General features: G+C 43.5%; 2 protein-coding genes across 8 annotated transcripts; one reads left to right on the forward strand and one right to left on the reverse strand.

Moving 5' to 3' along the window:
• The first annotated feature begins 2,850 nt into the window (after nucleotides 1-2,850).
• Nucleotides 2,851-41,944, forward strand: TMC5 (transmembrane channel like 5). Of its 4 annotated transcripts, XM_029221478.1 has the most exons (20): nucleotides 2,851-3,635; nucleotides 5,610-5,782; nucleotides 8,877-8,966; nucleotides 13,312-13,411; nucleotides 15,552-15,639; nucleotides 16,086-16,334; nucleotides 18,505-18,656; nucleotides 20,338-20,482; nucleotides 21,371-21,526; nucleotides 24,040-24,191; nucleotides 28,354-28,432; nucleotides 29,205-29,302; nucleotides 30,938-31,033; nucleotides 34,765-34,840; nucleotides 35,018-35,151; nucleotides 37,683-37,856; nucleotides 38,263-38,341; nucleotides 39,622-39,726; nucleotides 41,127-41,169; nucleotides 41,898-41,944. In XM_029221478.1, the coding sequence occupies exons 1-20, from the start codon at nucleotides 2,851-2,853 to the stop codon at nucleotides 41,942-41,944; spliced, it is 3,021 nt and encodes a 1,006-aa protein (XP_029077311.1). The 4 variants fall into 4 exon arrangements, with proteins under 4 accessions (XP_029077311.1, XP_029077313.1, XP_029077312.1 ...); XM_029221480.1 differs by lacking the exon at nucleotides 37,683-37,856; XM_029221479.1 differs by lacking the exon at nucleotides 21,371-21,526.
• Nucleotides 41,945-48,037: 6,093 nt separating this feature from the next.
• GDE1 (glycerophosphodiester phosphodiesterase 1) lies at nucleotides 48,038-70,128 on the reverse strand. 4 transcript variants are annotated; one of them, XM_029219287.1, is made up of 7 exons: nucleotides 69,724-70,103; nucleotides 67,051-67,159; nucleotides 62,830-63,001; nucleotides 60,904-61,009; nucleotides 58,540-58,632; nucleotides 49,925-50,136; nucleotides 48,045-48,657 (listed from the first exon to the last, which is right to left on the reverse strand). In XM_029219287.1, exons 1-7 carry the CDS (start codon nucleotides 69,982-69,984, stop codon nucleotides 48,510-48,512), a joined length of 1,101 nt encoding a protein of 366 aa, XP_029075120.1. In that variant the 5' UTR covers nucleotides 69,985-70,103; the 3' UTR covers nucleotides 48,045-48,509. The 4 variants fall into 4 exon arrangements, with proteins under 4 accessions (XP_029075116.1, XP_029075120.1, XP_029075118.1 ...); XM_029219283.1 differs by lacking the exon at nucleotides 67,051-67,159 and having other exon boundaries at nucleotides 48,038-48,657; nucleotides 62,830-63,005; nucleotides 69,724-70,128; XM_029219285.1 differs by lacking the exon at nucleotides 67,051-67,159 and having other exon boundaries at nucleotides 69,724-69,930.
• Nucleotides 70,129-71,221: the final 1,093 nt, after the last annotated feature.

Here is a 71,221-nt window from a genome sequence, read left to right on the forward strand (position 1 = left end):
TCCGATTCTCCTTTGATGCACAGAAGTTTTAAATTTTGATGTAGTCAAAAAAAATTTTTTTTTTGGATATAGTCCAATTTGTCTGTTTTTACTTTGGTTGCCTGTGCTTTTGGTGTCGAATCAAGAAATCATTGCCAATCCAAGGTCATGAATCTTTCCCCCTGTTTTCTTCTAAAAGTTTTATAGTTTTAGGTCTTAGCTTTGGGTCTTTTTGATCCATTTTGAGTTACTTTTTGTATATGGTATAAGGTAGGAGTCCAACTTCATTCTCTGGCATGTAGATACCCAGTTTTCCCAACACCATTTGTTGAAAAGGCTGTCCTTTCCTTGTAGAATGGTTTTGGCTTCCTTGTTGAAAATCATTTGACCCTATATGCAAGGGTTAATTTCTGGACTCTCTACTCTGTTCCGTTGGCCTGTTTGTCTGTCTTTATACCAAGTCTTGCCTCCTTTTATTCATCTTGTTTATTGTTTTTCTTTCTGCAAAGAAGGCTTCTTTTTACATGAATCAGAATTGTGTTGTTTTTATTTTCTATCTTAAGTAGGGGAAAAACCTCTGCCCCTATTTCCCTTTCTGCTTGAGCAACCTTCATTGATTGTTCAAGATATGTCAGTAGTTAAATAAGTAAATTAAAAAGTGAAGGAGGGCTTCCCTGGTGGAGCAGTGGTTGAGAGTACGCCTGCCGATGCAGGGGACACGGGTTAGTGCCCCAGTCCGGGAAGATCCCCCATGCCGCGGAGCGGCTGGGCCCGTGAGCCGTGGCCGCTGAGCCTGCACCTCCGGAGCCTGTGCTCTGTAACGGGAGAGGCCACGACAGTGAGAGGCCCACGTACCGCAAAAAAAAAAAAAAAAACCCCTCAGCATATTAGTTGAAATTCTCTTTCATTTGTGTATGACAGAAAACCAACTCAAACCAACTTAAGTCAAAAAGGGAATGTAATGACTCAAGTATCCAGTGGCTGGCTGCCTTCAGGCATGGCTGGATTCAGGTGCTTAAACAGTGTCATAACATTTGATCCTTCTTTCTGTTTATCTCTTGGTTCTGTTCTGTTCCCTGTTGGTACCACTCTCAGGCAGGCCTTCTCCCCTGGTGACCTCTGGCTGCTTCAGGCTTATAACTTCCTAACTCCAAGTCCAGCCAAAAGAGAACTTCTCTCTTTCAACATTTCTGACAAAACTCCCAGAATTGAGTCTCACTGGCTCCGACCCAATCACTGTGGCCAAGAAGCAAATAATTCTGATTGGGTCACACGTCTACACCTGGCTGACATGGATTTAGAGGAAAATGTTGCCACAAAAGAGAGAAGTGGATGTTGGGTAGGGACAAAATAATGAAAAACTGACTTCAGCTATACTGAGAAGTATGGAAATGAGTTGGCAAATAAACATTCTAAGGCTATAAGGCACGGCAGAAGGTTAATTCTTTAGCTCCGATTACTCAACAGAAAGTCTAACCCTTTTTGTTCACATAGAGATAAACCTGTAAACATTGGCTGAACTTTAAAAATGGTCTACTTCCTTCTTTCAAAAGCATCGCCATTTGTCTAATCATGCTGGCTGAAACTGTGGAGCTATTTTTTATCTTTTCTTTTCCTTAGCTCTCACCCTTCCCATATCAGGTCAGTCCACTAATCCTATTAATTCTTTCTTTAAATTTTCTCCCCTACTTATTTTCTTTGCTGTTCTGACTGACACTACACCGGAAGTTCCAGGCTTATATTCTATCTATCTCCAAAGCAACTTAGTGAAATAAGAGCACGTCTTTCCCAGTTAGTCCGTCAAGGTCCTGGAAGACTGACTTGGGTTATGTGCCCATTCCTGAACCAAACCCTGTGGCCAGGGGTATGGTGGACACTGATTGGCCAGACCTGGTCATGTGACCATCCTTGGAGTCAGGAATGCAATCAGCCTTTCCTGAATCTCCCGGACCCGTGAGCAGATGCCCAGAGGAAAATCAGGGCAGTGATGCCAAAAGAAGGCGAAATGGGTAAAAGGCAAGTAAAAACAACAGATAGTCAGTTCACTTAGAAATTAAAACCCCATCACTTCTGATTTGAAAGTATGCTGTGTCTATAGATTACAGTTCATAGAACTCATAAAACCATATTTTCAAACTGGAGGGGATGGTAGTGCTTGTCTCCTTACCCAAGCCCTCTAGTTACCATTAACCATTCTTCCTTTGTGCGCTCATAGTAATTTATGCTTTGAACCCAAGAACAAGGGCAATCAAAGTGCTCAATAAGTCCTTGTTTCTTCCAATCTTTTGGTTCATTGCTCCCCTCCCCAGCAGAAGGTATTGGTCAGGATATAACTTTGGCCAAAAGTATCAGATCCAAAAAACTGTGGTTTACACAAGATAATGGTTTATTTCTTTCTTTACATAAAAGCCCAAGCTGATATTGGGCACTGATCTGTGAAATCATCAACAGCCCAGGCTGTTCTGCTGCTCTCCCTAGGGTGGGTGCTGCCTGTGTGCATGGCCAAGAAGCGCCCCATCATTTCCACAGTCCAGTTCACGGGAAGTGAGAAGATTGAGAAAGGGAGGAATACCCCTTCCCTTTAACAGCACAACCTGGAAGTTGTGTATATCACTTCTGCTCACATCTCGTTGACCACTCTCATGGCTGTATCTAGATGCACAGGAGGCTGGGAAACATAGTCTTTATTTTGGGCAGCTGTGTACCCAGCTATGAGAGAAAAAAGAACAGGTACTGGAAAATAACCATCAATCTTTGCAGGGAAGAAAGGGAAAAAAATTCTGACCTTTCCTTCCTTTTTGTTTTTCAGATAAAGAAAGAGATCCCTGAATAACTGCAGAGGCAGGAACCTTTTAATACTCCAGGGTAAACATGTCTCCCTACAGGAATAATGCTTATGAGGAGGATCCAGATTACCCTGACTATTATGGGTCTCGGAACCATACTCGGGGGTATTTGAAAACTCAGGATTATCAAGATTCGCCAGGTCCTCCAAACAACTCAGATGACCCCAGCACCAGGAGCAACCCATACTCTGCAGACTCCAGAACAAGTCCAGACTATCCTGGGTCTCTGGCAAAACCAGATTATCCTGGATCTCGGAGGAATCCGTACTACCCTGGCACCAGGAGCAACCCATACTCCGCAGGTTCCGGAAGTCCAGACAATCCCAAATCTTTGGCAGAGCCAGATTATCCTGGATCTTGGAGCAATCCATATCGCCCAGGCTCATCCAGGGAGCCAGACTCCTCTGAATCTCAACGGAATCCTGATCTGGCAGGTTCCAGAGGCAGTGGAAACTACGCAGGCTCCAGAGCAAATCCAGATTATCTTGACTCCTTGGGAGAGCCAGACTACGCTGGAGCTCAGGGCAACTCTAACTATGCTGGCCCCAGAGCCAATTCCAACCATCCAGACTCCAGAAGGAATCCAGAACGTGCTGGTTCCAGAATCAGTCCATACATAGACACTCTGGGAGTGCCTGATTATCCAGATGCTGAGAATCAATCTAGCTCTCCAAACTTCTTTGGGGAACCAGACTATCCTGGCGCTCAGGACTATCGGAGCTCTACAAAGTTCTGGGGGCAGCCCGATTACCCAGGTGCTGAGAATCCTCATGATTATGGCTCTTCAGAGAACCCGGAAATGACCAGGGAGTAAGTGCCGGAATCTCCCTCCCCTGGGGATGGAGGATGAAGGCTAGATCATTCAGTCAGTTGAACTTGGTTGGCAATGTTTGGGATAAGGACACGTATGATTATTTCCATGACATGAATTTATGGTGAAACTTTCATGCCTACCTGTATACCGTACCCGGTCCTTGGACTCTCAGCCTGAGGCTTCAAGCCCTTACCTGAACATAATCTTTCATCACTTTTTGCTCAAATAACATCCTTCCCAGTCTCCTATTTCTTCCTGTCTAATCCCTGTAAGACATTTAGATCCCCACTGTTTTGACACTGCTACTTCGCCAATGAGGTTAGGATTAAGATAATGTTTATGAATCCAAACATTTTAACTAGAATTATATCAACAGGAAGGCATTTTAATCAAGAAAGTCTTTTGAAGGTCTAACTCCATGAAATCCATTCAACTCCTCAGTTTTTTTACACAAGATGATTGAGCCACTCCTGATTTTTTTCCACTTTCATCTTTATTTTACTGAAATTATTGTCAGAATTGATCACTTTTCATGTTTAGAGTAGATCTGGCTCATTGATCTTTTGCATTGTTGTTTTCATCAAGTTTTATTAATTCGTTTTCACCTCTAAGGAGGTTTTTTTTTTTTTATTTTAAGTCCAGTTTTTCCTGGTTCAGATTTGATAGATCTAAATTTTGTCAAAAAGATTTTAATCTTCCATCAATTTTGGTCATTGACAAATTTTACCAGGTACGGTTTGGGTCGTCGAGTGTTAGTCTTGGGTGACAGTTTTGCCAAACTACGTTTTTCCTGGGTTAAATTTCTTAATGTTCACGTTGCCAACAAGATGTGATTATTTATTTTTCAGGTTATTCTTAACCTATAACAAATTTACCGTGTGAAATTTCAACCAATACAAGTTTTAGTTTGTATGTACTATTTCTACTAGTAATATTTATGAATTCAACAAAGACGAATGGCTTTTATTTACCTCTAGGAACAAGGATATGGGATTTGGGTGCACAGTGAGGTCAAATGCCTACAGGAATAATGCTAAATACAACCTAAACAGGCGGATTAATAGGACCATGTCAAAGCGTCCTCCTTGGTCTTCTCCCCCGCTGCCTGGCTCATCATTAAAAATATACCTTTGACCTTGTCACTCCCTTGTTTCTCATCTTCCATTGTTCTTCATAACCTTTGGGAGAAAGACTACACCACTTCACTTGTGAGAACACTGAAGAATGAGGATGTGCTGAGCTAACGTAAGACGCCAGCCAAAGCCCAGCCTGACTGACCCCCTCCCACCTCTGCTATCCTCTCCCTACCTGAACCCTGTACTCTAGGTCAGTGGTTCTGGACCTTGGCTGATGACTAGAATTATCTGATTACCTGGGGGGACTTAAAAATCATACAAACACCTGGGTCCAACCTTCAGAGATTCTATTTAGTTGTCTGGGGTGAGGCCTGGGAATAGGTATATACATAAAATTGAGAATCATTGCTCCAGGTTAATTGATTTTCATAGCATTCCTTTTATATATTCAACCCTTTCTGGTCTCACATGTTTATTTGTGCTGTTCTTCATCCTTGGAATGCCCTCCTCCTAACTATGTATTAATTTATCCTTCCAATCCCAGCTCAGATGTCTCTTTTCCATGTAGATTTCCCTTCAGACTCCCAGCCCAAATTCTCTTCTCTTTCCTCTGAACCCCTTGGGCCTGTCTTCTTATATTCATCAGTTACTACTTGTATTATAATTGCTTATGGCTGTGGTTAATAAGCTGGGCCAGAATGTATTGAGAGTTCCTTGAGGGTAGACGACCCATGTCTTTAACTTTGTATTCTCACCCCGTTGCCCATGCCTAATACACGGTTGGCATTCAGTCAGCGTTTGTGGGATGAATGAATTGATGGATGGATGGATGGATGGATGACTATCCTTACTATGCTATTGGATGACTATTAATCCATCATTTTGGGATTTCAGAATGCTCAGCAGAGCATCTTCAGTCCAGCCCTCATTTCACCGTGAGGGTGTCAGCCCCTTGGGCATCCTTGGGAGAAAGGATGGAGATTATCCTGAAAGCATTGAAATGAAATCCAGGGAGATGGCAAATCCGTACAGCCCCTCTGTGCCAGGTGCTCCTGGCAATGGCTATGGTAAGCATTTGTTAAGAAGAGAATCATATCCTGGGAAGAAAGTAAAATTCAGTGGGCTTGGGACCAATCATTAAAGATCAGCAGGAGAAGAACTGGTTTATTCCTCCTCCTTCAAACACCCACCTTACAAGGGTTGAGCATTCAGGGTCTAGAGAAGACAAGCAGTGTCATCAATTATCAAAGCAGGTTGGGCAGGGGTTGTGCCTGTGTGAGGCGACTGACGGTCAGGTTCAGTCCATCACCGTGATGTGGGAAGATGGACTTAGTGTGGCCAGATCCTCAGATTTTTCTAAAGAAGCCAGAAATCTGGGTTTTTACATGCTCCAAAATAATTTTTTGAATAAATAAATAAAATCCCTGAGCTGGACAAATCCACTGGTGGACTAGATTCAGTATGTGTGGCTGCCAGTGTCCAGCTTTAGTTCAGCACATCCTGCAGGTGTTCAGATGGTCAGCACTTGTACCTTTGGAACCTACTGGGGGCACAGGGAGTTAGAAGTAGCTCTGTTCTCACGGTTCGTAAAGGCTAAGTGAGTAGGTGACACCAGCACATCAAGACTAAAGAAAATTAGCAAACAGGCTGACAATACGTGAAAAATCACGTCGTTCTCAGAATCTGCTGTGTGTGAAGGTTTAGCTCTAGGAGGTAAAGGAGATTCTACCAGTTCTCATCTTCCGGAAGGAAAAAGGGACTTGTTGTCTGATAGAAGAAGCCAGCTCATGGCACAAGTCCATGTTATAGGAATTCAGAGCCCGTGAGAGCTGGAAAAAGGAGTGTTCAGTCATGAACAGAGTGAGGGACCCAAGTGTTGGTTGGTGCAGATGGAAGACTGCTCAGCCCTGAGAGGGTGGGTGGGGAAGAGATTGAAGAAGGCAGGGAGGAGGGGGTGGGATGCATCGCCACGCACTAAGGAAAAACGCGGACTCTTACACATTTGCATAGACAGCATTAACTTGGGCTATTCTGAACCTTTATGCCAGGCATTCTCAGTGGGGCATATCAATCCCAAGGGGTGAAAATTTATTGAAAGGCCACAAAAAAACCTTCCTTTTTTTATGTATAAAGCAGATATGCATAGAGTATATGTATATAGTTATACGTATATCTGTGGTATGAAAATATCATGGGGGAGGGCAATAAGGAAGAAATGTCTAAAAAGGTTACTTAGGTGGCCAGTATTGAAAAAAAAAAGATTGAGAAATACTGCTCCACCCCAATGCAAGCAGAGCTAATAATGCCCAGCAGGTTTTGAGTGCTTCCCATGTCCTGGAAACCCTGCCAAGCACTTTACTTTTACAGTCTTCTTTCATCTGCGGCTACCTTTCAGACAGACACTACAGCTCTCCATGTTACAGATGGGAAAACTGAGGCTCAGAGAGGAACGTGTCCAAGGTCACCCAGCTACTAAATCAAAAGAGCCAGTATCAGAATCTAGTCTCTCTGACCCTGCATTACTTCTGGGTAGGATCAGGGCAAATGAGGATTCCTGACCACCAAGCTCCATAGAACGCTGGAATTAGAAAGCTGTTTTAAAAAGTGGTCACGTAAAGTGTGGCTTCCTTCTCTGGGCTCCTTGTAGGACCAAGGTCGTTGTGCCGGCATTCACTTGTCCAGTGCTGTGCCATCCTGTTAGACTATGCACTCCTTAAGGAGAACCCATTTCATCCATGTATCCTCCAAGGCTCTATGTGATTTTCCTAGTGCCTAGCATACAGCTGGTGCTTGAGCGATGCTAACTGAATTAATAGCAACAACTGTAAGGGATGTATCAGTTGGCTATTGCCACAGGAATGCTTCATAACAAACAACTCCAAAACCCAATGTTGTATGATAAGCATCATTTATTTCTCACCCACACATCTGTGGGTTTGCTTGGAGTTTGACTGAACCAGGCTGGGTTTGGCTGTGCCTGATTTGAGGTCACAGATTCTATTTAGATCTAGGGTCCTTCTTGACCCAGTGAGCTAACCTGGGCCATTTTCTTCCCATGGCATAAGCTGGAAGCAGAAACAAACGATGTCTCTGAGTCCTTGACTTGGAACTAGCAAACTGTCACTTCTACCATGTTCCACTGGTTAAAGCAAGTCACATGAGCAAGCCCAACTTCAATGGAGGTTTCCAAGGTGGAGGAAGTGTAATATTTGCTGAAAAACAATTAATTTACCACAATAGTTAATATATATTAAGAATTTGCTATGTTCCAGGATTATTTTAAGCACTTTACATGTATTAACTGATTCAATTTCCCCAACAATCCTATGCAAAGGTCTTATTATTATCCCTGATTTACAGACTCTGAAGCTCAGAGACGTTAAGTAACATGCCAGAGAGCACACAGCTAGTAAGCAGCAAAGCCAGGAACTGATCCTTGGCAAGAAGTTCCAGAACCTCCTGCAGTATAATTTTGTACATCTCCATCAAAATGTGATCCATTTTCTCTGTTGAGGAGTTTAGCCTTCATTGTTTACCATGAGTTGAATAAAAATATACTGAAATGTGACACTGTCATGTAGATGCTGAAAGTGGACTCTGTCTCCAAGAAAATCATGCCGAATTTCAAATTTATTCATGTGTCATCATAAAATGCTAGAACTAGAAGGAAGCTTTGTAATCACCTAGAAAAGCTTTTTTTTTTAACTCAATTTTTAGAAGACTTAGTTTTTTACAGAAGTTTTAGGTTCACTGTAAAATTGAGGGAAAGGTAACAGAGATTTCCCACATATCCCTTGCCCCACATGTGCATAGCCTCCCCCGTTATCAGAGTCCCCCACCAGAGTGGGACATTTGTTACAATTGAACCTACCTTATTACATCATTATCACCCAAAATCCATAGTTTACAATGGGTTCACCTTGGGTTGTGCATTCTATGGGTTTGGACCAATATATAATGACACGTAGCTATCATTGTGGTATCACACAGAGTATTTTCACTGTCCGAAAACCCTCTGAGCTCCATCTATTCATCCCTCCCCCTCCAGACAAGTATTTTTCGAACTCTGATTTGTGACCCATTAACAAGTCTTACTGACCACTGTGTGCTCAGTAACATCTAGTGTGGTAGGATTAATTGTCTCTTGTCTCTTCATTCCAGTGAACCCTGCTTATGTGGGTGACAATGGCCTCAGCCAAGCTTATGGAGACCCACCCTTGTCTGGACATGATTGGCACAAGTCACCCCAAGGTAAGGCTTAAATGGACAGTGACCAAAAATATCAACCCTAAAGAAGGAATGTGTTCAAGGCAATGCGGACATTGCCATTTCCTCTTGGCTTCTGGTGTGGTAACTGATGCAGTACTTCCTTAATTTATCATAACGGGGTTTTATTTTATTTATTTATTTATTTATTTTTGGCTGCGTTGTGTCTTCGCTGCTGCACGCAGGCTTTCTCTAGTTGCGGAGAGCGGGGGCTGCTCCTCGTTGCAGTGTGCGGGCTTCTCATTGCGGTGGCCTCACTTGCTGCGGAGCACGGGCTCTAGTAACGCAGGCTTCAGTAGCTGTGGCACGTGGGCTTCAGAGTTGTGGCACGTGGGCTTCAGAGTTGTGGCTCGCAGGCTCTAGAGCGCAGGTTCAGTAGTTGTGGCGCACGGGCTTAGTTGCTCCGCGACACGTGGGATCTTCCCGGACCAGGGCTCGAACCTATGTCCCCTGCATTGGCAGGCAGCTTCTTAACCACTGCGCCACCAGGGAAGCCCGGGTTTTCTTTTAAACATGCAGTTTTTTCTCTTTTGGATATCAGAGTGTCTTCACTAGGACTCTTCCGGTTGCAAGTGACAGAAACCCAACCCACCCAGGCCCAAGGCTTGTGTGGTGGGAAGGATATGGGGAAACAAAGAATTGAAGGTAGAATTACCTTCCAGCACCTAGGACAGTGCCTGGCACATAGTAGGTGCTCAGAGATATTTGTTGTATGAGTCACAGGAACCAGGGCCTCTGAGTCTGAAGCCAGGGGCTCAGGGCCGCCTGGATTCTTTTTCTCCATCTATTTCGCATCTTTGCTTGATGCAGCTTCTCTTTAAGCTTCACCTCATTCATCTCAACCAGTCAGGCTTTCCCTGCAGGCCAGGGAGCATGACAGCAGCAGGCCTAGATACACACACAGCTCAGCAATGTCATGGAAAGTCTTCCTTTCTTTCTAGGCCTGTGAGTCAGTGCTGAGGAGACTCTCTCCAGCCCCATTTGAGACACATACCTACACATGAACCAATCATTTTTACATAGGAAAGAAGGCTGGGTCACATGTCCATCCCGTGCCTAATACATGTGCTGGTGAGGTGGCAGTGCCTTGAGCCAAATTTTTCTGAATAATCATAGAATTATTATGACAGTGGAGGGTAGGAGTAATCAGATTGGAGAAGGCTTTTTTTTTTTTTTTTTTTGGAGAAGGCTTTGAGATCAGTTAGGAAGTGCTATAAGGATCACTGTGTGCTGTGGTGAAGGTCTGAGCAGAGGCAGAGACTGAGAAATAAAAAAGCATTAGAGGAGAAGGCCAGGGAATACTGGAAGTTAAAGGCAAACCTGTGAAAAATGAGGAATAAACCGAAGACGTCCTCTAAGTAGCAACGCAAGTTGCGGGGCCCCATGACTTAAAACCATCCCTCACCTTCTGACCCCCTAGGGTGGATGATATCCTGTAGCCTCATCCTCTAAGAGCCTTCTCAAGGAGGCCTGTATCTTTCAAGGGGTAGGTGTTGGTACTTGGGAGAGAAAACCATGGGGATATAAACAGTCATGCTCTCCATTTGGTTCCCACGAGAGCAGGGAATGGCTTTAACTACTGGGGAAAAAGAAATACCTTTAAACCTCCTAAGATGCTCTCTCTGGCCAGCATGAAGTTTAGGGCCTCTGGGTGGAGTCCCCAGGAGGCAGAGAGAAGTAAAGAAATAGAGGACCCAGAGATGAACCTGGCTTTCTGCACCATTTTGCTTTGCACCAGTTCTGATTCTCAAATCATTTATAATTAATTGGTGGACAGTCTCCTGATAGAGTGTCACTTTGATGTATCATGCCCACATCTAGGAAGTGCCTGGCACCTAGTAGGTACTCATAAACATTCATTCATTTATGAATGAATGAATGAATGAGTGATACCTCAGCATCTTGTTACAGGAGAGGACCAGGGTGAAGTGATTAAAAGGCCCTGCTTTGGGACCACACAGACCTGGGTTTGATCCCTAGCTCTGCTACTTGCTGGTTTTGTGACCTTAGGCAAATTACCTTTTGGGGCCTCAGTTTTCTTATAAAATGGGGTTTATTATAGTACTTATTTTGTAGGGTGATTGCGGAAATTAAATAACATACTCTAGGGCTTCCCTGGTGGTGCGGTGGTTGAGAGTCCGCCTGCCAATGCAGGGGACACAGGTTCGTGCCCCGGTGCGGGAAGATCCCACCTGCCGCGGAGCGGCTGGGCCCGTGAGCCATGGCCGCTGAGCCTGCGCATCCGGAGCCTGTGCTCCGCAACGGGAGAGGCCACAGCAGTGAGAGGCCCGCGTACCGCAAAACAAAACAATACAAAACAAAACAAAACAAAATTGTGAATGGAGGGGGAGGCTCTCTGTGGTTGTCATCACTTTTCCTGGAGGTTCCCCACAATGCCAGTGTGACTGCTGTATGAGGTCTTGGGAAGCCCACCCTGGTGGAGAGTAAGGCTTGGAGGAAGCCAGAGATGCTGTCCGGTGACCAAGTGAATGAAATCATCGTTGAGGTTGAGAATGTCCCATCTGGGGTCCAAAGCCATCCATCTTCAAGTCAGATTGTTCCAGAAAAGACACTGGTGAACTCAAGCTTTAGTTTGGTCTCCTCCATTTCTGACATTGATGTGACAGACTCTCAGATTTTCAGCAATTGGAATGACAAAAAGGGCAAGCAGTTCTTATGGTTTTCAACACCTGTGAATGAATTGTTTCCCCAGACCCTTCATAGCTCAGAAAGCATGGGCTTAGACGCCCCTTGTACTTCACATGAGAGCATCCAAGGTAGTGAGACCCTGGGGCAGAGGAGTTAGAACGGGAACAGCACCTTCCAAGTTGCCCACAGGGTTTTGGTTTTAAGACTTCGAGGAGGGTGAAGGTTTGGTAGATGACCTGAGGATGCTCGGGACTGCGGAAGGGGTCACTTTGAGAATGTCTCATACCAAAGAAGGAGTTTACCTTGATCAAGCTCGTTTCATGTGCCCAGTGTTCTGCCTTTTTGCTATCCATCGAGTTTAGTTTTATTTACTTGCCACGCTCCACACCCGTGAGACAGGCATGCCTGTCATTTCCATTTGCTTGATGAGGACCCTGAGGCTCAGGGAAGTTAAATGATGTGGCAGATCTGGGGTCAAATGCAGGTCTGCCTGATTCCCAAGCCTGACACCTTAACCACCATCCTGTCCTGCTTTGGTGGTATCGCTCTCCACTCTGGATTTGGCAACAAGGGATGCCTCTTTTGTCAAGTCCGCCGTGAAACCAGGTTTCTTCCTCTTCCCTCCTTCGCCTTTCTTCCTTTCTGTCTACTCCCACTTCCCTCTCAGGAGACACTCAAATTCCTCGTCTTCAGCCGAGTGATTTGGTGGCCCTCTTCTGGGCACTCTCCCTCCACCTCAGCTATGTCACTGAAACGAGGAGTTCCGAGCAGCTCCCTAACAGGGCCAGGAGCCAGCCCGCTCCCGGCCACCGCCCCAGCGGGCCCCCCAGCTGCCCCTCCACTGCTACTGGAGGCGGGGCAGCAGTGCCAGGTGTCACACGCAGACACAACACCACCCAGAGCGAGAAGGGTCTTCCGTGTTTTTTGAGTCTTGTTTTTTGAGAGGGAAGAAACCTTTTCCAAGAAACTCCTCAGCAGACCACCCCTCACAGAACATTGGCCAACGTGTCACATGCCTGGGCCTGAACAGGTCACCTGCAAGGGGGCTGGGACCATCAAGATAGGCTTGGATTCACTGGGATCTGTCCCCTGTGCCTGGAGATGGGTCCCACCCTGCAGAAGCCCAGGGCCATGGGAGACAGGGCCGTAGATTTCTGAACCAGACTGGGATTCCGTCAAAAAGGAGAGCTGACTGCGGGATAGATGACCAACAGTATCTGCCACGCTGACGCAAAGTGGGAATTTGAGTTCTTGAGAGAGGAGAGGGGAGTCCTTATCTTCCAGCGGATGGAGGAACACAAGACAATAGTCCAGAAGAGTCAAGAAGATGCTTGGGCCTGGAGTGCAGGGAGCAAGAGAAAGCCATGCGGGAAATTACAGAGGGAGGAGAGCCAGGCCGACCGAACATCCTGGGTCTCATCAGCTTTGCTGACTGTTCCTTGTCATGGGAAAAAGGAAAGCACTGAATTAGAATTGCGTGCAAATTTGCTTTGGCTTTGAGATTTCACACGCGTACGTGCCGTCTTCTTGTTTTTATTTGTGGCTTTGGGGATCACTGAGTACATACATTCTTCTTTCTTTGTGCTCTTATAAAAACATGCTCTATCTTCAGCACCATATTTTCAAATGCTATTATTCTGTTAAAGGAGAAAAAAATTAAACTCCATTTTTTTTCCTGCAGGACAAAAGTTAATCGCATCTCTGATACCCATGACATCTAGAGACAGAATTAAAGCCATCAGGAATCAACCAAGGACCATGGAAGAGAAAAGGAACCTTAGGTATGGACCAAAAGCTGTTCTTCTTGCCCAGATTTCATGGAAACCTCAATCTTCTACTTTTGTCCCATGTTGGAAAGATAAGAAATAAATAAATGCAAGAAAAGAGATAATCTCCCTACCGAAGAATTCCACACAGTCTGTGTTGGTTGCCTGGAGTGTGGGCTGTGCTTAGTGACCTTCTTCCTGAGCGCAGAGCATGCAAAGGGGGAAGTAGCTTCCCAGGGGTGAAGTCAGGCTAATACTACCAGGTGGTCAAGGTTAACATTCCCAGGGAAAGTCATGTGACCAGAAGGAGTTCCCCTCTGTGGTACTCTCTCCTAAAACCAGCAACCCTAGTCTAACCAGACAAAATAATCAGGCAAACCCCAATCGAGGGACATTCTTCAAAGTACCTGAGGAGTATTCCTCAAAACTGTCAAGGTCATCAAAAAGGAGGGAAGTCTGAGAAACGGTTGCAGGCTGAAGTGTTCTAAAGAGACATGACAATTAATGCAATGTGGTTTCCTGCATGGGTCCTGGAATAGACAATGGACACCTGTGAAAAAACTAGTAAAATCGGAGTAGTCTGGAGTTTAGGTAAAAGTTAGACACCAGTGTTGGTTTCTTAGTTGTGACAGACCTACCATGGAAATGTAAGATATTAAAGGGGGGAAATGGTGAGTAGTAGATGGGAATTTTCTGTTCTCTTTTTGTAACTTCTCTGTAAATCTCAAACTACTGTTTAAAAAAAAAAAAAGGTGGGGGGGTGGTGAGGGGAGGGAGTTCCCTGGTGGTCCAGTGGTTAGGAGTCGGGTGGTTTCACTGCTTCGACCCAGGTTCAGTCCCTTGTCAGGGAGCTAAGATCCTGCAAGCCACAAGGTGCCGGGGTCGGGGAGCACAAAACCCAAACAAACAAAACCTCAGAAACTTTCCAAGACCAGGAATTCAAAAACAAGAGCGAGGGCTCTTTAAGCCTTCAGCCCTTCTTACATTTACCATTCCTCAGCCTCTTTCTTTTTGCCATTTGTAGCAGTTGGCAGAAACTAGTAGAGTGGATGCAATTGCTAATAAATAATTCAATGACGCAATTGTTCTGAGGTTCCGAGTCTGGCAGGTGAGATAGATTGGTCAACAAGTAACTTATAAATGACAGAAAGAAAATCAGGCCAAATCAAGGTGGAAGGAGTTTGCAGGGGAAGGGTTAGAAGGAGAGAGATAGTTCCCTTGGGCAAAGCAGGGTGCATCTGTGAGCTGAGCCTTGGAAGATGGTGATGTGGTGATGGACCTCTGGGGTGGACAAAAGAGAGCCAGGAAGGGGGCAGAGCAAAGGAGATGCCATGAGTTCATGGAGAATTAAAGAGAAAACTGAGGCTGGATCTTTTTGAAAACACTCTTCCGTTTCAAACTCTGCATGGCCTCCTCCGTCACAGAGCGCGGGCCTTGTATGGCCCGAAAGACTTTACAGCAGGATTTTCAACCTGACATTTGGGTCTGGATCATTCTCTGCTGTGGGAGGCTGTCCTGTTCACTGTAGGGTGTATAGCAGCATCCCTGGTCTCTACCCACTAGATGTCAGTGCCCCCTCCCTACCCCCAATTTGACAACCCCAAAAGTCTCCAGACTTACCCAAATGTCCCTTGGGGGCAAAATCTCCTAGGTTGAGAACCACTGACTTATAGAACCTCACCCACCTACCTACGGTTATCACTCACACCCTTCCCCCTTCCCCCACTCATTCCATTCCAGCTGTCCTGGACTCCTTGGGGCTTTGCACTGGCTGTTCCCTATATTCAGACACTCCCTTATCCATAGACTAACCTCTCTTCTCCTTCAAGACTTGGCGCAAACACTTTGTACTATTCAAATTGTACCACGGTCTTCACCCCAGCATTTCCCACCTCCTTACTCTGTTTTTCGATTTTCTTTCCCATAGTACAACTCACCTTCTATTATCCTATATCATTTACCCACTCTATTTTTGTATTTATTGTTTATTTTCTTTCTCTTCCAACTAGGATGTCTGCTCCATGAGCCAGGGAAATCCGTCTCTACCTCACCCCCTGGGACCATGCCTGGCACATCTCAGGCACTCAGGAAATATTTGGGGAATGAATGCAAAACAACGTTGGTGTCTCTCACTTTCTTCTGCTCTTTCCCACAGGAAAATGGTTGACAAAGAGAAAAGTAAGCAGCCCCGTCGTATCCTGGAGTTCAACGGCTGTGCTCAGTGTCTGAATTCCATTTCATTGGTAAATCGGTCTTTACCGCGGTCAGTAAATGGGCACAGAGTAGGGTGAAACCAGGGAGGTGGGAGAGTAAGGATGAGAAGGGACCCACAGGGAGGAGGAGCCAAAGTTCACGGTTGTTTCCTTGAAAGACGTAGAAACTGGGTCAGCCTAGGTGTGGGGAAAACAGGCAGGCATAGGAAGGCCTAAGAGGTTGCTGAGTTATCTGGGCAACTTAGCCACTGTGAGTGTCACCTTCAGTAGCAAACCTGGGAAGGTAATAAATAATAGCACTCACCTTAGGGGGTGGTCCTGCGGATTAAATGAGATACCGTTTGCAAATGCGTTGAGCGTGGCGCCTGGCACATCATACTGCTCTAGAAACAGTGGCCATTGTCGCTATTATGGAGCCTGCTCAGCAGATATTTGTTGAGGGACGGTCCAGCCGCGCACGTTGTGTCTACCCGCAGGCATACCGGAGATCCAAGAACAGTCTGTCGGAACTGTTCAATTCCATCAGCCTGTGGCAGAAGACGCTCAAGGTCATCGGAGGCAAGTTCGGCACCAGCGTCCTCTCCTATTTCAACTTTCTGAGGTGGCTTTTGAAATTCAACATTTTCTTGTTCATTGTGACCTTCAGCTTCATCATAATCCCTCAGTTAACCATGGCCGAGAAGAACCACCTCCAATTCACTGGACTGGAATTTTTAACCGGGGCTGTAAGTGCACCATCCCCTGCCCAGAGTTCACACCTTGGAGACGCAGGGACAGGTCTGCCCGTCACCCTTCCAGGCCTCTCATTTTGCCTGGGAGTCAACTGATGGGGAAAGAGGGTGTTTAAAGTGATTTCTTTTTTTCCCCCAAAGTAACATATACACAGCCTAGTAGAATTTCTGTCTCCTGAGGTGAACATGTTAACAGTTTTTGTTGTCCAGAATCCTCTTCTCTGCACACAAATGGACACATTGTGCATGGACATATGCATCTTTTTTTTTAACAAAAGGTGAATTATTCCTATAGACTGCCTACGACTTGCTTTCTTCCACCTAATATGTGGTGGACATCTCATATTGATGTTCACAGATCTACCTTTTCTTTCTTTTTTTCTTTCTACAAAATACAGTCCTCCTTAAAAAAAAATTCCTAGTATAGAAGAGAGCAAACTAAGAGAAAGTCTATTTTATCCTCCTTCTTTTGTCTAACTCTCCAGTTTGGAGTGTACCTCTGTCCACCATTTTTCTTTCTATACAGTCATAGATACATAGATACATAGGTAGATAGACAGTTAAACTTTTTTTTTAAATAAAAGAAGATGAGATACTACAAATCTTGCTTTGCAACTTTTTTTTTTTTTGCGTTGCTATGAATCTTGAGCATGGATATACATCCGTATTATTCTTTTTATTAACAACCACGGTATATCTACCCAGCTGCCTACTGAAGCACATAGCCCCTGCCTTGTGAGTTTACCTTCTAGAAGCGATTTCTGCCACTGAGATTCTGTGGCTAGACAAACTACAGCCCAAGAACCAAATCTGTATAGCCTGCAAAATAAGATTGGTTTCCATGTTTTTAAATGGTTGGAAAAAAATGAAAAGAAAGATAACATTTTGTGAAACATAAAATTTATATGAAATTCAAATTTCGGTGTCTTTTCGGTTAAGTTCTTTTGGAACACAGCCACAACCATTTGTTTCCGTGTCTGTGCTGCTTTCCTGCTACAATAGCAGAGGTGAGCAGTTATGGGCTGGCCAAGCCCAAGATATTTACTATCTAGCTCTTTACAGAAAGAGTTTGCCTACTCTTGTAGTAGAGCATTCACAGTAAGGTTCCTCCATTCGTCTTTCTTTTTTCTTTTTCTGTTAAACTTTTTTTTTCCTTGGGATAGACACATTCAAATGGAATTATTGTGTCAATTTATCCTTCACTTTTTTCTCATTATTGTGTATATTTGTATATATGAAATATTTTATTATGAAAAATTTCAAACATACAGGAAAATAAAGAGTAGTAAAATAAACACCCAAAGACCCACTACGTAGATTTTAAATTGCTACCATTTTCCCAAATTTGTTTTTTGAAGTATTTTACAGTAAATCACAGACATCAGCTGAATCTCTTCAACATGCATCTCTGGACAATAAGGACATTTTCCTGCAGGCATATACATTATCACACCTAGCAATATTAAAAGTTAATATCATCTAAAATCCAGACCATATTCATATTTTCCCAGTTGTCCCCCAAATGTCTTTCATAGCTTTTTGTTCAGGCCAGGATCCAAGCAAAGACCACACTCTCTTTGCGTTCAGTTGTTTTTCTCTGAAGTCTTTATTAATCTAGAATGATATCTTCAGTCCTTTCCTTTTTTCTTGACATGGGCTTATTGCAGAAACCAGGCCAGTTGTCATGCAGATTCCAACGTTCTACCTTCTGCAATTGTCAAATTGTTTCCTCCGGGTCTCTCTAATTTGTTCCTCTAATTTATACAGACCCCTTATTTCGTGTAAATTGAAATTTAGACCTAAAGGCTTGATTTGTTTCGTTTTAAACCTGTTTGACCATAATACTTGTTAGAGGACAGAGGCACATAATGGCTGGCTGGCCTGCTTTTCATCATGCTTGGCTTGGTCACTGGGTCTGGGTGGTGATCGCTGGGTCCCTCCATTGTAAAGTTATGTTGGTTTGAGATTCCTTTCCACCTCTGAGAGCCTAGTGATAAGACGTCTAGGTTCTCAGTGGCCTTGGGTGCCTCTTTCCTGGCAAACAAAATGTCTACACTGACCAGTGCAGGCTTCTTGCATATGGAAGAGGTCAACTGTGCAGACCATAGTCATTCATTGTTTTCTCAAGAGATCCACCTGACCTGTGGTTTATTGTCCCTTTCAGGGTTATTTTAGGGACACAGTGATGTACTACGGCTTTTACACCAATACTGAAATCCAGAATGGGAGTAGTGGGACCTCCTACAACATGCAGTTGGCCTACATCTTCACAGTCGGAGCATGCTTGGTTGTCTGCTTTTTCAGTTTGCTCTTCAGGTATAGAATGTCTGCATTTTCTGATTCTAAGCTGTTTTTAGATTTAGGCAAAATTCAAGAGACTCAAAAGTTACTGGAGAAACAGTTTCTCTGAAATTCCAACTTTCTATTGCTGTCTTATCATTCCTTGTCCTAGAACATAAAGTACAAGTTTGGATAGAGGAAGAGAAGTTTTCATGTGCTTTTAAAGAAATTGGTCAGTCTGAAAATAAGGATGCAATGACTCAAGTAGTTTTGACTGACCGTTGTCAATTGACAATTGTCAAAGAGGAGGTACAGATGTTCAATCTGTTAAACCTATTGTTTACTAGGTCTTTGAAACAAAGTACCACAGACCGGGGGGCTTAAACAACAAAAATTTTTCTTCTCAAATTCTGGAGGCTAGAAGTCCAAGTTCAAGGTGTCAGCAGGGTTGGTTTCTCCTGGGCCTCTCTCCTTGGCTTGCAGACAGCCGCCTTCTCACTGTGTCCTCATGTGATCCGCCCTTGGTGCATATCTGAGTCCTAATATGCCCTTCTTATAAGGGCGCTAGCCATACTGGATTAGGGCTCACCTGAATGATCTCACTTTAACCTAATTACCTCTGTAAAGACCCTATCTCCAAATACAGTCAATTTCTCAGGTACTAGGGGTTAGTACGTCAACATATTAATCTTTAGAGGATACAATTCATCCCATAACAACCTCACTGCCAGCACGATAATCCAAAATAAAACAAGATTGTTTTTGTCCTATCAAACTAGGAAATGTTTCTGTTTCTTAAGCTGTTAGTACTCAGTGGTGGCAAATTTTGGAAAGGTAGTGTCCATTTTACTCAGCATTTTTTACATGCCAGGCTTAGTGCTAAGTGCTTCCTGGGCCGGATTTCACTGAATCCTACTGACATCTCCATGATAATAACAGCTGCCTTTATCGTGTGCGTACTGCCCTAAGGGCTACATTGACTTGTGGTGGGCTGAGTAATGCTCCCCCTTTCAAAGATGCCCATGTCCTAATCCCCAGAACCTGTGAATATGTTACCTTACCTGGCAAAAGGGATTTTGATTGATGAAATTAAGGATCTTAAAATGGGCTAATGTAACCCCAAAGTCCTTGAAAGTGGGAGGAAGGAGGGTCAAAGTCAGAGAGAAAGTGGAATATGCTACTCTTCTGGCTTTGAAGATGAAGGCGCCACAAGCCAGGGAATGTAGGCAGCCTCTAGATGCTGGAAAAAGGCAGGGAATCATATTCTCCCTTAAAGTCTCCAGAAGGAATACAACTCTGCCAATACCTTGATTTTAGACCCATTTTCTGATTTCTGACCTCCAGTAAGAATAAATAAGTGCTGTTTTAAGCCAGTAAGTTTGGGGCAATTTGTTATAGCAGAAGCTAATACAACCCCCATAATAACTCTGTGAGGTGTGAACTATTATTCTCCCCATTATATGGAGGTGGAAGCTGAGGGTCAGAACAGTTAAAATGACAAAATCCCCCAGTTGGCAATCTAGGATTACAAAGTCAGATCCCAAAGCCAGCACTCCTGACTACTCTGTTTGCTGTTGCCCTGTTCCAGAAGAACTTGGGGCTAACTCTTCCATGTTGCCTTTCACCATTAATGATGGGACTCTTCTTTGCTATACTCCCTGCACGCCCAATGCCTATCCTAATAACCTCTGGGTATTTTGGTTCCTGCCTTCCCTAGCATGGCCAGGTATTTCCGGAACAACTTCATTAACCCACACATTTACTCCAGAGGGATTGCTAAACTCATCTTTTGCTGGGATTTCACTGTCACTCATAAAAGCGCTGTGAAGCTGAAACAGAAGAATCTAAGCACTGAGATAAGGGTAAGGCAAGCTAGCTTTACACCCCTTCCCATGGCCAGTCATCTTTCCTCCTTCAATATGTCTGTAACTTTTCTTAAAGTACTAATGAATTATTTTTTATTCTCCATGATATTGGCAAAAAACCCCTAAAACTATTTTAAATGCCCAGGGCTGGTGACGGTGTAGGGAAATGGACATTTTCACACAACGTGGTGTCTTTGTTACTGATATAAGCTTGCGGGAGGGCAGTTTAACAATTTATAACAAAGGTCTAAATGTAAATACTTCTCGACCTCACAGTTCCGGGTTTAAAGTTTTATCCAGTGGTTTTCAACTCGGGGTGGTTTTGCCCTGGGGACACATGGCAATGTCTGGAGGCTTTTTTGGTTGTTGCAGCCAGGGAGTGTGTACTCCTGGCACCTCGTGAGTAGAGGCCAGGGATGTTGCTCAACATTCAGCTGTGCACAGGACAGGCTCCCTGTCACAGAATTATCAAACTCTGAATGGCAATAGCGCTAAGGTTGACAAACCCCGGTCCATAGAAAAAAATATTAAAAAAAAAGAGCAAGCAGAATTTATAAACGAAGGGGCTTTGACAAGAGGGTTCCTTGGTGTAGACACACAGCCTTATTCTTCAAGGAGGTTCTGTGGCCTCAGTGTATTTTCCCAAGATCATGGTCCCAATCTCTGTTTCTCTGAGATGGAAAATGTATTTAATGAAGTGATGGGGGTCTTGCCCATTAGAGATGTTCCCACAGGTCTCCTAATCCAAGTTCATTGTGCACTTTCCCCCTCTTTCCTGTGGATCTGGGGTGGGTTTGTGTCACTAGGGGCAGCAAGACCTGGGGGGGAATCTTTGCTGACAGTGGAGGGGGTCTGCGGGTGAACTTGACTTCCTTGTGTTTACAGGAGAACCTGTCAGAAATCCGTCAGGAGAATGTCAAGTTAACACTCAATCAGCAGTTGATTCGCTTCTCTGCCCACCTGGCAGCCTGGGTTGTCTCTACTGGAGTGACCATTGCCTGCTGTGTAGCCGTTTATTACCTGGCTGAGAACAACTCAGAGGTAACCAGAGAGGCAGGAACTCCAGGGTCCAGAGCACAGAGAAGCAGGTGAAGGGACGGGATGCAGGAGAGGGAGGGAGGGGAGGGGAGAGCCCCCCACTCAAACTGGGGTCGTGGCCAGCAGCGTCGGCACCAGCGGGAAGTTTGCTAAAAAATGCAGAAATCCTGGGTCCCTCCCTTGACCCATGATATACATCATAAGAACATCCCCAGGTGACGTGTGTGCACACCTCAGAGTGGGAAGCTGGGCTAGTGGAGAGATGGGAACTTTGGCCGCAGGCCTGGGATCAGGTTCTGGTTTCCTCCTTTATTATTATATCCCTAATGTCTCTCATAGCCCCTGGCACCGAGTAGACACTCAATAAGTATTGTGAACCGATGGAATCTGGCAAGTGATTTACTCTTTCTAAGCCCCGGATTCCTTACCTGTAAACTGGGAATACCTACTTTGTAGGTGTGTGGTCAGAACTAGAGAAAAGTTACGTGGAGAGTCTACTTAGTGCCTGGTACCGTGGGTGATTGAAGGAATGTTAGCTTTTTCTTTTTTTTTTTTTTTTAATGTTATGAACTCTGAGACTAATTGGCTGGGTGGACAAAGTACTGTTTTTCTGTAGATTTCGGTCTTCTGGGAAATGGGGCTAATTTTAGCCCATTTTGCCAACCCCTAGAATTGTGGTGCAGGTTGGTCTGATTGTGTCACTTTCTTTAATGGCTTCCCATTACTCTAAATATAAAATCTATCCTCCATGGCATGATTGATAGATCTTTTGTGATGTGACCCCTGCCCACATCTCTAGCCTCAACACCCCACAGCCACCCATATCTCACACCAGCAACACTAAACGGTGTGTCCATAGTTCCCTGAACACACCATGTTTTTCCTCATCTCTGGATGGGAAACATTCATCCTGCACTGCCCTCCCGCACTTCCCTTCATCTGCCTTTTCTTCAGTGTGAGTGACACTTCCTCCAGGAAGTCTTTTCTCAACATCACTACCTTTACTAGATTGAGTTAGGTGTGCCTGACTCTGCAGTCTTTCCCTGTGCGCTGGTCACATGCAGCATTGAAAATGTTTGTTTATGCATCTGTCTCTTCAAAAGAATAGCCAGGCACCTGGCCCAATACCTGGTACATAGTAGGTGCTTAACCCAATGGATGAAAAACCGAAGGAACCAGCAAGAAAATGGGTGTGAGATTATATAAACCTAAGGCTTTGTCATTAACCATATTAAGGATTGCTCTGAAAGAGACAAAATTGAATCACAGTCCTGTGGGGTCTGGCACGGCCTACCTAGGGTGGAAGCTGTGACAGGGCAGTTGTAGGTATAAAGGAGACTTCTGAGTTTCTCCTTGACCTGGAAGGTCTTCTTCACACTCACCTGAAGTGAAGGAGGGCATCGAAGGAGGAGAGGAGGTAGAAGTGGAATCATTCCCATTGTTTGAACATCTGCCTGTGCCAGGCAGGATCAACCCTCTGCATAGCTCCAGGGGTCGCATTCACTGGCAGCTACAGTTTCTCGTGAATGGTGCCCCCAGCTGTGTCGTTTAGCAGCCCTGCGGCTAGACGTTCCCTTATTTGGTCTCACTTAATTCTTACAGTGTCTCTGTGGGTTACGTGATAATCTCCCTATCATGCAGACTGGGACAGAGGCTCAGAGAAGCTATGCATCTGGTTCGAAACCTTGCAGCTTATAAGCATGGGGAGGGGGGCAGCATTTGACCCTAGGTTACTCTGGCTCCAAAGATACTGCCAGAATTACGTGTGGTGCTTTCAAAACCATCCAGAGGTAGATAGAGGCAGAGTCAGGCCTGGGGGTGGGGAATGGGAAATTGTCAGACATCAAATAAATCCACTGGAGTCCCTTACCCCAAGGGCGTCTGGCAGAGGGGCAGCCCAGGCTTCCCTCCAGCCAAACACCTGAAGGCAGGGGCACCCCTCTGACCCTCATACAAATGTGCAGCAGGTTGCTAGCAGAGGCTCCCCTTGCCCCTAATTCAGCACCTGAGGACAGGCGAAGCCTGGTGAAATGAACAAGGGCATGCAGGAGAGGGGAGGAGAAATTCCCTTGTGTGGTAGCTTCAGTGACTCAAGCTTTCGCTCCGAAGGCCAGGAGCACATTCTCATTCTTCCAAACCTCTTGGTAAGGAAAGTAAAGTCACAGAATGGCTGTTGGAGCTCAGGTCCCTGAGTCTGATAGACCAGGGTTCGAATCTGCCACTTCCTAGCTGGGTGACCCTGGGCAAGTATCTTCACCTCTCTGAGCCTCAGGTTGTCCATCAGTTAAGTCTATTAACACCCACCTGCTGGGCTGTAGTGGGAATTAAAACGTCATGTGGGTAATTCTCAGCCCAGGGTAAGTGCTGGATAAATGGTACCATAATAGCTAACCTCAGAGGATCTACTTCTGCGGTTTTCCCATCGTGACTATGGGAGTGGGAGGGTCTTCTGAGTCAGGCAGAGAGGGGTCCAGGGTACAGTTGGCATCTTGATTCTTTCCCTCCATCCCCTGTAGTTCCTGGCGAACCACAGGAACCCCGGGACGGTACTGTTACTGCCTTTTGTTGTGTCCTGCATCAATCTGGTCATGCCTCGCTTCTACTCCATGTTCAGGCTGGTGGAGCGCTATGAGATGCCAAGGCATGAAGTCTACAGCCTCCTGATCCGGTAAGTGTGGCTATCACTCCCCACACCAGCTTCCATTTTTATGGAGGGAAATGGATGGAAGCTAGAAAGGGTTACACTCAAGTATCAAAGTTCTGTTTTCCAGAAAGAATTTCAAGAATAAAGTGTGTTTTTATGGTATGGGTTAACAGCCATGAAGTCCAAAGGGCCCTGAGGAAATACAGTTATTGAGTACATCTGCCTTTTGCTCAGAGTAATAGCTTATCTTTCCCAATTGCTCCCAGCCTGAGGATTAACATAGTTCTCAGTTATGAGATGTACAGATGGGCAGGTTGTGCACTGCACAAATGTTCTTGGCTAAGGCGTTGTGTGGGGACTGATATCATCCAGTGTTCCCATGAGTCAAACTGTGAGGCTGAGTACCCACCCACTGAATCATCCGGGAGGAACAGGTGCATTTTTGTAGTTCAGCCACCCAAATGGAAGTGGAGGGGTTGCTTTTTGGCAATTCATTGGCTGGGAAGGGGTGGCTTTTTGTGATTCCCACAAAGGCACTGTATGTGCTAGAGGTGACCCCACAGTTTAGATAAACAGAGTATAAAACTACCCAAACTGTGTCCTTATTGCTTCCTCCTGGCTAGTGCCCTGACCAGTTCCTGGTTACGGTGGTGTTTATAATGATAAGGCTGTACATGCAGATTGACTTTCTTTACTGATCAATTCCAGAGCCGTTACCTTACCGTGGCCTCTGAGATCTGGCTCCTGGCCAGCTCTCCAACTTCATTTTCTGCTTCCCCCCGTTCTTCGTCAGTGCCCCCAGCCTTACCTTCTGATTGTTCACAAACATGCCAAACTGCCTACCCACCTCAGGACCTTTGCACTGGCCATTCCTTGCTCCTGGAATAGCTTATCTATGCTTATGTCTATGTTTATAGTTTCTTCATACAGATCTTAAACATTTCTGTTACCCTTAAATTTGTAACAAGCATATTTTAACACACGCATACGCATATATACACATATATGTTTTAGATCAGCAGTTAGCAAACTACAGCCTGCAGGCCCAGCCTGCCTCCCATTTTCATAAATAAAGTCTTATTGGAGTGCAGCCATGTCCAGTGGTGACATATTATCTATGGCTGCTTTCCTGCTACAACTGCAGAGTTGGGACACAGACTGCATGGCCTGCAAGGTCAAAAATATTTACTGTCTGGCCTTTCACAGAAAAAGTTGGCTGATTTCTAAGATTAATGTTTAGAGTTAATCTATATATGTATTATTCTCCTGAAGAAAAGAATCTGAGAAAGCCTTCAGTTCTACCCACCCTACATGTCTGGGTGCCTCCTTTCAACGGTTAGGAACAATTGGGATTTTGTGTGTGTGGTTAAAGAAACCATTTTAAATGTACAATTCAGGGGCATAAAACAATTTTTTTGGACATACACATTAAGTTTGACTGGCTTCTTTGCTCACCAGTGTTTGTTAAATGTATCCTACTTACAACTTCCTCGTTTTATAACAGACGATAAGACATCATTTTAGAGTAGATATCAGGATGGTCAGCCTTCTAAGTACTTCCACGTTCCCACATGTCTTTTATTTTGCCTTTCTACTTGAATGTGGGTTTGAATGGGCCAAAGACTCTGTATTCTAACTTCCTCTTCTGAGGTCTGCAGGTGTTGCTTTGAGGTTTTCTGACATCTGGCATGGTCAAATAATCACCCAGCTGCCCTTTCCAGACGCTTCGTATCTGCTGTCTCTAAGCTCCGGGCATCCTCAGAACTACCACAAGCTCTGAGGAAGTCCTCTGCCAAATTTGTTTTAAACTGGGGTTTTCTCCAACCCCTTTTGATATTTTAATCTTTCTTTAATCTTTTCATATTTTTATTTCTGCTTTCTATTTTCCATAAATTCCTCTGTATTTCTGGTCTGTCCTTGGTGACTTGTTTTCCTCTGCTTTATGGGTCTTTTAGCTTTTAACTTTTCTATCGTTTCAATGGAAGTTGGATAGAGAGGTGGTAGGCATGTATGCTCAGTGTGTCATTCTGATCTAATCCCTTTATCTAATTTGCATTTTTCTGATCCCAACAGCGATTCATTCTCTTTTAATATATATTAGCCCTATGTATTGCTTCATAAAATATTTAAGATCGTCTCTACACGCAGAGAAAATGAGAAAGCTCAGAAATAGACAATCATTCTGACCTATGATAAGCTTCTCTTGGCTTAGAAGAGTGTGTTTTCCAGTTTAACCTGGAGTTATACTGCAGTAAATGTATATAAAGTTCTGACACCCATTCTGATGTGTGGGGTTTTCCCACATCACTAAGCCATTCTCCACTATCAGTTGGTGTCCTATAATTTAATTCAACTCTGACACTATCTACCTGGAGATAGCGTCAGATCCCACAAGGTAAGGGCTCAGTCCCACAAGACTGCCCCCACCCCTACTTCAGATGCCAGTCGCAAATCCATGTTGTCACCCGGGCTTCTGACCGACTAGCTAGAGATGGGAGGTTCCAACGAACTTCTCCTCAGGTTTGATTAGTTTGCTAGAGCGGCCCACATAATTCAGAGAAACACTTTACTTACTAGATTACTGCTTTATTATAAAAAAATATAACTCAGGGACAGCCAGGTAGAAGAGATATGTAGGGCAAGGTTTGGGGAAGGGGTGCGGAGATTCCTTGTCCTCTCAGAGATTTCCACTCTCTCCAAATATTGTCCTGTCACCAATCCAGAAGCTCTCTGAACCCCCTCCTTTTGGTTTTTTATGGAGACTTCATTACATAGACATGATTGATTAAATGATTGGCCACTGGTTGTTGAACTCAATCTCCAGCCCCTCTCCCCTCCCTGGAGTCTGAGATAGGCAAGCTGAGTTCAGACCTTCTAATCACAAGATTGGTTGTCATGGCAACCAGCCCCTAAACTTAATAGACCTCAGGGCTTCCCAACAGTCACTTCATTAATATAACAAACGGCACCTTGATAGCTCTCCTCATTTAGAAAATTCCAACGGCTTTAGGAGCTCAGTGCCAGAAAAGGGAAAGAAGACCAAACACATATTTCTTATTATAAATCACAGTATCACTGTATACTAAGGTGTTAATCCAGTAGCTATTGAGGGTCTACTCTAGGCTAAGCACTGGGTAAGAGGTTTGGGATCTGGAGTTGAAAAGACAGATCCTGTCCCTTTCTTCACAATGTTGTCTAGCGCAATGGTTCTCTACTTTTAGCATGCACCAGAATTACCTGGAGGGATTGCTGGGCCCCAACCCCAGAGTTTCTGATTCAGCAGATCCGGGTTGAGGCCAGAAAGTGTGCCTTTCTAACAAGTTTACAGATGCTACTGCTGGTCTGGGGACCACACTTTGAGAATCACTGCTCTAGTGGTGCATGATTCTTGACACACCAAGGCTGAAGACTTCCTAAAACCAGAAGGTATTGATTTAGGCAAAGTGACTGGGTTTAAGACCTCAGGCTGTTAAATCAGATGGTCCTCGGTTTGAACCTTTGCCATCCCCCTAAATAGTGTGATCTCATACAAGTTATTTCATCTCTCTGCCTTTCAGTTTCCTCATCGGTAAGATAGGCATAAGATACCATCTACCTGATGATAGAGTTGTAAAGGTTAAGAGGGATGATTTGATAAAGTGCTTAGCATGTTTACTGTCCATGGTAGCACCCGATGAATAGTATGTATATGTACTACTATTGCAGTGAGAAATGAAATCATGTAGTTTGTATCAGGTGTATCAGTCAGAATAAATGGGGTGAAACTGTGGTAACAAATATCCCCCACCTCGAGCTTTCAGTGGCCTAGAATGCAAATGTTTATTTCTTGTCCATGCTACGTGCCCATTGTGGATTGGCAGGGGATTTCTGCTCACGTTAGTCACTCAGGGGTCCAGGCTGAGATCGCAGCAACCATCTCAAATACTTCCGATTGTCATTCCAGAGGGAAGACAGTGAGTCTTGAAGAGCCTCACTGGCATTTAAATGCTCTAGTCTAGAAGTGACACAAAATGACATACATCATTTCTGCTCACAACTCATTTGCCAGATCTAGCCATATAGCCCCACTCAACCACAGGGGGGCAGGAATTTCCATCCTACTGTATACCCCAAAGGAAATATTGGCAAACAGCACTGATGACTGCTGTGGAGGGTAATGGTAGTTGTCTTCACTTCTGTTTTTTAGAAACATCCTTCTGAAATTATCAATCGTTGGAATTCTTTGTTACTATTGGATCAACACTGTGGCCCTGGCTGGTGAAGAGGTGAGATTTCCATGCTGTTTTGCCTTAAGTTTGCCTTTGACCACCAGGGAGGAAGTGAGTTTCTCAAGAGCTTCTGCTTATGGTATTAGAGCAGATATCATGTTATTTTTCCATCCATCTGTCCATCTACTTATCCATCTATTCATCTAATCATCCATCAATTCTTCCATCCATCCTTCCATCCATCCTTGGGCTGTACACCTGAAACTTTCCTCATTCAGCCAAATCTAAAAGCTCTCAATCCATCAGCTCATAGCACTGACTTCCTACAGAGGTAGCTAACCACCAGTTTCATAAGCTGATTAATTCAACCTTCCCGTTTGTGCTAGTCTGCTAAACCTCTAGGCCACTTTCTTAATCAAGAAGATATTAATTGATTTTTCATAAGGTTAATAAGCAAAAGGAGTGGAGGCATTATTAGCCATTGACACCTCCTGCTCTCCTTGGTTAAGAAACGGGATCCAGAGGGCATAGAACAAAGAAGAAAAGTGTTAAAGGGGAGAGCTAGTGAGAAGGGAAAGTTTGGGTACCTGAGGAGGGCAAGCCTTAATGGGGGAAGAAGGAGCACAGGAAGAGAATAAACATTCTTGAAAACAAATTCACCCTAAAGGTGCATTTCTGTTGAGAGTGGGTCTGCTTTTCTGGGCACACAAAAACTCAGTCAAACTAAGCCACCAGCCACATTCTTATGAGCACAGGGGGCCAGGAACAGATGGGAACTAAGTGGAGACAACAGCCTCCTCCCACATCCCAAATCTTGTTTGCCTTCCAGTGTTGGGAAACCCTCATTGGCCAAGAAATCTACCGGCTCCTTCTCATGGATTTTGTGTTCTCTTTAACTGATTCCTTCCTGGGGGAGTTCCTGAGGAGGTAAATATTTGTTTGTCTCCGAGTAATTATATCTGACGTTGTAACCAGAGCCATAGTCCTGGCTGAGCATGAAGTGTGGGTCCCTTCTGTACTCTAAGTGTATGTTGTTCTAAGTGTATGTTGTTCTAAGTCTGCCTATTGTCCTTTGAAATATTGTTTTCTTCTGAATTAACTGAAATTTCATCTTGACCTGACAGTCCTGTTGTCAAAGTTCATTTAGTTCAATTGGCCCTATGCAATCTCCTGAGAAAGTTCTAGAAATTAAACACAGAAACAGAGAGTCATTTGAAATCTTATCCACAATAGACCATTTTAATATTCTAGTCTATGTATATTCCTCCAGATTTGTCTATGCACTGCTTTGTGTGTGTGTATACTATATAATTTTCAAAGACAAAAATGGGGTCACACTGCAAAATCGCCATGGAGTTTGCTCTCACTAATTCTGTCAGTAGGCCTTGTCATCTTTCCATGCCTGTACCTATAGATTTATCTCATTGCTTTCATTGAATTTAATTAATGCACGAATTTTTATTTTAGACTCCAGGTGTGCAGGATTAGGGCAATGTCATCACTGGCCCATGTGTGGTCCTCTTATTTATTCATTTATTTTATAATAATATTATGAGCATCTCATTCCTAATAGACATTTACTTATTTTTGCAAGTTGCCCTAGTGATAAGATGGCATGGCACAATACTGATTCCTTCCTCAGGGGGTAGGTTGAAAGCCAAATTTCCTCACTCAGTTTGCCCAAACTCACTTTTAGTTCAGCCTCTGTCTAGGGTCTGGACATAAAGGTGAGAAGTTTTTTTTTGTTGTTTTGTTTATTTTTTACAACAGTTTTTTACTGGCAATTCCTCCGTAAGAAAAAAAATCAAAGTGGTCTCAAGTTTCTTCAGAATAAATGGGGACGTAGGTTCCTCCTTGTGGACTTAGAAAACAGGGAAACACCATTAACTCAATAGCAGTAACTGAAAGCTGAAAAATTTTGTTTATTTGGCTTGAGAGTGCTGAGTTTGGTCCCTGAAAAAAAAGGTTTAACAAGCAAAAGGTGGTATAAACGAGATAATAGTTGGGATAATTTAAATAATTATCTTATTTAAATAATGCCTATTTAAATTCATAATTAATTATCTGTTTAAATAGTAGTTGGGATAATTTAAATAATGTTCTCTAGAATTTTTTTTTTTTTTTTTTTTGCCGTACGCGGGCCTCTCACTATTGTGGCCCCTCCCATTGCGGAGCACAGGCTCCGGGACGTGCTGGCTCAGCGGCCATGGCTCACGGGCCCAGCCGCTCCGCAGCATGTGGGATCTTCCCGGACCGGGGCACGAACCCGTGTCCCCTGCATCGGCTGGCGGACTCTCAACCACTGCACCACCAGGGAAGCCCCTCTAGAATTTTTTTTGAACCACTTTAGCAGTACCTCCATTCGAATGCATTGTGTTAATTCCATTTTCCCTCAATTATTTCTTCAAAAACATGCTCATACTTGGAATTTTCAGAAATTTGCAAGGGAACTTATGACTTTATTCCAAACTGGTGAGGATTTGTCCTCCTTTTTCAATTGTGAGGAATCTTTTGAAAGAGGGAGTTGATGGTTTGGGTACTAAACTCATTACATTTTCACAGAATCATTGGGATGCGGCTTATCACAAGTCTTGGCCTACAGGAGTTTGACATTGCCAGGAATGTCCTAGAACTGATCTACTCACAAACTCTGGTGTGGTAAGTTTTGACAATCTTTGGCTTGCCCAGTGGTTCCAGCCCGACTGTGGACTAGGCGTTTTGGTGGCAATGCCCAGAATTTCAAAGCTGCATAGGTGATACCAAATCCAGCCAGTCTGAGAACCATGAATTCGTGTCCCAGACTGTTCTTTTCCTTTATGAGGACTTCAGCCAAGAATCAACATAGAGCAGGGATTCCTAACCTGGAGGGCCCTGGGCCGTATCCAGCCTGCAAGTGTGTTTTTCTTGTCCGATGCAGTGCTTTTTCTAAAAATTTGAATTAACCACCAGTATTTAAGAATCAGGGGATTTCACGTAAAATTTAAAATTTTTGACTTCTCGCCAAAAAAGGAAAGATCTAGATCATCTCCCATTATGGTAACAATTGGCTGGGCCTTGAGCTGGGGTGAGTGGTTCCAGTTTGCTGCAGACCCACCTTGAACTATTGTCTCCCCAGTATTGATTTGCCATTTCTTGTTGCCCTTATGCTGTCAGTTTTTTTATGGTAGAAAACTTTACTTTGTATTGATATCTCAACAGAACTGGGAAAATAAAGGCAGAGAAAGTTGCCTTACACTTGATCTGCTTCACTCCCTGGTGGTGGGGCCCTGGTGGGACCTCTGGAGCCTTTGGGGTTTGCCACCTCAATTTTGGCAATTGTGCATGCGTGCATGTGCATGTGTGTGTGCGCATGTGTGTGTGAGCATGCATGTGTGTTTTGAGGATAGCCAGCTAGTTGCATCAAATTTTTGACAAGTTCACCTAGAAACTCAAAGCGATAGCCAATGACTATTTTTATTTATTTATTTTAACATGATGTAGCTAATGCCAGAATTCTGCATGACATATTACGTTGCCAGGTTCCATCTTTTGGGGGGTTGCTAATCTGAAAGTAGGGGATTTGGAGTTGAACAAACTTGGATTCTGGGGCTGGCTCTTCTACTCACTGAGGTCACTGAGCTTCTCTGAGCCTCAGTCTCCTCATCTGTCAAATGCACATAATAATAGCTACCTTTGAATTGTGTTGAGGATTAAATCAGATGATACAAGAAAACTGCTTTGCAATCTCCAATGTGCCATACAACTGTAAAGTGCTTTATTTTCCAGCTCTTTAAAGTTGCCCCGGGTGATTTGGCTATCTGCAAATAACTCACTAATGTCAATGAATTTATTTTTGGAGGTGGTGAGGACTTTTTCTTTGTGTAGTTTAGGTGATGCATTTGCACACTGCCAGGTCACCCACTGGCAACTGGGCAGTTTACAAAGGCCTTTTACTCACATTATCTCAATGAACAGGATGCCATTGGGCAAATAACATAAACTCTCTCTAAACCTTGGTTTTCTAATCTGTAAATGGGGGCGATGCTCGTACCTACTTCACGGGGTTTTGGTAAGGATTAAATGAGAAAATGTATGCATTAAGTGCTTAGCGAGTAACTGATTCAGAAATGTTTATAAGTAGGGATATTACATGGCTGTTGTTATCCTTAAGGGCTCTTTTTAAAAAATTGTTGTAAAAAACACATAACATAAAATTTACCGTCTTAACCACTGGTAAGTGTACAGTTCAGTAGTGTTGAGTACATTCACATTGCTGTGTAACCAATCTCCAGAACTTTTTCACCTTGCAAAATTGAAACTCTGTACCCATTAAACAACAACTCCCCATTCCCTCTCCCCTCCAGCCCCTGGCAACCAGCACTCTACTTTCTGTTTCTTTGAGTTTGACTAGTCCAGATACTTCATATAAGCGGACTCACATAGAATGTATCTTTTTGTGACTCGTTTATTTCACTTAGCATAATGTCCTCCAGATTCATCCATACAGCATGTGTTAGTTAGAATTTCCTTCCTTTGTAAGGTTGAATAATACTCCATTGTGTGTATGTACCACATTTTGTTAATCCATTCATCTGCCAGTGGACACCAGGGTTACTTATGCTTTTTAGATATTGTGAATAATTCTACTATGAATATGGGTGTACAAATATATCTTTGAGACCCTGTTTTCAATCCTTTTTGATATATACACAGAAGTGGAATCGCTGGATTGTATGGTACTTATGAGCACTCAAATTTTTTGTTGTTTAATAAGTAATGCGGGTAAGTCATCTGATTCAGTATCCAGGTTTTTGAATCCTAGAGGCTGAGCCCTCATACTATTGACCATTTGACAGAGATTCCCAAGGGAAGTGTTAGCTTCGAGGCGGGAAAGCTTACAATGAGATGCTCGTTATTCTGGGCCTTTAAGGTTTTTGTTAATAAATCATAAATAAGCACAATCGAAAACACACATATCTTTTCCTTTCTCCGTGGCAATTATAGATTTAATCTCTGTGGGTTTTAGGAGAATATTGCCTTTGATGATGAGCTTTAAAAGAAGATAATAGAGTGACAGAAATTGAGTGTATGTTAGGGATGATGGTAGAAAATGAGGTGAGGAAAATGTTTCCCAAACTTTAGTCTTTTGTACACCAGCCTGCCTATTTTTTGGGCATATCTATCTATCACCTGTACTGTTTTTGACTTAATATTATCTTTTAAATTGTTTGCCTTTTAAAAATTTAAATATATTTTTAATGAGTCTTTATCATCATCAATGGAAAATCATATCATTTGACAGAAATTGCAAGTAATTTGAAAAATAAAATCAATCCCATCACAAAAAGTCATTAAATTCTAGCTAGGGCTTCCCTGGTGGTGCAGTGGTTGAGAGTCCACCTGCCGATGCAGGGGACACGGGTTCGTGCCCCGGTCCGGGAAGATCCCACATGCCGCGGAGCAGCTGGGCCCGTGAGCCATGGCTGCTGAGCCTGTGCGTCCGGAGCCTGTGCTTCGCAGCGGGAGGGGCCACGACAGTGAGAGGCCCGCGTACCGCTAAAAAAAAAAAAAAAAAAAAAAAAAAATTCTAGCTAGATGCTGCTGTCTGTCAAGGCTCTCAGTCTAAAGGCTGCTTCTTTTTTTAAAGAAATGGAGGTTGGCAAGTGTTAGGACTTAAGGACATTCGAGCACCAAACTGAGATTTTTTTTTTCTTTTGGCCTCGGAAGCACTGGGGAGAGCTGAGTAACTCGATGCCGTTTAATGCCTGTCCCTGCAGGACCTCAGGCCTTCTTGAACGCCAAAGGGGGAGGAGGAATTCACGTCCCACATGTGGGACACCTGGATTAGGGCTGGCTGAAGGCCTCTGGTGGTTTAATTGATGGCTGTGTGGGTAGCATTCTCTGCAAAGTCTCTTTTCCAGAGCTGTGGATACTGTGCATGGTGGGACTTGCCTACTTTGCTGGGCTGGAGTCAGGCTCCCTCTGTATGAGTTTTCTAGGGTGGCTACAACAAAGTGCCACAGACCGGGTGGCTTAAACCACACACATTTATTTTCTCACAATTCTGGAGGCTCGAAATCCAAGATCAAGGTGTTGGCAGGGTTGGTTTCGTCTGAGGCCTCTGTCCTTGGCCTGTAGATGGTGCCTTCTCCCTGTGTCCTCACCTGGTCTTCTTCCCTCTGTATGAGTCTGTTAGGGCCCACATGAGGTTAGTGGCCTCATTTTACCTTAATTATCTCCTTAAAGGCCTTATCTCCAAATACAGTAGCATTCTGAGGTACTGGGTTAGGACTTCAACATATGAGTTTCGGAGGGACAGAACTCAGCCCATAACACCCTCTTTCCCTGCCCTCCGCACAGGTTCCCTGTGTCTCCCCTGATCTCTGACACTCATCCCCTTTCTCTCATAGGATTGGAACCTTCTTCTGCCCTCTGCTGCCCTTTATCCAAATGATGACTCTTTTCATCATGTTTTACGTCAAAAATGTGAGTCAGTCTGAAGGTGGAACCATTCGGCTTTTCTCAGTCCCATGTGACCCGGTGGTGGCTGGAATTGGGTGTGGGGGCTGCTGGGAAAGGTGTCAGGGAGCTGGTGTCTAGCTGGGGTCCCTCTGGCCTGCTTCTCCGGCTACAGAAGGGAGGTGACGGCTTCTCTCTCTTCAGATCAGCCTCATGATGAATTTCCAGCCCCTGAGCAAAGCCTGGCGGGCCTCACAGATGATGACTGTCTTCATCTTTTTGCTGTTTTTCCCGTCCTTCACCGGGGTCCTGTGCACCCTGGCCATCACCATCTGGAGGTAGGAGATGGCAGCCTTGGGGTGGGTGCGTGTTTTACCATATAGGTTTTATCATTCTTCAGGTATGGTGAGGCCAGCAGATCAGGAGACGACTGCCACTGAAAAAATAATTTGTTATAGTCACAGACCCCAAAGGGAGGGGGCACATCACACCGTGGGTGGGTCACATGGGGAGGCACAAGGGTCCATCAGAGGCAGAGGGAGAGAGCAGTCAACGTGGTCAAAAGTCTTTATTGTGGTTTCGGTGGGGAGGAAAGGGAAAGGCAGGGTTAGCGTGCTTAGGAGGGGTGAGTTTGAATAATCTCAGCAGGCTCTGGGGTATAGGGACCCTCTGGAGTTAGCTGGTATGTGACCCTGGGGTGATGGGGGCAGAGGAACAGGGCCCAGAGTGTAAGCACTTGAGAGAGGAGGTGGAGGTGGGATGGGGGCTCAGGTTTGCATATGAAAGGCATGCTTTGTAGGCTAGCCCTGGGAAAGGCAGTCTCTGCAGGATCAGTAAGGCCCCAGATGTCACAGGTCAGAATAAAAAGACATGCTTCATTCAGTGTTTAACCCAAGTTGCCTTGGTGACCAACAGATGCTACAACCAAGGGAGGCAATATATCCAAGTTGGGTCACCACCTGCCAGGTGCCCAGTCTTGATGGCACAGCTTCCTTACTTCCTTCAAGTTCTGCAGCTTCCCAGCTGGGGAGAAGGCAGCTCTCCACATGCAGAACAGAACTTCCTCTAATGAACTGAAAGGCCCTGTCTGGTCAGGCTCCCTCTTACCTCTCCAACCTCACCCCCATGGCTCCATCCTACTCCAGCCTCAAGGCTCTCAGTCTGTTCCTGGGACCCTGGGAGCCTCTCCTCACATGGGATGGGGCTACATCTTTGAATTGCTCTCCCCAGTCCCTTTGCTTGGCGGCCTTCCTTCCACCCTCATCTCAAAAGTCCTCTTGAAGACCTGACTTTCACCACCATCCTCGTCTTCTGTCAGCAACCCCCTCCTCTCTCTCTCTCTCAGGGTGGTTTCCTTTGTTCGTTCCCTAGTTCGTGTCAGAAATGCCTCTGAATCTTTGTTTAATTGCATGCTCATTGCTTGACCATCTTTCCCACTAGAACCTGGGAGGGCAGGTATCATGTCTGTCTTGTTTACTGTGGACTCTCCAGGGCTTAGTATCTAGCACAGAGCCTGGTACTGATCTCGAGGAGACGGCAGTGAGCGTTGGCTTGAAGCAGGATCTTAGTTCCCTGCCCAGGACTTGAACCTGGGTAGCCTGGCTGAAAACCAGGAATCCTAGCTGCTAGACCAGCGAGGGCTAGAGGCTAGAAGCAAAGTTCCCCTGGCTCTTGCCCCGTTTGAAAGCAAGAATATTTCAAGGAGGCAAAAACTGTAAAAACAGGTACAAAGTTTATTATTAGAGACACAGCACAGCAAGTGGGAGAGCACACAGGGAAACAGTTTTTTAAATTTAAGACAGAAGCAAGGCAGAGATACACACCTGGAGAGAAAAGGGTGTGGGTGTCCTCCCTAATGAGGAGGAATGCAGTAAAGAGGCGGTTAGGTCATTTATATAGAGCAGTTCTTGCACAACTTTTAGCCAAGATGGATTCCAGCGCAGAGGCCTGTGGGAGGCTTGGCATCACCTATTATGGGGTGGAGTCCCCTCCTTTTTAACCCCAAGGAGCCTTTCTGTGCATATGTAGTCAGGGAGGTCTCCGTGACCTCAAGAATCAGAAATATGTGTTCTCTTTATCTGGGCAGGACTCAGCTCCTCTCTGCCCCTGCCATTACTGTTAAAGTGTCCACTGGAGACAAAGTCCAGCTATTCACCCTGTTCCTGTTGTTATTTCTATCTGGAAGTATAGAAAGGAAACTGGCTTGTAAATGTCTAACCTGGAGCCCATCTATCTCCTGCCTCAGTACAAGGGCAGTAAACCTTTGTAGAATGAATGAGCAACCGAACACACAACAAGGGAGTTGATTTTTAGGATACTCGTGGAACTGGAACCATGAGGGTCTCAGCGGCTTCAGGGCAGGCTCCTCTGTTGTGTGATGTCCTTGACTCTCTCGCCGTGTTTACTCTCTTTTCTCTCTTCCTGACCAGTTCCTTGTTGCCTTCTAGTTTCTGCTTGTTCACAACAACTGACTTCATGTGGCCATTATTACCACAACTCCAGCTTCCCTAGATTACAGCCTCCCATCTTTGTATTTCTTAGTTCAAGTTCCTAAGGAAGAGAGTCTGATCGTCCCAGTTCATTTCTTTGTGCCAGGATACCACTGAGGCCTCTGCCTGGTCTTTGGATTGGTTACGGTTGGATCAGGTGATACCCCTGTCCAAGAGCTGGTCCTTGGAGTGCAGGTCATGAAAACAAAACACACCAGCTGGGGCTATGAGCGACAGGGTTTCCTTTGCAGGGAGATGTGGGTGGAGCAGGTAAGAATTGCTGGTTCCATGTTCAGAGCCCAGAAATGACTGGGCTATTCTAGAGTAAACTATACCTGAGTCTGGCACTAGAGATGCTTCTCTGTCCCCTTTTTTATCAGATTGAAACCTTCAGCTGACTGTGGCCCGTTTCGAGGTCTGCCCTTCTTCATTGAGTCCATCTACAGGTGGATTGACACCCTGAGTCAAAGTCGCAGCTACCTGTGGGTTGTTTGGATCTACCAGAACCTCGTCGGCAGCGTGCACTTCTTCTTCATCCTCACCCTCATTGTATTGTAATTGGGGGCCCTTGGAAAACTAGGGGGGGAAATACCTCATCTACACGTCATGTGGGCAGCCGAGGGCTGTTTGGTGGGAAGGCAAAGACTACAGTGGGGCTCAGTGTTCTGGGTCATCCCGACTCTGCCCTTGAGTTTTTCTACAAGTTATTTAATATCTTCTTATCATTTTGGGGGGGGGTCTGTTTTTTTTTTTTGCGGTACGCGGGCCTCTCACTGTTGTGGCCTCTCCCGTTGCGGAGCACAGGCTCCGGTGGCCATGGCTCACGGGCCCAGCCACTCCGCGGCATGCGGGATCCCCCTGGACCGGGGCACGAACCCGTGTCCCCCGCATCGGCAGGCAGACTCCCAACCACTGCGCCACCAGGGAAACCCTGCCATTCTTTCTTTTCTTCTCTTCCAGAATCATCACTTACCTTTACTGGCAGATCACAGAGGGAAGGAAGATTATGATCAGACTGCTCCATGAACAGATCATTAACGTGAGTCCCATTGGATCCCTTTGTTATTCTCCCCTCCTTTTTAACATTTGGTAATGGAAATTTTCAAACACTGTCCAAAATAGAGAATAGTACAATGAACCTTCCCACCACCTAGCCCTGACAACCATTAACCTTTGCATACTCTTATGTCCTCTACACTATCTCTTTGCTGTAAATCTCGATTATTTTCAAGCAAAGTCCTAGCCTTTATATCATTTTATCTGTAGACTCTTCTATATGCCTGATACACCCTTTTAAAAAACATAACCACGGTACCAATCATCACACGTAAAAGAAAATTTAATAATTCCTTACTATCATCTTATAGTCAGTCAATGGTCAAATTTCCCCAACTGTCCCATTAAGTGTCTTTTTTTTTTTGCGGTACGCGGGCCTCTCACCGCTGTGGCCTCTCCCATTGCGGAGCACAGGTTCCGGACGCGCAGGCTCAGTGGCCATGGCTCACCGGCCCAGCTGCTCTGCGGCATGTGGGATCTTCCCGGACTGGGGCACGAACCCGTGTCCCCTGCATCGGCAGGCGGACTCTCAACCACTGCGCCACCAAGGGAAGCCCGCATTGCCTTTTTACAGCAGGATTACTCAAGTCAGAATCTGAAAAAGTGTCACATGTTGCATTTGGTTGATGTGTCGTTTACGTTTCTTTCAATCTATAGCTGTTCACACTTCCTGCTTCTCTTGCCATTTATTGTTGGAGAAACCAGGTCTTTTGTCTTGTAGTCGTTCCCACATTCTGGATATATCTGATTTGTAACCCTGTGGTGGTGTTTAGCACATTTATTTCTTTTTTCTTGTTTTTTAGCAAGTTTTAATTTATTTATTTTTGGCTGCGTTGGGTCTTCATTGCTGTGAGTGGGTTTTTCTCTAATTGCGGCGAGCGGGGGCTACTCTTCATTGCGCACGGGCTTCTCATTGTGGTGGCTTCTCTTGCTGGGGAGCAAGGGCTGTAGGCGCGCAGGCTTCAGTAGTTGTGGCGCACGGGCTTAGTGGCTCCGCGGCATGTGGAATCTTCCCGGACCAGGGCTTGAACCCGTGTCCCTGCATTGGCAGGCAGATTCTTAACCACTGCGCCACCACGGAAGTCCCGAGCACATTTATTTCTCTAACCTCTATTTTAAAATTAAAGAAACTGGGCTTCCCTGGTGGCGAAGCCAATGTCCAGGACCCTACCTGCCTAAAAATCAACCTTTCCATCATTTACTTCCCAACCCCACACCATCATTCATCCTCCATGTTTTTGTTTTTGTTTTCCTTCTTGGCAGGAGGGCAAAGACAAAATGTTCCTGATAGAAAAGTTGATCAAGCTGCAGGATATGGAGAAGAGAGCAAGCCCCACCTTGTTTACGCCGGAAAGGAGAGACGTGGAGGTGAGGCTGGAAGCCGCCTTGGGATCCCTGTGACACAGATTTGCCCTCCTGGGAAAAGTGCATCAGGAAACTAGAATCACATCAGGGCACTTCACTTTCTGTGTTTTAACATTTCTGTATTTTTTATTAAAAAAAAATAATACGCAGGCTTCCCTGGTGGCGCAGTGGTTGAGAGTCTGCCTGCTGATGCAGGGGACATGGGTTCGTGCCCCAGTCCGGGAAGATCCCACATGCCGCAGAGTGGCTGGGCCCATGAGCCATGGCCGCTGAGCCTGCACGTCCGGAGCCTGTGCTCCGCAGTGGGAGAGGCCACAACAGTGAGAGGCCCCCGTACCACACACACACAAAAATAAATAAATAATATGCATTCACCACGTTCTATGCCTGGCCCCATTCTAGGTTCTGGGGTTATCATGGTACCACAGTAGGGCTCTACCCTCTTGGGGCTTGCCTGCATCTTTTCCATAACCCAACCAAACAGAAATATATCCCACTGAGATGAAAAATGGCTTGAAATCTCACCCCACTAGGTTAATGCTTCAGTGTATATTCTTCCAGATCTTTCCCCCAGGCATCTGCAAACAAGCATGCATCTACTAACATTCTTGTTTATTTATTTATTACAAAAAAGGGGTTATATTTTACACATAACTCCCCCTCTCCCCGCTTAATACTATATCTCAGACATTGTTTCAGTCTGTACCAACTTGGACATTTGGGTTGTTTACAGTTTGTTTTTTTTTAATACTAAAAACGATATGTAATGAAACATTTTTTTATTATAATTGTTTTATGTGAGGGTTTTATCTGCCGTAGGCGTGCACATGATAGTGTTAACAGATATTGCCATATCACGCTCTTAAAAAGATTTTTACCAATTTCATTCTTAACAAGAGATGCCTGGAATCCTGCTCTAATACCAAAGCCTGTGCTGGCTTCCTTGGTGTCCTAGAAAATGTGGATAAACAGTAAACCCACGTTAATTCAAATGCTACTAGTTTTAGAAGCTATGATCTTGTCAGAAGAGACTGCCATGTCGTTTACTGCCTGTTCAAATTAATACCATCAGCACAACATAGGTAAGGGATCTAGAGGCCCAGCTCTAAGTCCTTTGAAGGCAAGGATTATGAGTGTACCTTTGCAGGTCCTAATATATTACCTGGTATATATTGTAAATGCTCAGTAAATATCTGTGAAATGAGTGATTAAATGAATGGAATCACTGCCCATAAAAATTGAAACAAAACATGTTTGATATTTCTATGGCTGAATCTTGGTCTTAATCTGTCACCTGTTAATATTAAAATGGTGAGGGCTCACAAGTCTCACCACTGATGCAGCAGGATCTGAGGTGTACACTCTCTTCCAGTGATGAGATTTCTTGTTTTCTTCTTTTTTAGCAATCTGGTCCTCTGCGTGTCAGAGAGCATGACGCTGCTCGAGGTGAGTGCCCGACTGGCACTGAGTAAGGCCTAATTCATCCAGATGATAGGTCCCAAGACAGAGGGTCAGAACTGCTCCTGTATCAGTCACTCGTTCAATTGCAAGAACTGGCCCAAATTGGCTTTAGCCAAAACTCAACAATAATTCTTGCTTTAGGTGTGGCCAGAAGCAGGGTCTCACAGTATGTCAGCAGAACCTGGTCTCTTTCTGTTCAGTTCTTTTCCACGTTATCTCCTGATAATTACAAGACAGCTTTCTTAGCTTCTTGTATCTTCTCAGATTCAAGTCTAGTGTGAAAGAGATCCAGATTCTCATTGTGTTTCATTGGATCTGAAACAATTGCTGTGGCCAAGAGACTGTGATGATTTCATTGGCCAGATCTGAGTCGCAGACCTCATCTCTAGATACAGGTGGTACAAACATACAGACCACAGGGACCGAGAGAGTGGAGAAGGGTGGCTTTCCAAAGAAAACCTGTGGCTGATGCCAGGAGAGGAATGAATGTTGGGGAGGAAACAAACAAATAAACCCATTCATCTTTTTGGAATAGCATTCACTGACAGCATCCAATGATGGGAGTTCAAGGGAGAGAATTGAAGAAACTTAAAAGGAGGAGGCAAGGAAGGCCTGAGAAGCTGCGGGATCTTGAAAGCTAATTTGGTTTTTCCCTTGGAGATACGGGGCAGTGTGCCTCTGTGCTAACTTCTCTTCTTCTGTATCAAACCCAGACCTGCGATTTAGGCGATCAGTTCAAGAAGATAATCCAAAGGCCTGATAATTATTGCGGTACCCACACACCAACCAAATAAGGAAAGATGAAGATGGAGCAGCTTCCTCCATGACACCTGGACCTTTAGGAGATTCCCAGATGGGAAATTCAAGCCTGTAGCCAGGAGTGGAAACTGACTACAATGTAAATACAGAAGTAAAGTTGGGCACTCCCTGCTGTTGTTTTTACACCTGAATTGCTGATTTTTCCAGACAAAATATTTGAGATTTTCCAGTAAAGATTGTTGTAATATTTGAACCAGTTCACAAAAACCTGGGAAGAGTTGTAGTTTAAGAGATACGCATATGAATGATTGAACCTTAGAAATCTCCGCTCCCAGAACTCCCAGACCTGGCAAAGGTTTGGAGACTGGTGCTAAGACAAGTGGTCCAGTCTGAATAAAAATGTGACCCTCGATCAGGGATGTGAAGCCTCTGAATTGTGGAACGTGCATTTGTTCATGACTTTGCACTAAAAACATCCCCATTTTTCCCAAAGGTGAAAAACAACCGGAGGGCTCGTCTATGAACTTAACTGCACATTGAGTACATGAGTCTTTTCGATTGGACTGGGGTGGGCATGTGTGGACTGGGACTCTACCCCTGTGAGGTTTTATACATGATCATCAGAGTCTTACGTTGAACCAAACATGAAATCGGTGGTGATGTGTGGAATATATATATTGAATATGTATGTGTATGTGTGTGTGTGTACATATGCACACATACATGTATTAAGCATTTTTTTGCAGATTTCCTAAATGATTCACAAGGCACCTGACTCTACTTAAAACGGAAGAGTCCAGCAGAAAAGTGCAATTACCAAATTACTCGGGAGGAGAAATCTCCTCTTGAGTAATCACTGTCGTGAAATCTAATGGGAACTGAATTTAGAAAACATTTAAGACGAATTTAAAACACAAACATCCAGTCAGTGCTCGGTCATTGGTTCACTTCTTCATTGACTTATTTGCTCACTAATTCTTTCATCAGCTGAATTCAGTTCTTTTGGTACCATCTTTGCTAGTGGTTGCTAGAAGTGCTTCTTCGTTCATCCCTGCGTTCAACAAATATGTACCAAGTGGTGGGGAACAAGATGGTGCACAAGTCAAGACACAGCCTCCACTCTCATATACTGTCTAGCAGATCACTTTTGGCAGGAACTTAATAATTAAACAGTAATTACTTATAGCAGGTGCCATGAAGGAGAAGCCCAAGGGACGATGGGAGACTTAACTTGTCTGTGGGGTCAGTGAAGGCAGTCTGTGGAATTGATATTTGAAGGGATTTTTTTTCCCCTCTGTGTTATCCTAATGCTATCTGTGCTTGTGCACTGAAATGTGAACTCCCTCTGGAAGCATCATTTTTGCTCACTTCCCATATGCTCAGGGCTTATATCCGGACTGCTTCTCCATTCACCTCTTATCTTTACTTCAGTGTAGCCCCTGCTTCTCCTGGAGGAGCAGACACAGTAGAAAGATCTAGTCTGTAGGTCTCACACACACATTTGGATGTGTGTAACATCCTCACATCCTTAGTCTTGAGATATAGGGGATATATTAGTTTGCTAGAGCTGCCATAACCCATAGCACAGACTGGAGGCTTAAACAACACACATTCATTTTTTCACAGTTCCAGAGGTGGGAAGTCTAAGATCAAGGTGTCCACAGTCGGTGTCCACAGCTTTGGTTTCATTCTGAGGCCTCTCTCCTTGGCCTGTAGATGGCCACCTTCTCGCTGTGTCCTCACATGGTCTCTCCTCGGTGCACGCATCCTGGTGTACCTTTGTGTCCAAATTTCCAAATCTGCCCAAGACAGATTGGATTAGGACCCAACCTAATGGCTTCATTTTAACTAACTCACATCTTTAAAGGACTTATCTCCAAATATGGTTACATTCTGAGGTACTGGAGGTCTGGACTTCAACATATGAATTTTGGGTCAACACAGTTCAGCCCGTAATAGGGGAAACTCACCCCCAGTCCCATCAGGACCTCTCATCAGGCAGCAGGGCTCTCATTGCTCGCTGCACCCAGGATCACACAGGGAGCTGTTTGAACAGCCAGACCCAGGCCCTGCCCACTCTAGACCAACTAAATCAGGAATCCATAGTTTTCCCTGAAAGTTCAGATGGTTTCAGTGGGAAGCCAGGGCTGAGAACAACGGAGCTAGAATCTAGAGTAGTGCTTTCTGAACTTGCTTGACCATAAAAGTCACCTGAGGCACTTACTGAACACGCAAATAGTGAGCTAAGAATATTGCATCAAACATTTCTAGGGGGGCTTCCCTGGTGGCGCAGTGGTTGAGAGTCCGCCTGCCGTTGCAGGGGACACGGGTTCGTGCCCCGGTCCGGGAAGATCCCACATGCCGTGTACCAGCTGGGCCCGTGAGCCATGGCCGCTGAGCCTGCGCGTCCGGAGCCTGTGCTCTGCAACGGGAGAGGCCACAACAGTAAGAGGCCCGCGTACCGCAAAAAAAAACACCCAAAGAACAAAAAACAAAAGGACAGCTTTTTGCCCTTCTTTTTGGAGAGCTTCCATGTGGGGGAAACAGAACACTTCTGACACTTCTGTGTGCCCCCATGCCTGGCCCCAAGCTCCGGGAGGATAGAAGCTCCTTTGCGTAGGACCTTGCCCAATGTATGTCTTCATTTGGCTGTGGATTTGTATCCTTTTAATAGCCTCCCATAATAAATCGGTGATCTAGTGAGTGAATGAGTTTTCCTGAGTTCTGTGAGCTGTTCTGGCAAACTAATCAAACCTGAGGAGGGGATTTTGGGAATATCTGATTTATAGCCAGTCAGTCACAATTGCGGGTAACCACCTGTGCTTGCAGCTGGCATCTGGAGGATGGTCGTCTGGGACTGAGCCCTTTACCCATGGAATCTGAGTCTATCTCTGGGTAGACAGTGTCAGAACTGAGCTGGATTCTGAAGGACCCTGCCTGCGACTGAGAATTGCTTGTTGTTGATGTGAGGAAGCCTCCACACACAAAACACACTAGAATTGGGCCCAGGAACCCCTTTCAGCCTCAAAGGACAACATTCTTTGAGAACCCTCTGCCCAGCTGATCTCCATCCTCTTCTTAACACTTGGTGTCCTGCTGTCAGATTTTGAGCGTAATTTAAAGTTTGATAAAAGAACACACAGGTCATTAATCTTCAGTAGTTTTGATCAAAGAAATCAAGTAACTTTGCCCCACAGTAACCGTCACTCCATGCTAAGGTTTGAGTGGATGTCTGGAACACTTCATTAACTTCCACCTTGCCTTGTCCTCAAAGCTGTGGTTGACTGTCCTGTTGAAGCATTATTCCCACTTCAGGAAATGGTGTCATTTAGATTCTTGTCTAATAAAGAGTATTCATGTCTTAGTGAAATTCTTGTCAGGACAAGATTGCACGCTCATCTCCAAATAAGAAAATGAGTATCGTTTAATGAAGTAAGCAGTGGGTTTCTCAAGCCTTTTCAGGTAGCCCTTCCAGGTTATCTGTCTCCACCATTCTGAGAACACAGGGGCAGTCCGATGAGCAGCAGAGGATATGATTTTTATCCCTATTGACTTTCTTGGAAAGAATGCTATCTTTGGATGGCTCATTTGTTGATGCTACTGAATCATTACACTCCCAAATCTTTACCTCACTCTAGGTCTATATCCAGGTTCCTCAAGAACTTTCCACTTGGCTATCCCACAACTCATTCTTACAACTTTCTTTTTTTTTTGCGGTACGCGGGCCTCTCACTGCCGTGGCCTCTCCTGCTGCGGAGCGCGGGCTCCGGACGCGCAGGCTCAGCGGCCATGGCTCACGGGCCCAGCCGCTCCGCGGCATGTGGGATCCTCCCGGACCGGGGCACGAACCCGTGTCCCCTGCATCGGCAGGCGGACTCTCAACCACTGCGCCACGAGGGAAGCCCTCTTACAACTTTTATTGTCTACTGTGACAGGCACTGCAAGGGGTGCTGGGAATGTTTCTCATGACTGAGCCTTTGCTAAGCGACAGAAAGGAGGATAAGCCTGGGTTTAGAGTGTGGGCTCTGGAATTATATAATCTGGGCCTGAATCCTTACCCTATTACTGTCTGTGACTTTAGGTAAGTTACTTAACTTCCTTGGGCTTTGGTTTTCTTCACTGTAAAATGGAATTATAATGGTACCTTGACCTCATGGTGTTGTAGCAGAGTAAACACATAGAAAGCATTTGAAACAGCGTCCAGTACATGGTAGGCAGTCCATAAATCTTGGTTATTAACAAGCATTTTACGTGTACTCTTTCCTTTAATCACAACTACCCCTGCCGTGGTACTAATACTGCCCCTATTTTAGAGATGAATTCAAGACACTAGCTATATGACTTGCCCAAGGTCATAGAGCTAGAGATTAGGAATTCAGATTTAACTTTTTCTGATGTCAAATCCTGTTGTTGGGACTTCCCTGGTGGCGCAGTGGTTAAGAATCCTCCTGCCAATGCAGGGGACATGGGTTCAAGCCCTGGTCCGGGAAGATCCCACATGCCGCGGAACAACTAAGCCCGTGCGCCACAACTACTCAGCCTGCACTCTAGAGCCCGTGAGCCACAACTACTGAGCCTGTGTGCTGCAACTACTGAAATCCGTGCTCCACAACGAGAAGCCGCCACAATGAGAAGCCTGTGCACTGCAACGAAGAGTAGCTGAGTAGCCCCAGCTCACCACAACTAGAGAAAGCCCGCGCACAGCAAAGAAGACCCAAAGCAGCCAAAAAAATAAAATCCTGTTTTTAACCCCTTTACTAAACCTTCCAAGTAAGTAATTAACACCTTCTTTCTTCATCTGAATTCTCCATTCTTCAAGGCCCAGGACCACCTTAGCACAGGATCTCAATCCTTAATTGGGCCTGGCTGAGTCAAGTGCAATACGGATTTGGGACAAAGGTCAAGAGACAGAGAACTTCTGGCTCTGGAAAGGTCTTCGCACCACAGAAGGGATGTTGTGAACTCTGTGCTACCCCCAAGAGAATTTCTTCCCTGTCAGTTGCTGTGTAGCCTCTGCACGTAAGCCAAAGGGGGAATTCAGATGTTTTCTTTGGTCCCTTTCTCTTCCTCTTGTCACTCTAGTCATAACGTGGCATAGAAGTCATGCAGTTTAGATATCTGTTCCATTCACTGAATCTCTGTTCTGCTGTTAATTTTAAAATTCAAGAAAATTCATTTGTAAACATCCCAAGCCTCATTTATTGTCCTCCTGCCAACACCAGCTATAGCAAAAATCAGTCTGCTTCTCACCACCATCCAGCTGTGTGGGCTGGTGGCCGAGCTCAGTGACCCATGAGGATTCAGGAGGGAAGTCATGACTAAGCTGTGAGCCTGTGATCAAGGCCAGATAGGGCTGAATGGTGGGGGTGTGGGGCAGCTAGAGGAGACAGCGAGCTTTGCAATTTTCTGAAGACTCAACTTCATTTTAAATGATGCCACTTAAGTTCACAATAAGACCCCTGGAAGCTCACATGGGAAAGAGCAGAGCTGGGAATCAAGGGCTCTACGTTATAAAGGCAGACAAGGTGAGTGGTTCTCTGAACCGACTGACCTGGGCTTGAATACCAGTTACACCAGGGAATTTGAGACCTTGGGTAAGTGACTTTAACCTTGCAGTACCTCGGTTTCCTTATCAGTAAAAAGAGATTAATATCTCTGTAAGATTTTTGTGAGGGTTAATTAAAATAACGCATGTTAAACCACTGAAGTTCCTGGTAAATAGTAAACAAGAAATTTTATCATGAGATCAGGCTCTACGTCACAGCTGTCATTTCTGGGAAGACCCTTCCCTTCCAGATTTTAGTTTTCTCATTTGTAAAATGAGGCTAAGCCTAGATGTTCCCGGAAGTTTCTTCCAGTTCTGTCTGTGATCGTCTGCTGTAGAGCAGCTTGAAAGGGTACGACTCTGCCCCCTAGTGGTTTGTAGCTCTTATTTCTAGATACCATAAACAATCCCTCAGACTGATATTAAGACCTCCTTACCATTTTCTTTGCTTCACACCAATGTCTCACCAGGGGCCCTGGCCACTGGATTGGAAACAGCAGCTCCCTTAAATTCTTTATGTCTTAGGATATGATGCTTGGTACACGGTTTTCCCTTAGTGCTCCTTTTAATGATTTTATTAGTATGGTCACAAGTTTGATGTCTACAGTACATTGATAACATAGCTGGATACAAATATTTTAAATAAGTAAAGTTATGTAAGTGTGTCAAGTTTTAAAACGTCAACTCTGAGTGATCATGCGTTTCCCATGCATTTGCATCTGCACCCCCAAAGCGCACGATTCAGTCTGTGCTTATCTTCACCGGGCTTCAGTGCGTGCCTCAGGTTGGGGCAAGAGTGTTGTGCCTTTCTGCAAACCCAGACTTTCAAGAGCATCGGTTTTGAACTCAGGCATTTCATGGAGCATGGCGGCAACACCGGGTTTTGCTCTGGTTCAGGTAAATACCCAGTCACCGACTACTGCTTGTGGGACTGATCCCGCAAGGGCTTGGGTGTGCTGATATTCCTCCATGAGGCCAGCAGGCAGTTTCTCTACCCGTGCTTCCTCCCTGGGGGAAAAGTCTAGAAGTGAGGTGTGCAGTCTTCCAACATGCTGTCGGTGATATAGCTGGAACCAAGATGGGATTCATAGTAACTTTTTTCATCAAAAGTATTAACAGTCCAAGCAACAACCTGAATGCCTTTAGCTGACCACTTCTTCAAGTAGTCCCTGGAGAAAGAGGAAAAACCAACCTTGTTAGAATAATGCCACTTGTCTCAGGAATCTACAACGGTCACTAAATATGGTGTTCGCTGAGTACTAACAGCCCCAGAAGGAGCCTCGTAACTGGCCTCCGCACTGCAGCCAGAGGGTGTTCCAAACCCAGCACGAGCACCTCCACCACGCCGCTGCGGCTTTCAACACTTCAGCCACTTGCTGAAGACCCCCCACCCCGAACCCCTACCGGAGGCGGTACCTAGCCTAGTCCCACCTGTCTCTTTGGCCTCATCTTACACCACACTCCCCCGTTCTTTTCTGTGCTGTACTCTGTGTGTGTACTGATTTTTCCTGCAGTTCCTTGAAAGAACCAGGCTCCTTCCTGCCACAGCACTTTTGCACGTGTCTTCCCCTCTGACTTGGACCTCCACCCCCAATCCCCTCATTTCCTACGCACCCTTCAGATCTTAGCTCAGCTGTTACTTCCTTGGGGATGTTCTCCCTGACTCCCTTGACTAGGACAAATTAAACAGCATATGTGCACTGTTCTCTCTTACACAGCATTTATCTTAGCTCTAATTTTATGTTTACTGGATCCTTATTTGATTAGCATTTATCTCTTCCACTTGACTATAAACTCCATGAGGGCAGACTGTGGCTTTCCTTCTTTACCACAGCATCTTCAGCTTCTTCATACAGTACCTTGCAATACTGCAGGCATACAACAAATACTTATTGAACTGAACGCACACATGCCTGAAATAATATGAAACTTACAACTGTAACCACCTGAAATACACAGCTATAAAATTGCCAAAATAAAGATTCAGAGATTGCTAGCAGGTTAGGGAATGGAAAGTTTCCTGGGAGCAATGGAGTAGAGCCTGTAATATATAGGGGAGCAGAAGGAAAGTTGGGATGGATGAGGTAGGTGCCCACAAGACCTCTTCATTGTGGTTCTGCCCTAGATCCTATGTTGGTTTTTAAAGGGAGCCAATCACAAGGAAATACAATCTCTCCGTCTCTGACGTCATAGTTTGGCACGTTTATTTTTTCTTTAAAATGCACTAAAACCTAAGAATATTTGATCAACTTGTTTTGGAAACAGTGAAATATGCCTAAACTCTTCCCACCTAAGAAGCTAGTGGCATTTCAACTTAATAAAGGCATGGTGGGCTTCGTGGGTGGGAACCAATCCAGGTGTCCACTGTTAATCCTCCCTTTTCAAGAAGAACATTCAGGAAATGTATCAGAAGATAAAAAAAAGCTTCCAACTTACGGAGATACAAAATCCTTTTGTATGAGGAAAGCTGAAATTCCACACAAGTACCACAAGATATTATGCATACTCCAATCGAGCAAAATGTCCAATGCCACAAACATGGACTGTTTCCAGAAAGTAGCAAAGCGTGGTTTCCCATCTCCTGTATGGCTAAGGCTCCAAGGTCTGTGAATTAAAGCTGTTACTACATTCTGATCTGCTTGTCTCATCTGAAAGGAATTTTGGAAAATAAAGCAATTATCGTATCTTAAGGCCAATACTTCTCATTTGTTCGTTAGATTTAGCCAATGTACTCAGTCTGTACAAGGAGGTATGCTGCCCCCGATGTCTACTAAATAAATGCTCCATCACAAACCCTTTGAGAAAATAAGGTGTTGAATGTAAAGCATTTAATATATAGTATAAATGAGAACCCTTCCTCCACAATCCTAAAAGAACTGCAATACTATCTTTAAAATGAGAACACTATAACGTCAGGGTCAAATTTTAATAATGTCACAGAGAGTAACTTTCAATTGGATATTGATTTAAATTATGGCCAGAGATAATTAGAACACAGTGAAGATGGAACCATGATCATTTCAAGGTGGGCTGGTTAGTTTTTGATCCTTTTTAGAAAAGATGGCTGAAAAAAGTTGTGGGGGGCGGGGAAATGGGGTGAGAAGGGAGAGAAGTGGGGGCAGGGACAAGGACAGAGCAACGGACAAATGGGGGATATGGATGGAATTCTCTTAGTCTGTGCTCTATGGTCCTCTGGAAAAGGCATCACACATTTTAAAGGCCTCTGGTCAAGGAAGTTTGGGAAACACTGATCCAAATGTCTAGAAGTCCCAGGGCACTATTCATCTCAATGACAGTTTATATCCCAGTAGGCTCCACCCTTACTGCAAAATTTTAAATACATGCTGTGTTGGTCACTGTTGAAGAACCAACTCATTATTTTGGAAACTGGTAAATAAAGGACAGGATTAAGCATTTATTTGCCTATTGGATAGCTAAACAGTAGATGAGATCCTCTTTATAGAAGTATTCCCTCTAGGTAATACATGAACAAGAAATGACAGACTTAAAATATTGACACTTTGAAACCCCTAGGAGGGACTTCCCTGGTGGTCCAGTGGCTAAGACTCCACATTCCCAATGCAGGGGGCCCGGGTTCGATCCCTGGTCAGGGAACTCAATCCCACATGCTGCAACTAAAGATCCCGTGTGCTGCAACTAAGACCCGGCGCAGCCAAATAAATAAATGGATAAATAAATATTAAAAATAAAAATAAAACCCCTAGTAAACTGCCAGAGCCGGCCACTGGCATCAGTAACAGCTGCTGACAACGTGACGAGACAACCCGGCAGTATGCGCCCCCTGATGGAAGAAGACCCTTGCCTAAGGAATTACCTTGCCAAGAATAACTGAACCTAACCTGATCAAGCCTTCAACTCTACCAATTCATAGGAAATATACAGAGGAGATGAATGTGTTAAATTGTACCATGGCATAATTAGCAAAATCCAGACTTTGTTAAATAAACTCTACAAAACAACCTAATTTCTTCAATAAATACATGACAAGGGGGATTTATACACTGGATATTTGATGATCTTAAGGACTTCTTGTTAGTGGTTTTAGATGGGATAATGGTATTGTGGTTAGGTTAAAAAAAAAAAAGGAATCACTTTTTAAAGATACTTAATGTAATTTTCATGGATAAAATGATATAACTGGAATCTGCTTCAAAATAACCCTGGGGAGGAGGCGGAGTCAAGACAGCAGTGTGGGAAGATGCGGAGTTAGCTTCTCCCCACAACGAGGGTGCCTGCCGGCTGCTGGTGGGGAACTCTGACGCCCAAGGAGACGGAAGGAACCCCAAAGTGAACCGGTAGGATGTACGGGGACTGAGAGGGGAGGAGAAGTGGAGGACAGACAGGATCTGCGCCCCTGAGGCTGGGGAGATCAGGAGAAGTAGGCAGGAGGGGCCCTCCAGGAGGAGGGGAGAGGAGTGGAGGGTGATTGACTGGCCCACTCGGGCCTGAGGAGTCTGCTGGGCTCCCACGCTGATCCCCTGCCCTCCAAAGCCCCCTCCAGGCCGCATGGGTCCTTGGGGGCATAGGAGGGAGGTCAGGGAGATCAGGAGAGGCAGGTGGGAGGGGCCCTCCCAGACCAGAGGAGCAGGAGAGGAGAGGAGGGCCCCACCCACTCGAGCCCAGGAAGCCTGCTGGGTTTCCAGGTGAGATCCCCCGCCCTCTGAGACCAGGGGTAGGGGACTCGCCTGGGCCCCTTCTGTTCCTTGAGCCTAAGCCCCATCCCCCACAGCCCCCAGGGCCTTTTCCAGCCCTGTGGGTCCTGAGCACAGGCCCTGCCCACCGCCCAAACCTCGCCCTTGCTTAGGCCCCGCCCCCCACAGCCAAGGCCTTCCCCCCAGCCCCTTTTTTTAAATTTTCCCTCCTCCTCTTTTTTAGTATTGTGGTACTGATGTACCTTCCAGTTGTTGATTCATCTATATTTTAATTTTTATATTCTTTCTAACATATCTGGTAGTTTCCTAGTCTAATTTTATTTTTTACTTTGTTATTGTTCTCTCTCTCTTTTTTGCCACCCCACGCGGCTCACAGGATCTTGGTTCACGAGCCCGGGGTTGGGCTGAAGCTCCTGCAGTGGGAGCTCCGAGTCCGAACCACCGGACTAACAGAGAACCTCAGACTCCAGGGAATATTCATCGGAGTGAGGTCTCCCAGAGGTCCTCATCTCAGCACCAAGACCCAGCTCTACCCAACAGCCTACAAACTCCAGTGTTGGAAGCCTCAGGCCAAACAACCAGTGAGACAGGAACACGATCCCACCCATCAAAAAAAAAAAAGAGAGATGGCAAAAAAATGTGTCATGAAGGAGCAAGGTAAAAACCTACAAGACCAAATAAATGAAGAGGAAATAGGCAATCTACCAGAAAAAGAATTCAGAGTAATAATAGTAAAGATGATCCAGAATCTCAGAAATAGAATGGAGACACGGATTGAGAAAATACAAGAAATGTGTAACAAAGATCTAGAAGAACTAAAGAACAAACAAACAGAGATGAACAACACAGTAACGGAAATGAAAAATACACTAGAAGGAATCAATAACAGAATAACTGAGGCAGAAGAACGAATAAGTGAGCTGGAAGACAAAATGGTGGAAATAACTGCCAAGGAGCAGAATAAAGAAAAAAGAATGAAAAGAATCAAAGACAATCTCAGAGACCTCTGGGACAACACTAAACGCACCAAATTTGAATTACAGGGGTCCCAGAAGAAGAGAAAAAGAAATGGTCTGAGAAAATATTTGAACAGATTATGTCGAAAACTTCCCTAATATGGGAAAGGAAATAGTCACCCAAGTCCAGGAAGCACAGAGTCCCATACAGGATAAACCCTAGGAAAAGCACACCAAGACATTAATCAAACTAACAAAAATTAAATTCAAAGAAAAAATATAAAAAGCAGCAAGGGAAAAACAAAGAATAACATACAAAGGAATCCCCTTAAGGTTATCAGCTGATTTTTCAACAGAAACTCTGCAGGCCAGAAGGGAGTGGCAGGATATACTTAAAGTGATGAAAGAGAAAAACCTACAACCAAGGTTACTCTACCCAGCAAGGATCTCATTCAGATTCGATGGAGAAGTCAAAAGCTTTTCAGACAAGCAAAAGCTAAGAGGATTCAGCACCACCAAACCAGCTTTACAACAAATGCTAAAGAAACTTCTCTAGGCAGGAAACACAACAGAAGAAGACCACAAAAACAAACCCAAAATAATTAAGAAAATGGAATAGGAACATACATATTGATAACAACCTTGAATGTAAATAGATTAAATGCCCCAACCAAAAGACACAGACTGGCTGAATGGATACAAAAACAAGATCCATATATATCCTGTCTACAAGAGACCCACTTCAGACCTAGAGACACATACAGACTGAAAGTGAAGGGATGGAAAAAGATATCCCATGCAGATGGAAATCAAAAGAAAGCTGGAGTAGCAATTCTCGTATCAGATAAAACAGACTTTAAGATAAAGACTGTTACAAGAGATAAGGAGGGACACCACATAATGATCAAGGGATCAATACAAGAAGAAGATATAACAATTATAAATGTTTACGCATAGGAGCACCTCAATATATAAGGCAAATGCTAACAACCATGAAAGGAGAAATAGAAAGTAACACAATAATAGTGGGAGTCTTTAACACCCCACTTACACCAATGGACAGATCATCCAAACGGAAAATAAATAAGGAAACACAAACTTTAAATGAAACAATAGACCAGATAGATCTAATTGATATTTATAGAACCTTCCACCCAAAAGTGGCAGAATACACTTTCTTCTCAAGTGCACATGGAACATTCTCCAGGACAGATCACATCTTGGATCATAAATCAAGCCTTGGAAAATTTAAGAAAATTGAAATCGTATCAAGCATCTTTTCTGACCACAACCTTATGAGATTGGAAATCAATTACAGGAAAAAAACTGTAAAAAACACAAATACATAGAGGCTAAACAGTGCACTACTAAATAACCAAGAGATCACTGAAGAAATCAAAGAAGAAATAAAAAGATACATAGAAACAAATGACAATGAAATCATGACAACCCAAAACCTACGGGATGCAGCAAAAGCAGTTCTAAGACGGTAATTTATAGCAATTCAATCTCACCTCAAGAAAAAAGAAAAATCTCAAATAAACAATCTAACCCTACACTTAAAACAACTAGAGAAAGAAGAACAAAGAAAACCCAAAGTCGGTAGAAGGAAAGAAATCATAAAGATCAGAGCAGAAATAAACGAAATAGAAATGAAGAAAACAATAGCAAAGATCAATAAAACTAAGAGCTGGTTCTTTGAGAAGATAAACAAAATTGATATACCCTTAGCCAGACTCATCAAGAAAAAAAGGGAGAGGACGCAAATCAATAAAATTAGAAATGGAAAAGGAGAAATCACAACTGACACTGCAGAAATACAAAGGATAAGAGACTACTACAAACAACTATACACCAACAAAATGGACATCCACGAAGAAATGGACAAATTCTTGGAAAGGTATAACCTTCCAAGACTGAACCAGGAGGAATTAGAAAATATAAACAGAACTATCACAAGTAATGAAATTGAAACCATAATTAAAAATCTTCCAACAAACAAAAGTCCAGGACCAGATGGCTTCACAAGCGAATTCTATAAAACATTTAGAGAAGAGCTAACACCAATCCTTCTCAAGCACTTCCAAAAAATTGCAGAGGGAGAAACACTCCCAAATTCATTCAATGAAGCCACCATCACCCTGATACCGAAACCAGAAAAAGACATCACACAAAAAGGTTATTATAGCCCAATATCACTGATGAACATAGATGCAAATATCATGAACAAAGTACTAGCAAACAGAATCCAACAACACATTAAAAGGATCATACACCATGATGGAGTGGGACTTATCCCAGGGATGCAAGGATTCTTCAGTATATGCAAATCAATCAATGTGGTACACCACATTAACAAATTAAGGAACAAAAACCATATGATCATCTCAATAGATGCAGAAAAAGCTTTTGACAAAATTCAACAGCCATTTATGATAAAAACTCTCCAGAAAATGGGCACAGAGGGAACCTACCTCAACATAATAAAGGCCATATATGACAAACCCACAGCAAGCATCATACTCAATGGTGAAAAACTGAAAGCATTATCACTGAGATCAGGAACAAGACAAGGATGTCCACTCTTGCCACGCTTATTCAACATAGTTTTGGAAGTCCTAGCCACAGCAATCAGAGAAGAAAAAGAAATAAAAGGAATACAAATTGGAAAAGAAGAAGTAAAACTGTCACTGTGTGCCAATGACATGATACTGTACATAGAAAATCCTAAAGATGCCACCAAAAAACTACTAGAACTAATCAATGAATTTGGTAAGGTTTCAGGATACAAAATTAATGCACAGAAATCTCTGGCATTTCTATACACCAACAACGAAAAATCAGAAAGAGAAATTAAGTAAACATTTCTATTTACCATTGCAACAAAAAGAATAAAATACCTAGGAATAAACCTGCCTAAGGAGGCAAGACTTGTACTCAGAAAACTATAAAACACTAATGAAAGAAATCAAAGATGACATAATCAGATGGAAAAATATACCATGTTCTTGGATTGGAAGAATCAATATTGTGAAAATGACTATACTATCCAAAGCAATCTACAGATTCAATGCAATCCCCATCAAACTACCAATGGCATTCTTCACGAATTAGAACAAAAAATTTTACAATTCGTATGGAAACACAAAAGACAAATAGCCAAAGGAATAGCCTAATAGCCAAAGCAATCTTGAGAAAGAAAAACGGAGTTGGAGGAATCAGGTTCCCTGACTTCAAACTATACCACAGACCTACAGTAATCAAGACAGTATGGTACTGGCTCAAAAACAGAAATATAAATCAATGGTACAAGACAGAATGTCCAGAGATAAACCCACGCACACATGGGCACCTAATTTATGACAAAGGAGGCAAGAATATACAATGGAGAAAAGACAGCCTCTTCAATATGTGGTGCTGGGAAAACTGGACAGCTACATGGAAAAGAATGAAATTAGAACACTCCCTAACACCATACACAAAAATAAACTCAAAATGGATTAGAGACTTAAATGTAAGACCAGACACTATAAAATTCTTAGAGGAAAACATACGAAAAACACTCTTTGACATAAACCACATCAGGTTCTTTTTTGATCCACCTCCTAGAGTAACAGAAATAAAAACAAAAATAAACAAATGGGACTTAATTAAACTTAAAAGCTTTTGCACAGCAAAGGAAACCATAAACAAGACAAAAGACAACCCTCAGAATGGGAGGAAATATTTGCAAATGAAACAATAGACAAAGGATTAATCTCCAAAATATACAAACAGTTCATGGAGCTCAATATCAAAATAACAAACAATCCAGTTAAAAAATGGGCGGGAAGACCTAAATAGACATTTCACCAAGGAAGACATACAGATGGCCAAGAGGCACATGAAAAGATGCTCAACATCACTAATTATTAGAGAAATGCAAATCAGAACTACAATGAGGTATCACCTCATGCTGGTCAGAATGGCCATCATCAAAAAATCTAGAAACAATAAATGCTGGAAAGGGTGTGGTGAAAAGGGAACCCTCCTGCACTGTTGGTGGGAATGTAAATTGATACAATCACCATGGAAAACAGTATGGAGGTTCCTTAAAAAACTAAAAATAGAACTACCATATCACCCAGCAATCCCACTACTGGGCATATACCCTGAGAAAACCATAATTCAGAAAGAGACATGTACCACAATGTTCAGTGCAGCACTGTTTACAATAGCCAGGACATGTAACCAACCTAAATGTCCATCGACAGATGAATGGATAAAGAAGATGTGGCACATATATACAATGGAATATTACTCAGCCATAAAAAAGAAACGAAATTGAGTTATTTGTAGTGAGGTGGATGGACCTAGAGTCTGTCGTACAGAGTGAATAAATCAGAAAGAGAAAAACAAATACTGTATGCCAATGCACATAAATGGAATTTTAAAAAAAAAGGTACTGATTAACCTACTTGCAGGGCAGAAATAAAGAGGTAGATGTAGAGAATGGACTTGAGGACATGCGGTGGGAGGGCAAAGCTGGGGTGAAGTGAGAGTAGCATTGACGTATATACACTACTGAATGTAAAATAGTTGGGTGGTGGGAAGCAGCAGCATAGCACAGGGAGATTGCCTTGGTGTTTTGAGATGACCTAGAGGGGTGGGATAGGGAGGATGGAGGGAGGCTCAAAAGGGAGGGGATATGGGGACATACGTGTGCATATGGCTGATTCGCTTTGTTGTGCAACAGAAACTAACATAGTATTGTGAAGCAATTATACTCCAATAAAGATCTATTAAAAAAAATAACTCTGGGGATAAATGGGGTTATGGATGAAACAAGCTGGATTATGGTTAAAGGAGGGCTTGCTGTGTAGTATCTATGTATTTGCATATTTCAAATTATGTATATTTTAAATTCTCTATAAGACTTATTTTTTAAAAAGGTATATTCTGCTGTTACTTAGTGAGACACAGAAATATACAATTCATTCTGTTCTGAGAATGTTTCCAAAGTAATCTGAATGAGCCTATAAACAACATGAAAGAAGGAGCTAAAAAGGAATCATGGTATTTTAAAACAGCGTACGAGTACTTTCCCCTTCCTGCATTTTTGTTAATTTAAAAGAGGAGTCTCTTCACAGATGTAGAGAACAAACGTATGGACACCAAGGGGGGAAAGGGGGTGGGGTGGGGTGGGGGGTGGGGGTGGTGGGATGAATTGGGAGACTGGGATTGACATCTATACACTAATATGTATAAAATAGATAACTAATAAGAACCAGCTGTATAAAAAATAATAATAAAATTCAAAAAAAAGAGAAGTTTCTTAATTCAGTTCAGTCTAACGGGCATCTATCTTATGCTTATTTAGCCCACTGCTATTATTACCACCAACTAACATAATATTATATACAACAAAAATCCAGAATTTTACCTTATAGATAACTTCTGGCAAGAAAGAGCAGACAATACTATTATTGTATAGTTGAGGAAACTCCATATATACTTTCTTTAGAGCATCAGTAGCCTGTAAAAGAGATTCATGTATTTAAAATCTATTAAAATGTAGTCCCAACCAGTAACTACTATATATAAGTACAACTCTATTAAGTAAATCAGAAGTTTACTAATATATGGGGATGTGAAAAGGAATTTTGGTAGGTTGCTTTATCCACTAGGATGCATTTTAAACTCAAATCAGCAGATAAGGAAGAAGCTGGGGTACTGCTGCTTTACTATTTTGTTGAGAGGCTCACCTCCTTTTGTCATACTTTGGAAAAGTATGGCAGACTACAGGCCAGTGGAGGTTGGAAGCAAAATTTTAAAATCTTTTCCTTATACTCTAGTTTAGCCACTAGGATAGGTCCTTTTATACCCACAACTCTATTTCCCTCTGCCTTTCCTAGCTGAAGTGGGAGTCAACCAGTCTGCAAACTAGAGAGGGTAGATTTTCTCAGTCTAGGCGACTAAGAAGAAACGTCATCCATCATCAACAGGGAGGGAGAAGCAATGGGACAAGGGAGAAACTGGGGAGAGTCTCCCAACTCTTCCCAAGAAAAGCAGAAGTTTCTTTTTGCAGTAGACCAGCTACCAAATGAAGAAGTGATAGAATTAAAATACTGATAGTTTGTAACCTCTAGTGAATTAACAGATTTGGCCACTGAGCAACAGTAGCAGCTAACAACAGAGATGACCAGACGTTAGGTGGAATGTAATGTTGCTACATCATAATTCTTGAAATACCCCTAATTTTTGGAAAGTCACACATAACCTATAACCAAATATAAGCAACTAAATGCATTCCCCAAAATAAAAAAGAACATAGAAATTATTCATCTCATGCTTCCCTTCACTAATATCACAGAGTGTGAGCTATAGAGCCGAAGTCGTTTTCTTGTTGTGAACTAACATGCACCATGTGTGATGCTTCACCTACATTCTTTATCTGATTCTCACAACAACCCTATGTGGTCATTTCTTACATTGTTCCCATTTTGCCCATAAGGAAACAGAAGCTTATCAAGGTTAAGGTTACACTGTAGTAGGTGAGAGTTTAATCACAATCTCCAAAGCCCGGGATCTTGGCTCCTGTTATCTACCGTCTCCAATTTAATGCCAACACTTGTTCCTTTATACTCCCATTTTTTAAATTAATTAATGAATTAATTAATTTTTGGGGCTGCGTTGGGTTTTCGTTGCTGTGGGCGGGCTTTCTCTAGTTGCGGCAAGTGGGAGCTACTCTTCATTGCAGTGCACGGGATTCTCATTGCAGTGGCTTCTCTTTGTTGCAGAGCATGGGCTCTAGGCGTGCGGGCTTCAGTAGTTGTGGCATGCAGGCTCAGTAGTTGTGGCTCACAGGCTCTAGAGCGCGGGCTCAGTAGTTGTGGCACATGGGCTTAGTTGTCCCGTGGCATGTGGGATCTTCTTAGACTAGAGCTTGAACCAGTGTCCCCTGCATTGATAGGTGGATTCCCAACCACTGTGCCACCAGTGAAGTCCCTATGCTCCCATTTTGGTGAATTAGATCACTATGTTCTGCCCAATGCTGCCCAAACCATCTGTGAGCACCCAACCAGAAAGCTCAAATAGCTGGAAAAAAAAAAAATTTCTTCTCCTCCCTCAGCCCTCTTTATTCTAAGAAAATAATCATGAAGGTCAGTACACCATGGGTGAAATGTAAGACCTATCAGGGTTCCCAAACATGGGCCGTTATCATCAATAAAACCCGAGGTGCTCATTAAAAATCTTGTTCCTTGGGCTTCCCTGGTGGCGCAGTGGTTGAGAGTCCGCCTGCCGATGCAGGGGACACGGGCTCGTGCCCCGGTCTGGGAAGATCCCACGTGCCGCGGAGCGGCTGGGCCCGTGAGCCATGGCCGCTGAGCCTGCGCGTCCGGAGCCTGTGCTCCGCAACGGGAGAGGTCACAACAGTGAGAGGCCCGCGTACTGGGGAAAAAAAAAAAAAAAAAAAAAAAAGAAGTGCCTCTTTACTGTTCATTTAATATCTTTTGTAAATGCTTCATGCAGATAAAAGAAACCTGACTCTTCTATTTTGTGCTAGTTGTCGAATATTGGAGATTGTTAAATGGTTCCATCAAAGGTTAAAAGGTTTAAAAAGGTTCCATAATTTACTGTTTCCTTGAAGATGTGGATTTTTGCAATGTAAACTTCCATTAAGCAAATATAATTTGTAAAAATAATTTAAGAATATAAAAAATAAAATATATAGTTAATTTTGGAACAAACTAGCACTTAAATAAAGCTGTCTTTTCCAAAGTGCAGTCTATGGTATAAACTGTACCATATTTGCATGGCCTTTGACATCAAAGAAGATTGTGAGGTTACGGTTTAGGCACTCTGCAACAGCTTCTCTCAGGGTAGGAATCTTTTCATCAGGGAAATCATTCCTATAAGAGAGGGAAAAGGAATAGTACATTGTAGGAACAAGGAAAAGATAAAAGTTTAGTAAAACAGACATTTGAAAAATGTCTCCCAACCAAAGGAAAAGAGTGTTTCCCCAACTTCCTTTCTCCAACCATACCAAAGTCCAAGGATAATATGTTTTTAAACCAAGTTAAAGATATTCTTGGCCACAGAACAGCAACAACAAAAATCATTTATTTTTTAGGCAGTCACTGGATTTATAATATAATTAGTAACTCTACTCACTAAAGGGCAGAGTATATGCCATCTTTGGAGAACTCAGAGACTCAAGATTGTACTTTCCCTAATAGAACCTTACGCAGGAGAAATTCCTAGCTATATATACATCTGTTAACTGTACGGTTGTGCATTTAAGTGAAACTGGTTAAAATAAATAATTTTCTAATACATAAGTTTCTGAAAAAGAAAAGGAAAGTTAAGTGCCTGACACATAAGAAATCAGCTTTTCTCAAATAACAAAATTTCACTCTATATGATTTAACTTATGCTAATTCAACGGTATTAATTCAACTGTAAGATATTGGTTTTAAAAAAGATAAAGATAAATAGTACAGCAAATTCTGCCAGCCACTCTATTCAGTGACTATTCCCTGGGAATCAGAGACATGAATTTGCTATTCCTCCGGCTAGTCTTAGTTGCCATGCTCCCCTCTCAGGATGAGCATTTTACCCCACTGACAGAAATTTTCCCTTCTTTTCCAACAACATAGTCTCTAAACACAAGCCAATTATTTGGTATTTAAGCAAAGAAAATGCAACCTTTCAACTATGGAACAAAGACTGCTTGGGTTAAAGACATTAAGATGGTAAATTGGCTCCAATACCATGCCTTCTTAGAGTATTTTAAGGGTGACGCTGACCCTAAGCATTTTTTGCATTAAGTGTTGACTTTGAATTTGACATCTTATTAGCTACAGTGTCACTGTAATATTAAAACCAGCCTTCCCCTTGCCTACAGCTGAGCAATGAAATGTCTGTAACAGCAGAGAGCAATTCCAGCAGCTTGGACTCAGAACTTTCAAGTGTTATCAATATTCTTTCTAAAGTATGACTTCCTTTGGCTGACTTTTAATTTCTTTCAGTTCCTAGGAAAATAAAGTCTGAATCATCTTTTAGGGAGGACTACAGTTTAATCACTGGGTCAAATAAATTGACCAGAGAATTGATACGACATGAATTACAGTAAGAACACATTTTTCGGTATTACAAAGACAAGAGGAGAGGGATTTAAATAACCACATTCCAAAGTATATTACCCAGATACCAATTCCAAGGTGTTTATAGTTGTTAATGGTGGGAAGGGCATGGGTTCTGTGGTCATATACATTTTAGAAACACTAAGTTAAAGGCAAGAATTGATTGACGTGAACTGTTTATCCCCAAGGGGAATATCTAAAGTATAGTGTTGGATCTTATTTGATCATAGAACCCTTTTCTTCTGGAACATCTTATACGATTAGCTCTGATATACATACACACACACACCACATATACATATATAAATTTATATGACAGTACAAAGTAATTGTCACGTTAGAGTATCGTCTTGAGAATAATTCTGAAGCCAAATTTGGCCTCAGTGGGAAAAGCTGAAAAGCATTCATGCCATCTTTCTGTTGTTCGTGGCACCTGCCCATTACCTGGGAAACCTGTATACAGCTGAAAACAAAACACAACAAAACAACTCTTCTGGAGCAGAAGATGTAATTAGAAGGTGCCAGTGTCTTTCTGTGATCTCCAACACAAGTTGAGAGATATGTTTAGGTGACAATACACCACTTACCTTAATCTGTGATTTGCTGCAGGATTAAGCTTCCTAACTTGTTCAAATGTCAAATCACACAATCGACCGGTGCCATCAGTTGTCCTATCTACTGTGCTATCGTGCATTAAGACAGGAATCCCATCAGAAGTAAACTCAAGGTCCAACTCCACGCCTGTTGCTCCATTCTTAGCTGCCTTAACAAAAACACCAACGATATTAATGTCAAGTGGCCACAGATGTCATTTTGCAATCTAAACACTAAAGATGACCAACAGGTCTGGCTAAGTAGACAGTTTCTCTTACTGATTCTATTCCCTTCCTATACCGAAGAGCAACCCAACCTATTTCTCTTTTTCATGGATGTTAACCTTACTTCAGTGTCCACACTTATGGATTCCTTAAAAACTTCAATTTCCCCACTTTTCTCACTCTCAGAGTGGCAGATGGGGAGACTTCTGGAATTTGTTTTCTCTGGTTGCTTTAACTATACAGACCATTAATGGCTTACAATTACAAATATTTAGTCACATTTCACTGTTTACCTACACTCTCTTTGGTGCAGTATCTCTGATGATTCCCCTGTGTTTGTTGATTAGTTGGATATTGCACTACCTTGGCATAAACAGGATGAGTCTGGTTTTTGCTGGTTTAATTCCATCCTCTAGAGCAGAAACACCAAGGCTGCTTCTAGAGGACGCTAGATTTTGTTTATGTGAGCAGCACTGGCTGTTGGCCAACAAGTTGGTAAGCCTGATAAGGCGCACAAGAATTTATCTAAAAAGAGAACATGAACATAAAGTTTGAGGGGCCATGCTCCTCTGAGACACACTATCCAACATTTGCTTCCTTGGCTTCTTTGTCACAATGAAGACGTGAAACATTCATTATGATCAAGACTTTAATTTTTTTTAAAATTATGCAAACATACATTGCAAACATACATAGTAGTATACAGCAAAAAAAAAGACTTAACGGATGTTAACGTTTTGCCATATTTGCTTCAATCTCTTGCTGCCCTAAAACAATAATAGCTATATTATTTATTGAGCCTTTTATATTTGTCAGGCACTATTCTAACTGCTGTAAATGTATTAACTCATTTGATCCTCACAACCCTTCAGGAAGTACTATTAACATTCTCATTTTCAGATGAGGAAACTGAGAGAGATTAAGAAACTTGCTCTGGGTTACACAAACTAGGACGTGGTAGAGGCTACACTCTTAACCACATGACTTTACTATCACACTACAGATATAGCTAAAATCCTCCCCCCTTCTTCTCCAGAGGCAACTGCCAAGTGGACGTGCATAATTTCTATATCATTCCCTTACAGGTCCTTATATATTTACTACACACTTAAGTACCCATAAACAACATACAGCACTGTACTAGTGCATAGTAAGCATTCGATACACATTAGCCATTGTTATTGTGCTTTGTTAACACGTTTTTAACTGTAAAATAGTCAAATTTATTAATTATGTCCTTTATAGGTGGAGATTTGTCTATCTTATTTAAATCCTTTCTTACCCCCACTTATAAACAACTGTTTTCTTCTAGGCTTCAAAGTTTGATTTTCACATATATGACCAAGATTTCCCCCTCTAAAAATTCCAATTCCATCACTAACTGGCTATGTCATCTAATTACAAATATTACTCTTGCCTCCGTTTCATCATTTTTATGATGATACTTCTTTAATGATCTTAAGAGTTGTGAGGATTTAGAAATAATGTATGTAAATCACCAAGCTTGGTGCCTGGCTCAGAGGTGGCACTCAATATAAGCTATTATGACTAGAAAAACACTTATGCCTTGGTGAAAAAGTCATTACATAAGATGTAATGCTTACATCTACACTGATTAAAAGGTACATCTTTTTATAAGATTAAAAGGTATATCTTTTCTAAGTTTAATAATGCACTGGTAAGTCAACATGGGTTATATATTGTATAACATAAAACAAGATCACATTTCCAGTATTCACAGTGCATCTCTCTCACTGTAATACAAATGTTAACCTTATTCCTTGATGCTAGTAATTCAGTTCAATTATACTTTTATCCATTAGGGCCATTGTTACTTGGCTACAAAACAAAAAATAACAATGGTGAGACACTGTATTTTAGCAAGAATACTAAAGGTAATGAGTTCATTTATTTGTCTTTTCTGTGTAGTTTATTAAGGCCAAAAACAAAAGTTCTATAAAAGAATCACCATACTAGAGCTTCTTAGACCAGATCTTCTAATGACTGCATTCAACTTTCTTTCCCAATACTTTTACGTAGAGGCAAAAAGATAAACCCCTGAATCTGATTCACATATTAGTATATACTTCATACTCTTATTTCAAGAAGTTTCTTATAATAGTATTTTTCTTCTAAACATACACACTTCACATAAACTAGTCTACATAAATACTGTAATTTATTAAAATTTTACTTAAGATGTTAGTTTGAAACTATACTAATAGTTTAGTAATAGAATAGTATAGGGTAGTATAGTTAGAGAAATCAGATCAATGATTGCCTTGGGGCAGAGGCAGGAGTAGGGGTTGACTCCAAAGAGAACACAAAGGAACATTCTAGGGTGATGGAAATGGATTGAGGTGGTGGCTACCCAGGTGTAAATATTTATCAAAACTCATCAAACTGTATACTGAAAATGTATCTTTTATTGTATGTAAATTATACTTTGACAAAGTTGATTTAAAAAGTGTCTGCTTTAATAAAGTCATTATACTTATATGACTTTTGACATAGTATTCACATACCATAAAATTCATCCATTTAAAGTGTACAATTCAATGGTTTTCAGCATATTTGCAGTTGTGCAACCATCACTACAATCGCTTTCTGAACATCTTCATCACCCCAAAAAGAAACCCCATACCCATTAGCAGTCAGTCCCCACTTCTCTCTCCAACCCTCCCAGTCCCTGGCAACTACTAATCTACTTCTTTCTCTATGGCTTTGCCTATTCGAGACATTTTATTTAATAGAATTATATAATATGCAGTCTTCTGTGACTAGCTTCTTTTACTTAGCATACTGCTTTCAAGGTTCATTCATGTTATAACATGTATGGGGACTTCATTCATTTTTCTTGCTAAATAATATTCCATTGTGTGGCTATATCACATTTTATTTATCCTTTCAACAGCTGATGGACATTTCTGTTGTTTCCACTTTTTGGCTATTATGAATAATGCTATGAACAATCCTGTTCAAGTTTTTGCGTGATGCATGTTTTCAATTCTTTTGAGTATATACCTAGGAGTGAAATTGCTGCTTCAGATGGTAATTCTATCTTTAACCGTTTTCTAAAAAATTAATTAATTAATTAATTATTGGCTGTGTTGGGTCCTCATTGCTGCATGTGGGCTTTCTCTAGTTGCGGTGCACGGGCTTCTCATTGCAGTGGCTTCTCTTGTTGTGGAACACTGGCTCTAGACGGGTGGGCTTCAGTAGTTGTGGCTCGCGGGCTCTAGAGCACAGGCTCAGTAGTTGTGACGCATGGGCTTAGTTGCTCCGCAATCTTCCCGGACCAGGGCTTGAACCCGTGTCTCCTGCATTGGCAGGTGGATTCTTAACCACTGCACTACCAGGGAAGTCCTATATTTAACCTTTTGAGGAACCGACAGACTAGTTTCCCACCATCAGTGCATGAAGGTTCCAACTGCTGCATAATCTCGCCAATACTTCTGTCTGTCTTTTTGATTACAGCTGTCCTAGTGGGTATTACGTGGTCTTTCACTGTGGTTTTGAACTGCATTTTTCTGGTGGCTGATAATGTTGAATATCTTTTCTGATGGGCTTATTGCTTATTTGTACATCACAATTCTTCCAACAAATATTTATTGAGTGTCTACTATGTATCAGGCACTGTTCTAAGCAGTGAGGAGAGGGTGGTGAGCAAGAAAGAAAAGCAACATGAATCTTACACTTTACTGGGGAGAAACAGACTATACACATGTTACATGTATTATGATAGTGATAAATGTTTGAAAAAGAAAATAGAGGGTAATGTGAAAGTTAAGTCAGGTGGCAAGGCAAGGCACCTGACAAGGCAATCAGGGAAGGCCTCTTTAAGAATATGACATTTGAGCTGAGACCTTAGTGATAAAAGGGAGTCAACAATACAAAGATCCAGGGGAAGAGTTTTCTAAGTAGAAGAAATGGCAAATATAATACAAAGGCCACAAGGTAGGAAGGAGCCACAAAGTACTGATTGCCTACCCAGATCTATTTCCTTTCTTCTTCCCTGCTGGTAGAGAGCTGTTCTTTCTCCAGTGTTCAGCTTTCTCCTCTGCTGTAAGTGGACTATTCCCAACCCCTCCGTGTGCGTCTGTCAGAGAGAGTGAGAGAGACTGACTGACTTTTGGGAAAGACTTATGGAAGAGGGAGTAGAGCCTTTTCTTGAGGCTGGATGCTGATATGTAAGAATGTGAGTCCTGGGGCTGCAATGGCCACCTGGCAACTACAATGAGGGCTAGTAAATATGCTGCAGGTGGCAGAGCAGATAGATCAGTAGAAACGGTGTCCTCCACAATCACAAATTGAACAGCGGAATAAACCATCCTGGAAGTCACCTCTCCCACACACACCTCTTGCTATGTGAGATAGTCCCCTTATTGTTTGAAATATTTTAAGTTAGATTCTCTATTACATGAAGGCAAAAGCATCATTAACAAACACCCAAGGTGGTTTAAACAGAGGGAGTTGGGGCTTTGAGAAAGGTCCAAAATGGAAAGGTGTTTTGATTTTACCTAACTGCAACAGAAAAAACACTGGAGGGTTTTAAATATGGGCATGATATAATCTGAATTATACTTTTAAAGCTGCACTGTGGCCCCTCTGTGGAGTGGGCTGTGGGTTTGATTTCATGCTTCTGTCACTGTTTATAATCGTGACTCTGTTTTTGGAATGCATTCATTTCACCGCTCTCAAGTTTTTCCTTCTCTATCTATTCCATAATCTACCAGAAATTCTACCACTATCAGAATGTCTTCCCTGACTTTTCACATAATAGAATGTTTAAGAATATAAATTATGAGCTGCAAACAAGCAAAGTGAAAAAGAACAGGACAAAAAACAAACTTTGAAGGAAGTAAACTACATATTTCTTTTGAAGTCAAGAGGGAGGACGTGACCTTGTCTTCTGCAGCTAAATTCTGTCACGGCTAAAACGTTCATTGGTAATGACCTTGTATTTGAACAAGCTAAATTACATCTCATTTCCTCTTAAAACCAGGAATCAGCTTGGCGCAATGTTATTTATCATAATTACATATATTAAAGACATGTTCAGGGCTTCCCTAGTGGCGCAGTGGTTGAGAGTCCGCCTGCCGATGCAGGGGACACGGGTTCATGCCCCGGTCCGGGAAGATCCCACATGCCGTGGAGCGACTGGGCCCGTGAGCCATGGCCGCTGAGCCTGCGCGTCCGGAGCCTGTGCTCTGCAACGGGAGAGGCCACAACAGTGAGAGGCCCGCGTACCGCAAAAAAAAAGACATGTTCAACCTAAACATACAAGACATGAATGGAGTTCAGCTGTAATTCCCTTGCAACACAACAGGATATGACACACTATATGTATATGTGTATTTCGCATACATACTTTCTCATTTAATGTGAGGTAGCCTATTTCATCGAATCACAACCGATTAGGTGGATATTAACATCATTCCCATTTTACAGATGAGGAAACTTAAGGTCAGAGCTGGGACTAGAGTGAGGAGCGGTACCCTAGGGTGCCTTGCTTGCTACATCCTACCCGTGACTCTGACTGGGACACAGAGTGCTTAAGTAACTTGTTCATTACACAATACTGTCTGTCCCTAGCTGGGCAAAGAAAGGACATTCAGTTCAAATTTTACATCCTGGAACGTATTCTAATCTATGACAAAGGGCACTGGGACTTGGAATCAGGAGGCTGAATTCGAAAAGGAGCTGTGTGTGTTTGAGCCAGTTTTCCTACCCACTTAATGTTTCAGAGAAATGAGAGGATCAGATATATTTCCACATATGCAAAAGTGCCTAGACAACTGCAAAGCTCTCTTACTACGCAAGCTGTCATTATGATGAAGTCCGGAGACTGCCGAGAGCTCCCTGTGGAAAGGGGAGGCAGAAATTATCAGGAGTCCCCCTGCTAGTGTTGTCTTACCACGGGGAAAGGTGATAAGGAGATGATTTGGATAATTTGGAGGACAAGTAAAGACAGCCGCTGTGAAGGTGATCCGTTTAGAGTATGTTAGCTAACGACTGACCAAGGCTCTACTTAACCTGGCCACATTTCCTACTTCATTCACACACCAGCCTTTGTTTTGTCCCTTGAAGTCAGGTCATATACTGTCTATTCTGTTACATGAGGATTCCAACATCATTCCCACCTCAGGACCTTTGCACTTGCTGTTCCCTTTTCCTGGAGCACTTTCCCCCCAGATCCATGGCGGGCTCCTCATAATCCCGGTCTCAGTTCAAAGGTCACTTCTTCGGACAGGATTTCTGCCTAAAATGACCCTCCCGACATTCCTTATTCGGTAACCCTATTTCTTCATTGCACTCATCGCTTTCTTAAAGTACCTTATGTATGTGTTTATTTATTTAAGACCTGTCTCCCCTACTCCAATGCAAGCTCTGTGAAAGCAAGTACCCTTTCTGTCTTGTTCATGACCATCCTCAGTACCTGGCACATAGCAAATACGTTAAGTATTTGCAGTGTTCTATTAACACTTGAAGTCTGGAGATTTTCCGTAATTCAGAGGGATCCAGGGCCACCTGAATGTATTCCTTGTGGACAAATGGGGAAGTGGTAAGGCTATCATGAAAAAGCTGGGGAACCTTCGGAAGTACAGGCACAAGTCCAAGCTCCCAGGAGGCGCGCAAGGACGGGAGGAGTGTAGGACTCACCTGCCGAATGGCCGCCAGCGTGTTCTCGGGCGCGTCGTGGCCGCCGCCGCGGTGGGCGATGGCGGAGACGCGGTCCCGGGGCTTGAGCACCTGCATGGCCCTGCGGGAGGGCACCGGCTCAAAGCTGAAGAGGCGCAGCAGGAGGTAGAGGCTGCCGGTGAAGAGGCAGGCATTGAAGGGACTGCGCGTCACCAGCAGCAGCATCATCATCAGGAAGGAGAAGGGGCCCATGAGGCCCCCCTGTTCCTCCCATAGCCACATGCCGGCGCCCGCACCGGCACGGACGGGAGTCCCGGTCCCGCCGGGCTCCGCGGACAGGAAACCAAGAAACTACAACGACAGCCCAAAGCGCGGGCCGCAGCTAACACCCTTCGAGTGGACGAGCGCCGCACAATGGCGGCAGCGACTACTTCCGTAGAAGGAGCCCGAGGTCCAGCCAATCAGGGCCGAGGATCTCCAGAGCTCGGGGCGTAGCAGCTGCCAAGGCAACGGAGGCTGGTCCGAGCTCCCGGCTGGAGTTCCAAAGTACGTTTTGCGTTACTCTGTGGTCCGGATTTCCTCCGGGGCTTTCAAACTCTAGAAGCAAGGCGAGGGATATGACAGCAGCAGTCTTAAGGTCGTAAGACTGGAAAGGATCTTAATGACTCCATTTTGTCGTCAAGGAAACTTTGAAGGGGCAGGACGCTTACACTATTATTAATTCAATTGAAGGTATGCGAACAGCAGTCCGGATGTTCAGGACAACAGCAAGTGAACAAGACCGACAGGATCCCTGCTCTCATGGGGCTTACATTCTCGTGGGGCAAAATAATAGTGTTAGAGAGTACAGTTAACATTTATAGAGCACATAACCACGTTCCAGGTTCTATGGCTGCAACTGCTTTGTGTGTTATTCTCACAACAGGCTCGGTTGGGTATTACCTCAGGAAACTGAATTCAGTCGACTTTAGAAGGATTTTTTCAGATTCTGAGGGAATGAAAGAACATAGCAAAGGAGGCATAATCGGATTATAAAGTTGGAAGGGATTTTAATAATGCCCTCATTTTATAGGTGAATAAACTGAGGCCAGGAGAAGTCAAAGGACTTGAGCGGAGTCGATGAAATGGCAGATTCAGGGTTGACATCATGACACCCCAGTTTTATGCCATGAATTTTCCACTGCTACTCCTTCTAACCTTCTCTTCCTACTCAGGGCTAATGATGGGGCTTCTGTACTAGGCACTGCAAGAATTATCTCAGTTGTTCCTCGCAACCGACCTTGTGATAGGCACTTTTGAAAATCTTATTTTACATATGAAAAAATAGGCACGGGAAAGAGGGTCAGTAAGAGAGGCAGGAAGTAAAGCCGATTTAGGAAGTGGAAAGTGGCTAGCTGCTAAATCATATTTTGGAAATGCCCACAAAAAATTGGCAGTTGCCATCTGCCTCTACAAGGATTAAGTTACTAGCCACTGCAGCCACTGACCTTCAACACACCCTGAAAGGAGTTCAGGGAGA

This window comes from Monodon monoceros, unplaced genomic scaffold (genome assembly GCF_005190385.1).
Source record: "Monodon monoceros isolate NGI ecotype Baffin Bay Population unplaced genomic scaffold, NGI_Narwhal_1 Super_Scaffold_13, whole genome shotgun sequence".
NCBI classification, from domain to species: domain Eukaryota; kingdom Metazoa; phylum Chordata; class Mammalia; order Artiodactyla; family Monodontidae; genus Monodon; species Monodon monoceros.

Coding starts and splice junctions, on each gene's coding strand:
- TMC5 (XM_029221478.1), top strand. CDS start 2,851: ATGTCTCCCTACAGGAATAATGCTTATGAGGAGGATCCAGATTACCCT. Junction 16,335..18,504: donor TGGAATTTTTAACCGGGGCT/GTAAGTGCACCA, acceptor TGTCCCTTTCAG/GGTTATTTTAGGGACACAGT. Junction 18,657..20,337: donor TTTTTCAGTTTGCTCTTCAG/GTATAGAATGTC, acceptor TGCCTTCCCTAG/CATGGCCAGGTATTTCCGGA.
- GDE1 (XM_029219287.1), bottom strand. CDS start 69,984: ATGTGGCTATGGGAGGAACAGGGGGGCCTCATGGGCCCCTTCTCCTTC. Junction 67,160..69,723: donor CGCTGGCGGCCATTCGGCAG/GTGAGTCCTACA, acceptor TCTCTCTGACAG/ACGCACACGGAGGGGTTGGG. Junction 48,658..49,924: donor CAAAAGGATTTTGTATCTCC/GTAAGTTGGAAG, acceptor CTCTTTCTCCAG/GGACTACTTGAAGAAGTGGT.